General features: G+C 34.6%; 1 protein-coding gene across 1 annotated transcript; it reads left to right on the forward strand.

Moving 5' to 3' along the window:
• The first annotated feature begins 28,162 nt into the window (after window positions 1-28,162).
• Window positions 28,163-41,134, forward strand: LOC149578546 (putative pre-mRNA-splicing factor ATP-dependent RNA helicase DEAH2). Its single transcript, XM_089829754.1, has 7 exons — window positions 28,163-28,565; window positions 30,336-30,523; window positions 38,350-39,434; window positions 39,804-39,929; window positions 40,148-40,386; window positions 40,477-40,595; window positions 40,723-41,134. Exons 1-7 carry the CDS (start codon window positions 28,281-28,283, stop codon window positions 40,844-40,846), a joined length of 2,166 nt encoding a protein of 721 aa, XP_089685880.1. The 5' UTR covers window positions 28,163-28,280; the 3' UTR covers window positions 40,847-41,134.
• Window positions 41,135-72,089: the final 30,955 nt, after the last annotated feature.

Below are 72,089 nucleotides of genomic sequence, written 5' to 3' on the forward strand. Positions count from 1 at the left end.
TGGGAAGGGTTCGATGGGGTTTAAAGACATAACTTTGTTAGATGGATCATACATTGTATCTATCAGATCTATGACATGGGCTTCTTCTAGAGTGTTGGCGAAAGTAGAGCTTGTGAGATGCTCATAGTAATCATCTTCGACTTCTACTAGAAAGAAGTTAGGGAATAAAGTTTGAAAGTGAAACCCTTCAATGTGTTCATCATCTTCTAAGCTGCCCTGATATGTTTTGTTTCTTGGGGAAGTGGTTCTTAGATTTTGAATTGTTCTCTGTGTAGCCAAACTATTAGGGGTGGGTATGTGGACAACATCACATTCCTTATTGTGGAGAGATTCCTCAAATAGTGACTCAAATTCCCACTTAGCGGAATCATCATCATCTTCATTATTGGAGGTATTTATGGGTGGTTCTTCTATAGAATGTGAACTGGAGAGGACCAAATTTTTATTTATGTCATCAGTTGTTACCGGGGTATAACTGTTCTTTGGTTTGGGTACCCATACCAAGGTAGAAGAGGTTTGTGCCTTGTCTTGTCTGTCATACCCTACCCCTATTTTAGATTTATTGGACTTGAACTGTGCCATCAAAGGTTCTATGATTCCTTTCCCTTTCCCTAAGGGACCATCTCCCATATATCCCATCTTTTTCATTAGATCGAAGCCTCTCCCATGGAGGTGGGAGGAGATGTCAATGTTTTGTTGATTGATGTCTTCCACTAAGTTTGGAGGTGTGTTGCTTGCTTTGACAAAATGTGCATGATATGGTTTGGTGTAAGTCGGTTTTCCATGAGACCTTGGAGAAAGTGGGGGATAAAATAGGGAGACTGAGTACTCACCTACCCCTTTGTGATGTAACTTACACTTTTTATCAAATTCCTTCATCAATTTATCCATTTCTTCATAGTGTAGTTGTTTGGTATCTTTTGGTGATGATGGTGGTGAAGGAGCAGAAGGACCCAAACAAGCCACTTTCTCTTTACCCTTAGCTGATGTTGATAAGTGGTTGCTTGTTTGGTTAGTTGAGTGTGAAGTGCCTGTAACTATGGATTGATTGTTGGCATTTGTTGGTGTATCAACTTCTTCTCTGTTATGAGGGACACGGGAGTTACAATACTATGCAAAGTGTTGATCTCTGGGTATAGTTATCTCTTAACCCATGTATGGGAATTTGAGGCATTGGTGGTAGGTGGAGGGAACGACTTGCATGTCATGGATCCATGGTCTTCCCAGTAGAATGTTGTAAGTTAATTGCAGATCTAAGACTTGACAAACAATTTCTTTTACAGCCGGCCATACTCTAATTGGTAATATGACCATGCCTTTGGAGGACCTTTCTTCATCATCATAGGCCTTTGATGGTAATCTTTTTTCTTGGGTCAACAACATCCTCTACGTACTCGAGGGCTTTCACTAAATTGAGTGTGCAAATATTTAGACCAGCCCCACCATCGACCAATGCCCTTTTAACTCGATTCCTATGGATGAATACTTCTATGTGCAAAGGAGAGTTTTGTGGTTGTATGACAGACATGTCATCTTGCATTGAAAATGACACATAATGGGGAGCAGCTAAATTGCTGACCATGTTTTGGAATCTACTCATGTCTAGGTCGTTTGGCACTAAGGCTTTAGTGAGTATCTCTTTATGCTCCGTAGAGATTTGTAGTAGTTGAAAAATGGAGATGTGGGCCAGAGTCTTAAGCAATTGGTTAACCAAGTTATATTTGGGCATGGAGGAATTTGGAGTTGCTTGGTCAGGATTTGTCATTGGTCCTGGTAGGATAATTTTGGAGGCTTGACCTCGGGTGATGGCATTTGAGGACTATTTTTTATTTGTATCTTTGTTAATGATGACATTTACAGTGTCATCAAATCCGAAAATCATGTTGATGGTATTGTCGTAGTAGTGTGCATAATTAACTTCAATTTGTGGAGGCACGTTTTGATTAGCCTTGGAGGACTCCCCCTTTTCATGACTCATGAAGGGGTTCTTAACGGCTGTACGATCTTCATTATTACTGAGATTATTTACTTCAATAGTTCCATCATTTATTAGTTTTTGGATGATTCCCTTAAGGGCAAGGCAACTATTTGTTAGGTGCCCTTGGTTGCGATGAGAGGCACAAGTGTGTTTCTCATTCCACCATTTTGGCTTGACTTGGGGTTCATATGGTTTAGCCTTGGGTAATACGATGAGGTCATCGACCAAAAGTGTTTGTAAAGCACTCTCATAGGACACCCCTATGGGTGTATACTCCTTAGGTATATCAGAAGACTGATATCTTTGTGGTGGAGGAGTTTGATTATAAGTAACTTGTTGGTTGGATGTTGAGGGAGTCTTTGTGTTATGTTGGTAAAACAGGTCGACATTGTATTGTTGAGGTGCGATAATGGGACCTGGTTGATTTAAAGGGGGTTGAGTGTGAGTTTTGACATGATTAGCTTCGACTGCCCCCTCATTTGTGAAGTTTTTATTATTGTTTCTCCACCACGATTTCTATTTGTCTGTCGACTGATCAAAGGAGTTATGTGTTTGTATGGAGTTGTTGGAAAAGCCTTTACCATCTTTAGATAATTTGATTATGTTGATGTTTACTAAGGTTTCATCCACCTTAGTTGTGTTCTCTAAAGTGGTTTAAAAATATTTAGGCCCTTGGAGTTGGAGCCAATAATTCATCGGTTCAGAGAGACTATTGATAAAGATATTTGTCTTTTCCTTATCTTGTATATCTCTATGGTACTTAGCGAACATGTGCCTCCACCATTGTAAGAAGGTCTTGAATGATTCTCCTGGGAGTTGTTTTGTGTTGCATAGATCGATCATCGTAACCTCTCTTTCAATGTTGTAAGAATATTGGGTGATGAAAATGGAGGCCAATTGGTTGAAAGTTTTAATATTAGAGGGTAATTTGGAAAATCACTCCATGGCTTGTCCTCCAAGGCTCCTAGGAAATAGACGCATCAAGTACGTTGTGTCATGGACAAACTCCATGTTTAGTGTGTAAAATTGCCTCAAGTGATCTTGTGGATCCGACGTGTCAAAATATTTGTCATATTTTGGTATTTGCACATTTGGAGGAAAAGATGTGAAGGTAATGTTTTTGTCAAATGGTAGGGGACACACTTTTTCAAGGCTAAACTTTGCGGGTTGTATTTTTCCTCTTTTCATTTTTTCCATTTCTAATTGTAGGTCTTGCAATTTCTATGTGACTACATCTAAAGGTGATTCTTCTTGATCTTGTTTCAAATTGAGATGGCAATTTTGCACCTTGTTGTGCTAATGTGAGTATATATCGTTCTTTGTGTTTTTCCAGAATCTTGTCCATGATGTCGACAAGTTCGAGATTTGTTGAAAATCTTTGATCTTAGATTCAATGCTTCTGTCATCCCACATGTGAAATGAGCCCATCGTGGCTAGGGATTCTGAATTTTGATCAAATAAGGGTGACTCGAGAGTAACTTTGTTTTGCGCGCAATCCATTGCTCTAGTAGATTTTGAGAGGTTTAAAGGTTCTGTGTGTTTGGCAGTTTTACTTGCTATTCTGGCACTTACTCGTATGGGCGACCATTTTGGCTTTGTTGGTGCACTTGTTTTGCGTAGTGGCATGAAAAGGGAGTGGGATCCTTTTAGTTTTTCAGCATTTTTCAAGAAGTGAAAGTTTTCATTGACTATGACTTGTTTGTAGCAACAAGCTAATGTACATAAGGTGTTTGCCAATGTTGATAGGATGAGGTCCACTTTTGTGAAGTCAGGTACAGATGTGTGTTTCTAAATGTTCCCAACTTGATGTGCAAAGTGAGGTAATGGTGATTTTTGGGTTGATGATGATGTTGCTTTGCTTGTTTTCAAAAGATGTTTTTGGTTAGATACAAAAAATTTCAATCTTCGTAAAATGCTAGCATGGAAAAGGGTATTCAAATTTATAGATTGTTTGCAAGTGTCATGTTTGCAGATAGCCTCTGTTTTGTATTTTTGCTTAGACGCGTTACAGGAATGTTCAGATGCATTGTTTTAGTAATCAAATGTGTTGTTTTGTTGCTCATATGTGTTATTTCAATGCTCAGATGTGTTGTTGTCTGAATCAGATGCGTGGTTCTATGTCTCAGATGCATTGTTTCATAGGTATATGTGTCATAACAAAAGTTAGAAGTGTTACAAGAATGTTCAGAAGCACTGTTTTAGTAATCAAATGCGTTGTTTCAAGGATTGTTCAACAATGTCTTTGTTTTACACTTGATTTCTCAATACCAGTTTGAGGTTTGTCTTTCTAGAAAGTTTGTGATTTGCACTAGTGTTCATTATTAAGTTTGAAAGCACTCAAGCACAATAGCAGTGAGATCAAAACAAAATGAAAAATCACACGCACCTAGAAAACAAAAAAGATGGCTTCCTAGCAAGGTTATCTAAGGCCGATGACTAGTAGGTCTTAGTGTTCCAACTGTGTTCGAATTTACCTCTCCTGTAATAGAGAGCTTCCCACCAATGCTAGGGAGGTTTGGTACAATCCCTTGTGGGACTACTAGAGGAAGGCTATGCGCCAAACACGGGTGGCTTGAATTCAATTAAGAATGCAAGATTGGGGGTAAAATCTCTCACTAGCCTTGCTAAGGACACTCAGGAAGTAGCCCTTCTATGGCAAGATTATTCTACCTAGTGAAAAGCGAGAAATGGAAGTCAATAGATAGGTCTGGGAATCTGATCACTGGAGAGAGTGAGAGCATATCCCTACTACTTTGGCTCCCCAAACACGTCAGACACAAAGGATTTATTTCTATCCCTTATACTATGGAAAACAGGGGGCTCCTAATTAGACTATGTGTGGGTTCTTTTTCTTGTTCAACTGTAACCGATCTTTACAGAAGGTCAGGCATTCTGATCAACTTAAAAGAGTTGAGAGAGCATAGACCTACTTCTTTATCAGATCAACAAGCTTGAATGATCTAATTAAACTTTGTTTGAAAGCTCGTAAATGCCACACTTTTAATTGACAAGAGCAGTGGTCCACCTACTTGATTTGAAGCTAGCAAGGGCTAGGCGCATTTGTGAGGGTCTTCATTTCCTATTGCACACTGTCTATAGTTTGAAGGCTTTTTTGTTAATGTAGAAGGGACCTGTAAGCAAAAAAATGTTTGAATTTGGGAGTTAGATTCAGAAAACTACAACTTTTATCAAATGCACTACAAAAATGCTCATATGCGTTATAGGAAACCTCAAATGCGCTATTCTATCATGCAAATGCGTTAAAAGAAAGTCAAAAGTGCTATGGGATACTTCAGATGCTCTGTAGAAATGGTTAAATGTGTCACAAAAAACCTCAAATGCGTTATTTTATTATGCAGATGCGCTATGAGATGCTTTAGATGCTCTACAAAATGGATTAAATGCATCTTAGTACTCTTAAGAGCGCTATAATATTATGCATATGCATTATAGTATAGGGAAAATGCATTACATAATGATGTATAAGCGCTACAATAAGATTAAATGTGCAGAAACAGAGTTCATAAGCATTAGAATATTGCTCGAAAGTGTTGAAACAAAGTGCAAAAGCATTAGAAGACCCAGATCTGGCTCTTCTATGTTTAGGAAAGACTTTGGAATGTTGTTCTTGTTGATATGGGGCCTTCCAGCCATAGTAGAACCTGTATTTGATCAGATCTACACAAAAGACAACAAGAAAAATATAGATATATACTAAAAAAGAAGGATTAGATTGAAAAACTCGAAAGTAGTGGGCACCATTTTGTACACAGTAAAAGAATGCATATTCATGAAACTTTAACGTAGAAAGCAAATGGACTAATGACAAACTATACTAGACCCAAGATATCATCAACAACAACTAATCTCTACAAACGTCTCATGTCTCCCTAACTACAACTGCTAAAATAGCTCTCAGACCAGCCTTTTAGTGACAATTCTAGAATGGGATATTGCTAAAAATGCAAATCTATGATGGAAAAGGTGAGATCTATGACTATAATGCAGATTATGCGTGAAATGTAACTCCTAGAAATGCTCTTGAAATGATCATGCCATGAGCTAAATATGTAATAAATGAAGCTAAATGATACAAAATTATGCTAAATGACATAAAATGATACTAATAAGGCTATGAAATCACTATAATGACAATGCTAAAACAATGAGTCTAAATATGCCTATAGTGTAGATGCATAAAAACTTGGGTCCCTTGTCTCTTACATTTCCCTTCTATTTATAGGATTTCAGAAGGGGTTGGGGTAATAACTAGGATTTTCACTTTAGACTAGGGGTGAAAATGAAACTCAAAATATATCATAAAAGTCCAGGAGGAAGAGTCCAACAGACTTGGTTTTGGAGATAATATGAGGATTTTTCAAATTCGTTTAAATGGTAAAAGGGAGATTTTCATCTTGTGAGGATAAAGTGATTTTATTGATTTACTAAATGATTTATTTTCAACACTTTGTCTTTTTTCTTCCTCCCTTTTTTTTGCATTTTATTTTATGAATTTGAATTGTTTTCTTCCTCTTTTAAAGTTGATTTAGGTCTTGTTGATTTAAAAGGTGATTAATGACCTGATGCACTTTTTGATTTAAAAGTCTGTTGTGCTTCTTCTAATTTTCTCTTTAATTCGGTCCTGATTGATCGAGATTGCATGATTTAAATCTTTTTCCAATTTTTGGGTGTCTACAATAGTCTAAAGCATGAGATTGATAAGTGGCTACATGATGAAGTCATATAGACATAAGGGGATATCGACAAGAAAAAGACTTTGATTTCCCCTTTAGATGGAGAACAACAAAAATCTCAAGATAATCATAAAATTGAAGATGGAGAAATAATTGATGATTTAAACAAGGATGATGATATAAAAAAAATTGAGGTTAGGGAACAAGACAACATAAAACATTTTAAATAGGGTGACTATTGAGCCAATATCAAAGTGGATCCTCATAATACTATTAATGTGTGGAAGGAGAGCAAGGCTACACATCTCCTGGACCGTAATGATCATGAGTCACGTAAATGGAATTATGAACGTACATGAAGAGGTATTAGCAACAGTCATTTTCAAGAATAATTGTTACCAATATTTGATTATAAATTCAATCCTTTGGTGGCAATCATGAATGATTACATTGATGAATTTCAAGATTGGTGTCTTTGGGATCCTAGTGACTAAAAACACGACAATGTTTACATCGAAGTGGTGTAATGAAAGTTCATCGACAATGTGACATAATGAAGGTTCGATGCTAATTCATCCATTCTACTTGCATGGTTGGTTTGGGACCCTATAGTTGATGACCTTTCATTCAATTACAAATTTCTTGAGGGAAATAAATTTTTGGGTGACAAGGAGTTGTAATGTCCCCAATTTCAATGTAATATTTTAATTAATTAATTGGTCCTTGAATAAAATAAAATAATAAAAAGACCTTTAATTAATTAATAAACATGGGACCCAAATTAATAAAATAATGAAATATTTGATATTGCTAGTATGTAATTATATTTCTCTAGATCCTTCTTAGAGTCCTTTATAAGGTATTGGTTGGACATTGTGATTCATCATGGATTGGATTTGAATCTTCTTTATATTTTGGAAGCTAAAGGTTGAGGGATCATTGTGTGCAATTTTGGATGGGGAAGATCCTCCCTACTCTCCCTGTTATAGTTTCAGTGGTTTAACACCACCCTGTTCTAGATTGTTGGAGATATCAGCTGGATATTTCACTTTTTGTGCAAGATTTCTCAATTGTAATCATTTGGCAATGATTTTGTATCTGCTCAAATCTTATCTAATGCACACATGTAACCAAGTACTCTCATTTGGAGATTGATATATTTTGTGTCACTAATGATTTGGTGACTATCTTGAGTTCTTTGTATGAACTATGGAAAATATATGCAATATAGACCTTTGGTTGTGTTATGTGTTTGGGCATGACAATTTTATTTACTCTATTGGTGTATTCATTCAATATTGAAGACCTCACTTGCAAGGCCTTATTGTACTAACTTCCCCCTCTTCCTCATACGTTGTTATCACCTCATTCCATCTCCTCACCCCATCATACACCTCTCCTCCATATGACACACTCGTCCATCCTCTCCCATCTGGATGGATGCTTCCTCCTCACCCATAACCTGTATAATCAGTTACTCAAGGTCCATTAGTACCAATTTAATAAACAAACATTTAAATTATTTTCTATCTAACTTATCCTACTACTCGGTTTCCACTAAAATCTCAATAATAATATTAACTACTAGTTCACCATCCTTATATAATAGTCTTGTAGAATATAAACATTTGAAATGTAAAACACCATAAAACATTCAACACAAGTTTGACAGTAGGATTTAACATGGATGCCCAATTTGGGAAAAACCACCAGCAACATGTTACCACTTTTTCACTCTTCTTAAGTGAGACATGTTGGGAGCCAACCTTGTTAAAAGTTGCAATACACACATTGTTAAATGTGACCTGGTTAAAGGATTTAATCACCCTGTTAGGAGTGACCTTGTCAGAGGACTTTAGAACATTCCTTTAAAATGTCACTTGATTAAAGGATTTATACAGACTATTAAGTCCTTAATGACTATTATGCCAACCTTTGATTAAAAGAATTTCAATACAAACTATTTACAATGATTAGAAAGAAAATAGTAGGCTTTGACCTATATAATTACAACTCACTTTGTACAACACATCCCCAATTCATCATTGAACAATATCACCTACCATCTACCTCTTCATGTTTTTTAAAATTTCACCCATCCATATGACTCTCCCACATCATCGTGCAATAGTTTCTCTCCATGCCTTTTATACATGTACCAAATAATTCTTGCATACACCGTACTTCCTGTCCTAATATCCCACCGCATAGAAAACACCATACAAGTAAAAGACATTACACTTCTATATCCATAACTTCATGTGAATAATCTCTCCAGTTCTACTCTTACGAGAGTGGATGTAATATTCTAGATCATTGTTTTTCCTTAGGCAATGCTCAAACACGTTCAACTCGATCCTATTTTAATTTCTTCTCTATCACCTCATAAGCTTTGGTTGAAACTATGGTGAAATCACCAAAACTAAGAGTTCCCGGAAGAAAGTTGTTTGTGTAAACTTCCTCCAAAGTGTTTAGCACTTGAAATGATCACGTTGGCTCATAATCTCTGAATAAGCTATTCTTTGTGGAACAACTTTTTCTAACATATATGGGTTTCCTTTAGACCCATAAATTCCAAATCATGTGAAATCTTGGTACACATATTGATCTCCCCAATTATGGTTCATAATCTTCCTTTTGTTAAAATTGTTTGGCCTTAAGAATACCTTAACCTCATCGAAGATAGGTTCATCACAGAGAAATGAGTACATCTGATAAATTTTCTTCACAATCCATTCTTCAAACTTGATGTAGTTTGAATCTGTGTATATAGAGTTCATAAATATATTGGTTTCTCTTCCCCCTCTATGTTGGTAAGATTCATTTTTATTTCACTTAGACGCATACCCCTCTTGTGTCTATAAAATAGTACCAAATGCATCAACAAAGAATAATATTTGAACTATGATATTCATTATCCCTAAGATTCAAAAAAAAATTCATGAAGTTTCTATTAGACCAAATGAATAATCAAAAGGTCTAGTTTCATATATTTGAATATTTGAGGCTAGAGCCATAGGCCCATTACTCATAAGATCAGGTATTTATCAACATCCCAATTGTGCATAAGACATATATGTATACAACAAGTAATGCATAAATGAATTTAGGTTAAAGGGTGACCCATCCCATAGTGTAAGTTTTCCCAGTTTGCTCTAGTGAAGAACTAACTTCTAACCAACATATGTAGTGTCCATTCTATGACATTCATCCTCCAATTCTACAAAATATAAGGGTTTTTTGCATCTAGGGTCTAAGTCAAGTACTTCATCTAGGTATCTCTAGAAAACTTGATTAACACATTTCCAATGGGATCTCAAATGCATCTTTTTATTGAATTATAGTTTCTCACCATAATTTCCAAGGCTTCCAAATTTAAAAAGACATTTTGGACAATCAACTTAACCAAATTAGTCATCCATAGGTTGCAATTTGACACCTCCCTATTTCTCCTCAAACAATGAAATGAGAAGAGCTCATATCCTCTAACCCTAGTCAAGATGTCTCCAATATCCTTAAATTTATTTTCCTATTTGGTCCCAAAATGTTGCTTCAACCATCTTTTTAGGACCAAGAGCCTACATTTGGTCACTCATATCTCAGCTCATCTTTCTAACTAGAACATTTTCCTCCTCTTTATACTTCTTTGCCTTAAAAGTGTGTCCTCTTCATTTTTATTTTCTTCCCTGAGCAACTAGGTGTCTCTAGTTCTATAACTGTAGTCTCTTGCATACTTTTTTCAAATAACTTCTCTACCTACAACACCTCTTTAATTTTGCAAATTTTTGTGTCAAACAATCTCATTTATACAGTGAATGCATCAAAGTGACAATTGGTATAATAAATGCTTGATAAATTTTCCTCATGTGATACCTTAGATCTACTCATTGTGATCATTCAATAGAAATAGTTCATTTTAGTTTTGAATTCCATAATGATATGACAATGGCTCCTCATTAGCATACTTTCTAATTAGCATTTGCAATATCATAAGACATTAGATACATCAACATATGCTCATTCAATGAATATATGACCATTTTTATTCACTTAACCAATTAGGATAATATTAGTTGATGACTTCTTTCTCCTTTCATGAGTGTGCATTTACTAGCTAATCTCATCAGGTATCAAAATAGCCATAGCTATACCATTAACATTATTTATCTTGGCGCAGGAGGAACCAACCCTCCAGGCACTGGAAGGGGTTTTGAGAAGAATGTTGGGACAAAATCCTTGGCTGATGTGGATAATGGAAAGATCTTGTGCGAATCTGATCCCTCTTGTGCTCAATCAAAATTTCAAATATCTGGTTCGTAGGCAGGCAGGAAACTGGTCAGGGAGAATCTGGCAGGATGTTCTGTCTTTGGTGGATCTGTTGGGGGTTCTGAAAAGAATTTCGGGTCAGATTCTCTGGCCCACGTGGATATTGGAAAGAAGCTGCGCGAATCTGGTCCTTTTTGTGGGGTTCAGGTCCTCCCATTGGATTCTTTTCATGGGTCGGGCAGGATCTCGGGAAGGAGAAAGATGTTGTTGATTCCAACAAGGAAATGTTTTCAGAAGGGTTGAAACCTTGGTCTTCTCTTTTTGGAAAGAAACCTATAGGAAAACCTCTTTTCCCATTGGTGACTGTTAAGTCTTGCTGGGTGTTAGGAACCTGTGTGTTCCTTCTGTTTATTTTGTTAGAGTAGTGTTGTTGGACGCATATGCTTTGTAAGTCGTCCCGTGAGTATATTTTATTATCCCACATGCATAGGTAGTATTACTTTTCTAGATCGTACTCAGTATATAAGAATAGGTTGAGGCCCTTGATGGGCACGAACGAATTTATTGTATTGAGCTTGCTCAAAGGAGGTTACCCCCTCGAAGTGGCCTGCGATCAGTAGATTCATTCTGAGTTCTGCTATCACTTTGTATTCTGTTATTTCGAGCATTCTCACGATATTGCTATAAGGAGGTTCTTCACATCTGGTATCAGAGCACTCTCTTGGGCTCGCTGGGTGGAAATTACATCAATTTTTTTTTTCTGTCGTGGCCTTCAGGTTCCTCTCACTTCTAATATCTCTTGTTATTGCAATAACTCTTTTCAGTTGTTCTGTCTGTGAGTGAATTTTTCTAAGTCGACTGTTCAAAAAAAAAAAAAAAAAAAAAAAAAAACCTTGCTTTATGGTTGTTACGCGTACAGGAGCAAAAATCATGGAAGAGGAAATTGCATCCCTCAAAACCAAACTTCAAGATCTGGATGACAAAATTCTGGGTCTTAACTTTCAGCAGTCAGCCATGAGCCGAAACCATTCAGGAGATACTGGGTCCTCTTCTGGCAATTTCCGTGGACCAAAGCTTGATTTTCCACGCTTCGATGGTTCTGATCCGACTGGATGGATCTATAGGGCAGAGCAGTATTTCAGCTTGCATAATACTTTGGATAACCACAAAGTCCCCCTTGCATCTTTTCATTTGGAACATGAAGCTCTTCAATGGTTCCGTTGGTACATCAAGGCTAATGTAGGCCCAACGTGGAGAGAATTGTGCACCCTCATTTTGGAGCGCTTTGGCCCTAGTTCCTTTGATGATTTCACAGGAGCACTCACTAAACTGCGTCAAACAGGCACTGTAAGAGAATACCAGACAGAGTTTGAAAAATTAGCTAATTACACAGAGGGCTTGTCTGATAAATTCTTTCGTAGTTGTTTTGTCAGTGGTCTGAAGGATGCACTTCGCTCAGAAGTCAAAATGTTTCGACCTACTACAATGATGGAAGCCCTTGGGTTGGCTAAGTTAGCGGAAGACAAGATTAGTGCTCTACAACGCTCCAGATCTAATTTTGTTCCATTCAGAAATACAGGTTCTCACAACCCTCCAGTCATACCAGCTCCCAGAACTACTCCGATCAAGCACTTGTCTGAAACAGAGATGCGAGTCAGGCGAGACAAAGGGCTTTGTTATAATTGTGATGAGAAATGGTCTCGGGGCCATAGATGTGTTTAGCAAAAGCTCTATCTCTTGGATGTGGATTCTCCACCGGAACTGGAAGAATATGTAGATGCTCAGGAAACAGTGGATGATGAGGTTGAGCCTCACCAGCCTGAACCTCCTTCACCAGAAGCTCCACCAGAGATATCTGTCCATGCTTTGGCAGGAGTCACTACTCCACAAACCATGCGGGTCCAGGGTTTCTTCAAGAAGATCCCTCTTACTATACTCATTGATTCTGGTAGCACTCATAACTTCATTGATCCACGAATAGCCAAACAGGCTGATTGCTTTATCCATCCCTGCTCTAGCTTTGAAGTCATGATTGCCAATGGGGGCACTTTACCTTGTAAAGGGAAATGTCGCAATGTGCGTCTCTCTATTGGAGATTATAACATGCGCTCTGACATGTTTGCCTTACCCTTAGGTGGCTGTGATGTGGTTTTGGGTGCCCAATGGTTACGCACTCTTGGCCCCATTCTCTGGGATTTTGCTGAACTTTGGATGCAGTTTTCAGCCGAGGGGCACCAACACACTTTGAAAGGCTTACAACCAGGGTCTCTCAGCATCATCAGTTCACACCGTATGGAAAAACTTCTTAAGAAGAATTCACATGGTGTCATCGCTCAGCTCCATTCCATTCAGATGCAGCCATCAGCAGTCTTTAGCACTCCTGCCGATCTCCAACACATTTTGGACAAGTATTCTGGTGTATTTGCTGAACCTGCGGGATTACCTCCTTCTCGTCCAGAGGACCACCGTATTCAGCTCCTTCCTGGCAGTGTTCCGCCCAACATCAGGCCCTACCGCTACCCATTTCATCAGAAGACCGAAATCGAGATACTTGTCCGTGACTTACTGAAGCAAGGTATTATTCACCCTAGTACCAGTTCCTTTTCTTCTCCAGTTCTGCTTGTTCGCAAAAAAGATGGGTCATGGCGACTCTGCATTGATTTCCGAGCACTTAATCATCTCACTATAAAGGACAAGTTTCCCATTCCAGTTGTTGATGAACTTCTTGATGAACTTCATGGGGCTCATTTTTTCTCCAAGTTAGATCTTCGTTCTGGGTATCATCAAATTCGGGTTAATGAGGAGGATATACCTAAAACTGCCTTCCGCACACATGATGGTCACTATGAATTTTTAGTCATGCCCTTTGGCCTCACGAATGCTCCTTCAACATTTCAGGCAGTGATGAATAACATATTTCGACCATACCTCCGAAAATTCATTCTGGTCTTCTTTGATGATATCCTCATATATAGCAAAACTTGGGCTGAGCATCTCCATCATCTGGAGCTTGTCTTGCAACTTCTCTCTGATCATCAACTCTGTGCAAAACTATCTAAATGTGTGTTTGGCCAGGAGGAAGTGGAGTATCTCGGGCATATTGTTGCACACCATGGAGTGCGGGTGGATCCTACAAAAATAGATGCCATGAAAACTTGGCCGCATCCTAAAACTCTCAAGAGCCTTTGAGGTTTTTTGGGGTTGACTGGCTACTACCGCAAGTTTGTCAAAGATTACGGGAAAATTGCAGCACCATTGACAACTCTGTTAAAAAAGGATGCCTTCTCCTGGACCCCTGTTGCTGAGACTGCATTTGAACAACTGAAACAGGCTATGTGCAGTACACCTGTTCTCGCGATGCCAGATTTTTCCAAACCCTTCACTATTGAGAGTGATGCTTGCGGCAATGGATTGGGTGCTGTTCTCCTGCAAGATGACCATCCTATTGCGTTCACTAGCAAAGCCCTCTCTGGTAAGAATCTAGCCCTCTCTACTTATGAAAAAGAAATGATGGCTATTTTGCATGCTGTACAGAAGTGGCGGCCATACCTCTTAGGGAGTCATTTTTGCATCAGAACCGATCACCAAAGTCTGAAATACTTCCTGGAACAACGGGTATCCTCTCCTACACAACAGAAATGGGTCAGCAAACTCATGGGGTATGATTATGAGATCACCTACAAGAAGGGTAAGGAGAATATTGTGGCAGATGCTCTTTCTCGCACATTTGATAATCAAGCTTCCCTTTCCGCTATTTCTATGCCCATTCCCAATTGGTTAGCGTCTGTTCAGCAGGGCTATGACAGTGACTCTTCTTTATCTCCAATCATTCACCAGCTAGCCAATAATCCTTCTGCTATACCACATTACTCTTGGGATGGTGCTTCTCTTCGATACAAGGGTCGGCTAGTGCTTCCTCAGAACCCAGCTCTACATCAGGCTATTTTTTATGAACTCCATGCTTCTCCTTCAGCAGGGCACTCAGGCTTCCTCAAAACTTATGAGCGAGCAAGGAGAAACTTCTTTTGGAAAGGGATGAAACAGACGATTCAACAGATGGTGGCTGAATGTGATACTTGCCAACGCCACAAGGGTGAAACGACCCTCCTTCCTGGCTTGCTCGAACCATTGCCCATCCCTACACGGATTTGGACTGATATTTCTATGGATTTCATTGAAGGGCTTCCTAAATCCGATGGCAAGACAGTGATCTTGGTTGTGGTTGATCGTCTCTCGAAATATAGTCATTTTTGTGCCCTCAGCCACCCCTATACTGCCTCCTCTGTTGCACAAATCTTCATGGACCAGATATTTCGTCTTCATGGACTCCCTTCTTCCATTGTCTCTGATCGTGATGCAACTTTTACCGGTCATTTTTGGACTGAACTGTTTCAGAAAACTGGCACCAAACTGAAGATGAGTTCGGGCTATCACCCACAAACTGATGGTCAAACTGAAATTGTCAATAAATGCTTGGAAACTTATCTTTGTTGCTTCACTTCCGAACAGCAACATCAGTGGGCCAAGTGGCTCCCTTTAGCTGAATGGTGGTACAATACCTCTTACCACACTGCCTCTAAAATGACTCCATATGAAGCAGTCTATGGTCAGGCACCTCCAGTGCTCCTTCCCTACACTCCCAACAGCTCACCAGTCCAGGCAGTTGACATAGTTCTTCGCAGCAGGGATCAGATTCTTCGTACCTTACAGGATAATCTTCACATGGCCCGTAATCGGATGAAACAGCAAGCAGATCAACACCGTTCTGAGCGCTCATTTCAAGTTGGGGATATGGTTTTTCTTCGTCTACAGCCATACAAACAATCCTCCCTAAAGCTGAAAGGGCGTCATAAGTTGGCCCCAAAATTTTATGGGTCTTATAAGGTTCTGCAGAAGATTGGTTCAGTTGCTTATAAACTGGAACTTCCTCCTTCTTCCCGCATTCATCCAGTCTTTCATGTTTCTTGTCTAAAGAAAGTTCTGGGTACCACTGTCAGAGCACAAACTACTCTCCCTGAAATGGATACGGAAGGATCCATTATCCTGGAGCCGGTGGCAATCATTGACCAGCGCACTCGCCAGCTTCGCTCTCGCTCCATCTCTGAGGTCTTGATTCAGTGGCATGGCATGCACCCAGAGGATGCTACCTGGGAACCCCTTCTTCAGATTCAACAACAATTTCCACACCTTAAGCTTTAAGGACAAAGCTTTTTTCTAAGGGAGAGGGGATGTTAGGAACCTGTGTGTTCCTTCTGTTTATTTTATTAGAGTAGTGTTGTTGGACGCATATGCTTTGTAAGTCGTCCCGTGAGTATATTTTATTATCCCACATGCATAGGTAGTATTACTTTTCTAGATCGTACTCAGTATATAAGAATAGGTTGAGGCCCTTGATGGGCACAGACGAATTTATTGTATTGAGCTTGCTCAAAGGAGGTTACCCCCTCGAAGTGGCCTGCGATCAGTAGATTCATTCTGAGTTCTGCTATCACTTTGTATTCTGTTATTTCGAGCATTCTCACGATATTGCTATAAGGAGGTTCTTCACACTGGGAGAAAGGTGAGTTCCAAGTTTTTATTCCAGATCCTTTAGTTGATTTTTTTGTGTCCTCCATGGATTTCACCCTAGTGGGTAAATTTTTAGGAGCAAGGCTAGTTCTTGAATCTCTTAGAAAAATGGTTAAAAGGAAATGGATTATTTAAGGAGAAGTTGATATTGCTCCAATGTTGAATGGATTCTTCTCTTTTGTTTTCAATTGCATTGAAGATATGAATATGGTTCTTTGTGGGGGACCATGGTCTTTTGGTAAATGTTCTCTCACAATTAAAAAATGGGAGCCTAACATGGAAATTTCAGATTCTTTTTTCTTAACCACCCCCATTTGTGCTAGACTTCTTGGTCTCCCTTTAGAATTCTGGCATGAGGACATTTTCAAAGGTATTGCCAATTCTTTTTGTGAATTAGTGGCACTGGATAATGCTATGGTTTCCAAAACCAAACTTCAAAGTGCCAGACTTTATGTTAAAGTGGCTGACCTGAATCATCTCCTAGACAAGGTGGAACTAATATCCAAACTTGGTAAAAAGACTTAAGAAATTATTTTTGAAGATCTGCCTAACTCTTGCTATGCTTGTAAGAAACAGGGGCATCTGGTTAAATACTGTCCCTCCAAAAGTAAAAAGCATCTGAACAGTGTTCCGGCTGGGAAAAAGACCAAGATCCAACAAAAGAAAGTATGGAAACCCAAAGATGATTCTAAATCATCACATGCTAAGGTGGATAAAGAGTCTTCATTTGAGAAACCAATCTTTGAGGAAGAAGGACATGGTTTTCAATCTAATACCATAATGCCTGAGCAAAGAATAGATAATCTGGCTTATTTAAATTGTTATTTATCAAAGGATTGAAGATCAAAGGAGAGATTTAGAAGATAAATCCATGCGAGAGGAAGGTGAATTCTTGGTTGAAGCTTGAAATCAATTAGAGATGGGTGATCTTCCTATTTCTTAGTCCAGGGAGTTCCAGATTTTATCTCAAGCTGATTATGACCTTCCTTTGGATGAACACCCCCCCCTAGATGCTGTGATTGAAAAAGGAGATAACTCAAAGCATAAACCAAACCAAAGAAAAAGAGCTAATATTAAGAACATTACTAAAGGGGTAGAGACTAGAAGCAACAAAACAGTCTAGCGAACCAAGATAAATTCTCTTGCTTCTACTCTGGATAAATCTAGAAAAAGAGCAGAACAACAGTCCAAGGTGAAACCATATGTTGGTCGTCTAGAAAAATCTGGAAGAAGAACCACTAAGAAAACCAGAGAGTTAGAAAGTATGCAGAATATTTCTGATGGCAGGCAGGCAACTATTCTGGATTTTACCCCTAAAAAAGAGATATGAAAATCATTACTTGGTTTATTAGGGGGCTAAACAGTATTCATAATTTGGATATTGTTAGGATTTTGTTAGATAACAAAAACCTGAGTTTCTCCTCCTTTAAGAATAAGCACTGGAGAAAGAACGTTTCTAAGGAAGTTGTGACTAGAAGAACAAATTTGATCAGCAATCCTAGGTGATTTTCCTGATCTAGGAGGCTTCTCTGGTTGCCTCAATTTCCACTCTATTTTTCCAGGTTCTAGTGTCCTTGCTGGTTTCTCTTCTGAACACTTCTGTTGGTTTCAGGTCCTTGCTTGACCTGGTTTAATTGTACTGCTGGTTTCAAGTCCATTTAAAACCTGGTAGAGCTTCATGGTATATCTTTCTTTTTGATGTAAAGGGTTTCAAGGCCCCTTCAAAACCTGCTTTTACCTTAATCTAAAACATTATTTATCTTGGCTATCTTTATTATAATGACCAGGTGGTCACCTCTTAGTGTACATCCAAATATTTGTGATCTATTCAGTGGTTTTAGATAAATTTGAGCAAAACCTCTTTTGTGAGTAGGATTTCTAATGTTCCTTTCTATTCAATCTCTCACATTTTTGAAGCATACAATTAGACAAAAATTGTCAAACTCTATCCATATCATCTAATTGAGAACATTGCATGAACTGATTATATTTGCATTTTAATCACTCTTATAAATGTATGATAAACATCTTCTCCTTCAACTTCCATCTTGAGAAAACATTTATCCACCCTATGTCATCTCAATGCTACCCTTGAGGCACCCACTTGATGATTTGTTTTAAATAGACAAATCACATACGAATGAGAATAGGTGGTGTAAGATCATTCGTCCTACGCACAAAAAACCAACAAAAAACTATTCTCGCTATAAAATATGTACACCATAAAGATACTTTCATGAATTAAAATAAATGATAAAAGTGCAAAATTTTAATGAATTAGGTCCTTAAATGAGGTTTCTCAGGGTATAATTAAATTGAAAATGTATATGCTAACACACTCCATTTTCTTAATTTTCTTTGATATCTTCAATTTGAACTTGCTATCAAAATATTATTTTTCCTTAGAGGATAACGTATCATCAACACGTGATGGTGCTAATTTATTGTCCTATATTAAATTTTGTAAAAACTAGTGGAAATTAGAGTCACACCAAAAGAAACTGGGGCCTTGGGAATAATGGTCATTAAGAGTGTAGATGATGCTCATATAGAAAGAGGAATTAGTGTACGAATGTTGAGCTCTACCTTAGCATTAACAAAGAGGAAACCCAATTTGAATGCTATAGACCATAGTTAATTGGCTTGCATATTGAGCAAGAACAAAAAGTATTTAACTAACATGTTATTGTGAGAAAATCATCATTTTATCATTACCACTATAACTATTGAGCTCCAACTCACTAGAAGGAGAGTGTACAACTTCCTCAAGATAATGTGTACACACACACACACACACACACACACACACACACACACACATACGAGGATACAAATCCTTGGTGCACAATATGCAATTTCTACCATAAATACCATTTGTGTAGAATCCACATTCAATAATGCGAGTCTTTATGAGGGTATATTAATATGGCTCCTACACTAATGTATAAGAAGAAATAGACGTAAAAATAAGCCAATCATTTAGTTTCAAAGAAATAAGCACAAAATCAATATATTGTAACACAATTATTTATGTAGAGAAAGCCCTTTAAGGAGAACAACTCCATAATCCAAAGTAATTCAATGTGTAATTCCTAGGGGACTGTAACGCCCCGCCAAGGGATCCAAAAGAATTACCCTAAAGTTTCACTAAGTTTGCTAAACATTTTTTTTTTTTTTAAAGTAAGAATGTATAACATACACATCAAACACATAGTAGCGGAAGCAATAACATGTAATCATCGACCAACATACATTGCAAGTTACATTTCTTAAGGATCCCAAGACGTTGAGTCACTTTTAAATTTAATTAATTCTAAGTCTAACAACTATCACATACATATGAAAGAATAATCAGAAAGTCCCATGTCCATAATATACATTTGTTCCAAATGCCTCTTGGCAAATTAATTCGGAATGCTCAATCATCCACTGTACAAGTCACAGGGTATGAAAGGCTTAAAAGAATATACATACGTAAAAATAGAAATGCATCAACCTCCACGAATCCATGTTACAAAGTACAGTAAAATAAATGAAATAATCCAACATACATGATACATCAATACATCCATAATGATAAAACATCCAAGTACAGAATGAAGGTAAATGCCAATCAAGAAAACTCCAGCCACGGTGACCACGGAACGGATCTCAATGGTAAGAGTAAAAGCACTACGACCCGACCGCGTGGAACCTAAATGGTCCACTCCCACCGCGTTGAGGAGATAGTCTCAAGTCCCAAACAAGGTATCAAAACACAAAATACGAGTACTCTCTAAGTCTGGGAAATCCTAAAAGTATACTAACTCAAGGGTTCCAACATAGATAGACATCTAGACCCAGAGGTACCACAAGACACGTAGGAATCTACTATGCAAGCTGGAAAGTGTCATCGCAAAAGTCACGTAGAAGTTACCCGAGCAATCCCTTAGGAATCCTGGGTCCCTACTGATCCTTGCGGCCACTAGTATCCTCTCGTACTGATGAGGCATACTATGGAGTGCAAGGTCATAACCAAGCGTTCTCTCTACCCCATCCTAGTCTGTACTAGCACTCAAGGCATGGGAGAGAACATACAATTATCTTATTAGGTTCATTTTAATCCCCATTTAGTGTAGATATTTTCACTTATTAAAACAACTTACAATGGGTTACTCCAGGCAGCCTCTTAGGGCCCCGATCCCCATTGCAAGCCACTTCCTGACACTACACATAGATAACCTACCCTAGGCCCATGAAATCACAAATCAAAGAATCAAAATAAAATCGCCTCAGTCTTATACAAGCGATTGAAAACTTCATAAAAGATAAGCCACAATAATCACATCAGTTCTCATGAGCAACTGACAAGCATCAAATAATAATCATATGATCACAACAGTTCTCTATCAGCAACTGAAGGCATCAATGATAAATCACAATATCCAATGGTCCTCTAATGAGCAACCAGAAAGTATCCCAAAATAAATCACAATACTGATCGAAGACTCCGAAATGGTAAAGTCAAAACATGTCACACAAAGACATCATCAAGAACAAATCATACACTTCAGTCCTCTCAAAGCGACTGGAAGTAACCTAAGTATAACTGATCGAGACTCAAAAATGGTTAAGTTAGGTATCTTATATACATACACTTCAGCTTCACATCAGGAAATTGGAAAGCAATAACAAACAATAATCACAGACATGTCATAGAGCATATCAACACATCACCAGGGTTGGGTTTAAAAGATCGAGATAAAAACAACATAACATCACATTCACATAATCCCCGAGCCTCTGGTAACAACCTAAACTGGTCAATACTAGAACAACCCCAAAAAAAAAACATAGATAGTATAACAAAACAATATAGTTCATATTCTCACTGCTAGATTGATTTGAACATATGTAATCAGGTTAAGTGTAATATTTTTGTTTCTAGTTTAATGTATGTTTTCACGAGAATAAGTTCACAGTTTAACCTATACGTTAACCCATTCGTCTCATAATTATCATATAAATATAATCCATATAGATATTCGAACAAAATTGTACAATTACTTTACTTTTGATTCTAAGTCAATTAATCAATATGATTAGAAGGTATTATTTATTTAATTATTGAAATAATGACCTATTATTTTAAATAAGAAATTTCAATTTAACTAAAAATCAATCCTATATAAATCTACAGTTCTATTACAATTTTCGTTATTAATTAAATTTAATTAAACTAATTTTAATTAAATTAATCAATAATTACTATTCTAATTACTTATTTTAATATCTTCATTAATTACTAATTTATTAATATTTACCCAAAAATTATTAATAAATTAATACTTACAAAAAAAAACTATATTAAATGCATTAATATTTAATTATTAAATATTAATAAAGATTATTATTAAAACATTATTAAATAAAAAACATATTAAAATTTATTAATAAAAATTTTAAATATTCATAAAACCTTTTTATGAATAACCTTAAAAAAAAAAATCGAATTATAAAAAAAAATGCGTATTTTTTTATAAGCCCGCCGACTTAATCCAAAAGGCCGCCTGCGGCCTGCCACAGAGGACTGCGGCCGCCGGCAGTACTCTGTACTGCCGCTGCCGTAGTACTCTGCGGCAGGGACGACAGAGCTGCCGGAACGGTACGGGGGGGGGTGTGGGTATTCCCGCCCCCTCCCATAAATTTATTATTATTATTTTTTTAAGTTTATTTATTTATGTAATTAATAAGAATTTATAATTTATTAAACTATATATCTATATATATATATATTTAAAAAATATTCGAACCCTTCCCAATCCAATCGTGTCTTCTTTAAGCTAGAAGACGAGGGTTCCTAATTAAATTTATTTTTCTTCTAAGCATAATTTAACAATACCCTATCGTAGATACAGAACCAAAGAACAAGAGATTCATGCAATGGAACCCAGAGACTTGATTTTTTTTAAAACACTCACGAAGAAAACAGGAATCTCAAATTGCATAATTTAACCAGTGATCAAAGCACAAGACCCTACCTGATTCTGATGCTAATATGAAAACCCCGAGAATTCGCTCCTCTGAAATTCGCTTCTAAAAGTTGTCTCTCCAAAATTCTCAGTCTCCCCAAAATTCCCAGTCCAAATTCCTGTCCAAATTTTCTATCCCCTAAAAAAATGAACCCCCAAGTTGTGATAAACAGTTTTCTCCTCAAATCAGGGCACTTAATTGTGCGTTCACCCGAGAAGACTCTTTACTCAACTGAGTTAACTCTCCAATTAACTTTTATTAATCTTTGCTTTTATTTTGCATTCATCTTTCATGCACCTTAAGTTGATTTATTAAATAACTTTATTTAATATTCCACTTGACTTCAATTTTTAAATTAATTTATTACTTTAATCTCATGTGCACTTTTAAGAAATTAAAATAACATTATTAATTTCTATAATTTAATCTTTTAATTTAATTCTCATATTTAAACTCATGCTTATATCATGCGATCTAGAATTCTTAATAATTTAATATCTTTCAACTTTTAAATTTATTTTAGAACTTAATTGATAACATATTTAATTAATTTAAATAACAATAATATTTAGTATTTATTTAAAAATGAACTCCAAATATATTATTATTAAATTAAATAAATATTATCCTGTTCTAAATTTATCTTTGAACTTTAATCTCCAAATTTAGTTCTTTTATTTAATTAATTTCTCAATTAATTAAATATTAAAGACATCATATTAATTCTCCATTAAATTAAATCATTTATTAATCTTTTTAATTAGACTTAATTAATAGAAAACACATCAAGGACTCATATAACAACATACGAAAACCCTACATAGAAAAATACATACTAAATCAAACAAAAAGGGTTATAATCACGAAATTACATCCTTTGATGCATTCGGAGGGTACTTAACTCAGATACTTGTCCTAATTATCAATTAGGACAATTGGCTAAAGGGTTTAGGATTTGGACTTAAGAGTTTATCTCCCCTCTCTTACCATTGAGATAATGCGATAGGGTACGCTCATCCTGGCAATTCAGGGAAGTCGATACCCGGTACCTGCAACCTGCATAAAATCCACGCATGTATAAACACAATATTCTAAGCTAAACAGACAATGGCAGGAAGTGGTGCATCGTGTAGATCCCGACTAGCAGGTGACTACGACTCCCTTCCTTAACCACATCAGAAACACCATACATAAATTAAAAAAACACGCACACCATACACATGCAGTATGGGGTAAGTATCCATAAGAAAGCACGTGTGATAATAAACCATCTAACTAATCATCATCGATAACTGAAAATATTGAATAATCATCATACATGCATGAAATATAGAGTACCAAGTAATCTCATCATATAATAAACTGAATGTAAACCAACATCTGATAATCTCTAAAATAATAATACTAATCATCCAACATAAATTGGCCTAAAAGAGTTTGGCAAGATAACTGAAAATACGACTTAGGGGCAGGCACTACAGGGACTAGCCCAATTGGAAAGAGTTTGTTGTGGTAAAGCATGAGGTCATTAGATCTAGTTTCCCTTGATCCATGTGGTACTAGAGAATGTGTTGCATCAACAATAGTGGTCACATTAAAAAGTTTACTCAACACACTTCAATTTATAAGAGGTCCTATAGCTAACTCTCGCAATCTAAAAAGAGGTGAAAAAATGTGTAATCCATTTATTATTATTATTATACACTTCTAGAGTTTTATGCTTTAAATAAGTATTACCAACTAGAGACTTAAAGTAATTCTAATAACCTAACCTTACCTACAAAATGCATTACTAAAGCCTCCGTCTCAAGCATCTAATAAACCAACACTATATAATAAACCAACACTATACATAAAACTATCAAGTGATAATTAGTAAACCATATGTTATGGCTATTCAAAATGTGATATCAATATGCCAAGTTAGAAATCAATGTTTAAATCCAAAGATGTTTCTAGAAACTAAATTAACGCATTCCTTCCACCTACCAAAAGATAACCATAATCCACTCACAAACTTGATTGCTCCATTTCTAAATTCAAGATCCCCTACAATAAATTGTGTCAACATCATAAGTTGTTATAACTCTTTTATGTGTCATATAACTATTTTAACATTTCTAATGTAGAAAGGCCAAGTTTTGTTCTTGAAAATTATTTAGCTCTCCTATTTTCTTAAATTGAAGATCTTTAGGAGATTAATGTACTAGCCATGTATGGGAACCAAATCTAGACAATGTAGATTGTTTCTCTTGATTAAAAATGACATAGACAACCAATAAAGTTAGATTCTTCTATTTTATAGCCCAAAAAAAATCATATTATTGTAGTCTTAATATTATGAGCAATGGTACAAAACATTGCACCAAAACCCCGAGGTACTAGTGAAGACCGCCCACCAGGATCATAACATCCCACCATGCTTCATAGTCCAGACTCTGGGTTGGATGTGAGCCCATATGATGTGCCCTCCCTTGGCCGTATAAGCCCCAAATGAACACTACAATGCCAACGTTGCCACTTGCTCTGAGACTCGAACCTGGGTGGAGGCTCTAATACCACTTGTAATGAAATAACTTGCATAATAGAAGAAATAATATGAAATATTATATAAATACTTGATAATAATTGAGAGTAATAGGCCACTTCGAGGAGGCAACCTCCAAATATCTCCAATGAGAACACACTTGACAATATGATGTTGAAATAAGACTCACAACCTTACTATATATACTTAATTATGCTTAGGTTGAATAGACACAACCCTACATAACACCTAGGTTGACCTACCTACCTAAATAATAATATAACAATGACAACATGAATTAATTAAGGATTAAGATAGCCACAAGTTGACTATTCATAACCCTATATACACCAATATTAAGGGCGTAACATGCCCCCTCTATTGAAAGAAGCATTGTTCTCAATGCTAACCAAGTGTGGATTCTTTTGATGAACTCCTCATCCTCCCATGTAGCCTCTTCAACCAGTAAGTTCTTCCATTGGATGAGATATTGAGTCAAGGTTTTGTTCCTCAGCTTCTTCGTGCGTGTTTGAAGAATGCACTCTGGTTCCAAACTTATTCTTTCTTCTTCATCAAGTTTTGGTAGTATTGTTTGTGTGGTACACCAGAACCCCCAGGCACTCGTGAAGGCCACCCACCAAGATCATAACATCCCACCATGCTTCACAGTCCAGACTTTGGGCTCGATGTGCATCCATATGGTGGGCTCTCCCTTGGCTGTATGAGCCCTGGACGAACACTGCAATGCCGGTGTTGCCACCTTTTTTGAGACTCGAACCTCGGTGGAGGCTTTGATACCACATGGTACAAACTATTGCACCAAAACCTCGAGGTACTAGCGAAGGCCGCCCACCAGGATCATAACAAGCAAACTCAAGACTCCCTTCCTAGTAGTAGAGGGTTGCAAATAAATGTTTTTAAATTTATTTTAAAGCTTTTCAAATGTAAATTTTAATATAAACAAGAGGTGCAATTATAACTGCTAATATGCATAAGGTGATATATAACGACATTCCACACAAATATGAAAATAAATTTAAATATTATTTTTATTGGTAAAACTGATACATAATATTGGGCCTCTTGTCAACACATTTTGAGTTGATAGTTTCAAAAATCACTAAATAATCATTGGGCCAATGATAAAAATAATATAATTCAAAAATAAACTAATCATAAACAACTTCAGACAATTAATTCAACAATATTAAAACATTCAATGTCTTGTAAAATTAAAAGTTAAGTCAACAAGTCTTTAGTTTATGGTGAAGTTGAATGCTATACAAGGAGTCCACTAAAAATAGGTCTTGTTTAATGTAAGTTACAAATATCATAATACATGAGATCATATAGTGTCTTGAATAATTTTGATGAGACAAATACATTTTAATCCTTAAGTTGAATGGTTGCAACAAGCCAACTAAAGATTTGTCTTGTTCAATGCATGGTGTAAACAATATAAGGGATAAGATTGGATCATGCCTTGAACAACTTTGACAAAATACATACCCTTAATCCTTTAATTGAATGATTTGCAAGGAGCTGACTAAAGATTAATCTTGTTGAATGTGGGAACATTGCAGGGGATGATATCATATGGTATCATCAACATATTTGATATAATTAGTACCCTTAATCCTAAACTCTTTTCTAAAATTATTTCAACCTATTTATTGATTGAATTAAGAAGTGCAAAATTAGCCCTCTCACACCCATATTAAAGGAAGTACTAGAAAGAAAATTAAAAAAGGTAGAGGTCAATCAATACTTCTGATTTGGCCTAATCATAGAGAATTCATACTCTTGAAAAAGAGGTCACAAATTAAACTTTGACAAGGGGTAGGATATATACACCTTGTATTTGAAGCATAAGAAGTGTGAGAAGTCCCATAAATTGCTATCTGTAGATTCTAAAAGAAACACAAATCATTTGCATACTATAACTTAATGTACACTTGAATAAAAAGTCACAAGTTCAAATTATATAAAAGAAACATGTCCTCTGTGTATCAGAATATGAACAATAAAGTACATTTTTCTTACTGCAAGAGAGGTATCCCCGCAACCTAGCTCAACACCAATAACCCATATCTTAGGTGCCTATTTAAATTGATATGAATTAAGAGGTACAAAATTAGTCCTCTCACACATATATTAAAGGAACTACTAGAAAAAATTTAAATAAAGGTAGAGGTCAATTGATACTTCTTAGTTGGCCTAAGGGTAGAAAATTAATATTCTTGAAAGAGAGGTTACAAATTTGAATTTTGCAAGGGGTAGGACGTATATACCCTGTATTTAAAGCACAAGAAATATGAGAACCCATATATTGCAAGTCATCCACAGACCAAAACCCAAATAATTTCAACCTATTTAAATTGATATGAATTAAGAGGAATTACTAGAAATAAATCAAATAGAAGTAGAGGTCAATTGATAATTCCAAATTGGACTAATTATAAATAATTAATACTCTTGAATGAGAGGTCACAAATTCAAATTTTTGCAGGGGCATGATATATACACGTTGTATTTGAAGTACAAGAAGTATAAGAAATCCCATATATTGTCAGTCATTCGTAAACTCCAAAAGAAAAATAAACCATTTGCATATCATAACCTACTATACAGTTGAAAAATAAGTTCAAATTCTATAAAAGAAACATGTGTTCCACATATGGGAATATGATCTATAAAATAAATTTTCTTTTAGTGCATGAGAGGTATCGCCACAATCTAGTCCAACACCCAACGAACCATATTTTAGATACCTATGCGAGCTAAGGTGAGAGTAATTCTCTGAGGAGAGCCCAACACCTAATAACTCATATTTTGGATACATGTTGCAAGCTAGGATGATTGTTCGCCTCCCCAAAAAAGATCATCACCCCATAAATCCTTTCACCTTTTAAAATAAGAGACAGAGTGGAACATATGAAAAACTACCCAAAAGCTCAAGCCAACACTACTTGCCCATAAAAAACAAAAAAAAACACTAATCGACTTAGTAGGAGGGCGAAGGGAAATTGTGCAAGATAATGAGGGTCTGGTCAACAGGTAGTGGGAGGCATCACGTATTGACCCTAAATAAAACGGTACGCGTGAAATTCACAAATCATTAGGGCGGTGCGTGGCGCAGAAAATCGCATCCCGCAGTTAGGGTTTCCATCGGCAAATATCAACTACGATTAAACACAGTGACAGTGTCATTTCTGCATCTGTAGTTTTTGGAAAAATGGGGTCGGAGAGGAAAAGAAAGCTTAGCCTTTTTGATGTAGTGGACGAAAGCGCCATTCTTGGTGCTAAGAAATCCGCTTATAATCTCGCTTCTGGAAATAGCAATGGATTGCCTCTGATAAACCGCTGGACGGGGCGACCGTTTTCTCAGAAGTATCACGATATTCTTGAGAAAAGGAAAACCCTTCCCGTGTGGCAGCAAAAGGCTGAGTTTCTCGAAACATTGGAGAAAAACCAGACCATGATCTTGGTGGGAGAGACAGGCAGTGGCAAGACTACGCAGGTATGACACGCTGCTGACTATTCGCGAGCGTTTATATTCAATTTGATTTTTCACTATTTGATCTTATGGATTTGTTTAGGCAGTCTAGTGGATCATCTTGCATTCATTTTCGAATCTCATTTATTAATTTTTTAATTAAAAAGAAGATTTCTGACAATGTTTTCCCATTCCTTTGTGGAACTGTTGTTTTGATGGAATTTGTAACGTTTGAAAATCCATATCTTTTTCTAAAACGTGGGAAGTGTTCCAAAGGACCTCATTTTGGAAACCCATTCTCTAATCAGATCATATTCTGTGACAATACAATTTTGGACTAGACTGTAAGATCAGATTCGTTGTGCTTCAATTTATTGGCATATAACTAATTAGTTTTGAGTCAATCTTCCTTAGTTGATAATTTATTGGGTTTCAACTGAATAGTTCAGAAGCAATGTTTATATGCCCATAGGAATATGTAGCTGTATCGAAATGAATCATCACGCAACTGGATAAAGTGTTAAAGCACTGCTGCCGTAGAAGTATATGCTTATCTTCGATTATCTGTACATAATAATTGTACTTCTTCGAGAAATATAGTTCTGAGTTTGTTCCTCACAGTGTTAGCGAGATTCTAAGCCTTAGCTGCATGATCTGGTCAATGGGCATCGGGTATCCCCATCTCAACTTTCGCTCCCATGCTTTATTTTGGCACGTCGCAACTAGCTGCGTTTATCGTGGGTTGTGATCCACTGAAATATGGATAATGCCATAAGTTTGCATCCAAGGTTTACCTTGTATCAGCATCGGATGTTTATGGGAGGGCTATTTTATCTTTCTTCACCAAATTTGGGTAAGTTTGTGTTTGCTCCCTATAAAGTGGTGTGGTGGGCAACTGGGGTGCATTCCAGGGCAAGCACGGGTTCCAATTTAAAGATATTTACATGAACATGAGTTATGCTTGGATACCTTTAATGTACCCATTTTAATTTACTGCAGGGCTACAATCTTCTGGCAACTTATATACCTATTTTAATGTACATTGCAAAATTTTATAACTTACATCCGCTTAGATTATGTATTGCCCTGTTGTGGGGTGTGTTAGGTCTAGTTGCTTAGGTTATCACTGTAAGATTTAAATCGTGTCCATGAGGTTGGCATTATAATTCAGACGGTAAAGAGGTTTTTGAGGAATCATAGCTTTTTATGTTATGGAAATGTAGATTTATCATTTATAAATTGATGTTTTTTTAAAAACAATAAATGTTCTGAAAGTCTTCATGAATAGTTAAACCCTTACAACTTGCAAAATGCCATTTATTTATTTATTTGTAAGTGGGCTGCTTAATTTGATTCTATGCAAATTAAGAATAGTTGCTTTTGAGATTGATTAAATGATCTTGTTAAAAATGGCATTTGTTATATGGCACTTACTTTCCTGAGTACGGCGGTTTGGTACCTGGCTTCTGTACTTCTGTTGTCTTTTAATTTGACAGTCTGAGGTTAATTTATTTTATATAAATTAAAAGTGGATCTCTCTAATACTCTGTGCTTGGAAGTATTATTGAGAAGCATGTAACAGGATGACGGGGCTTCAGAACATGATTTTTTAAGATAGAAATGTAAATATGCTGTTGCCAATCTTTGCCTATTCTCAATTTTTTAAATTTTTAATTTTTTTAATTATTGTGAATGCTGTTTGTTGTTATGTATTAAATATTAACCTTGTTAATAATTTTATATAGAATTTTTTATGTGGTCAAGTCTCATATGCTAAATGCTTTTCTTTTACAGATTCCACAGTTTGTGGTAGAGGCAGGTTACACTTCCAACCGTAGGCAGATTGCCTGCACTCAGCCCCGTAGAGTGGCAGCAATGTCTGTGTCTCGTAGAGTTGCTGAAGAGATGGATGTGACTATAGGAGAGGAAGTTGGTTACAGCATTCGGTTTGAAGATTGCAGTGGTGCAAAGACTGTTTTAAAGTATGTTTTTATGGATTTGTTAAATATTAAATGTGCTTACAGTTGGTGTAGTTTGTTTATTTTGTGATCATTTAGATTTTCCTTTCGGTTTAATATACACATGGCATACTGAGCAGGTTTCTCAGTGTCTGCTGGATAAAAATGAAATTCAAAACACTCGAGATGCAAAGTATGATTACACAGTAATTTTGAAAATGAGAGCAAAATGACATTGAAATTCTTTACCTAAGTTGCTGGTATGGGTAAAGATATGGGTACGGGTAGTGGGTATGTCAGATGGTTACGGTAAATTTTTTTGGGGTTTGGTACGTCCTTACAAAAAACAAATGCAAATGATCAATATACACATATATGCATACATGCAGCTTAAAAAGTACATAGAAAAAATAAATTTAGAACACAATATATCATGCATATGTTAAACAATCTTAGAACTATTGTGAATGAAATGAAAGATTTTAAATGACGTCCACGAGGCCAAAAGCCGAAGGGACCCACATAAAACTCCTAGTCAGTCTGATGTGATTTCTCCAGCTTGTCTCTTTTGTTGTGAATTTGCATAAGTAAAATGGCCCCCTTGAGGAAAGAGTCTTGGTCCTTCGAAAGGTCTTTTATGTTCACTTTTAACGTTTCTTTGTGTTCGCTGCAAATGTTTTTCTATGCTGTACAATCCTTCAGATAGTGACACTCTGTTTCCACCACACCCTTGTTGCAAAATTTACAAATTATGTCCTCCCACTCTTCCTTAGGGACCTACCTTCCATCTACCAGTTTCATATCTCAAACGTTAGGAACCAGATCTCAATTGAGTGATTAGGATTTTTGCCTTTCCTTTGATCTTGGCTCCTAAATATTCTTTGTCTTTGTGTTCGCATGTGGGATTAAATTCTTTGACATAATAGGCTTTTTTTCTACCTAACTGGTTTGCCCACATGACAGATTTGACTTTTCCTGACACCCTTTTTTAATTTCAGAATTGTTTTCGGAGCATTCTTGGTAGTCAATGTTCCACTTATTGAACCATTTATCATTTTGTTTCTTCTATGTCTTCCTCTGACGAGCCAGTTCTTTGTTAACCACCCTATTAGGCCAGCGATGTGCATCCATTTTACTCATCTTTTTTAGATAGCTCAGCAATCTAACAATTGCCTAGGCCTCCACTGGGACCATGCCTGCCTCTGCTAAAATAATCTTGTATGGGACTTTGGATTTGATTTTGAGATTAGTTGTGATGAAGCGTTTCTGAATTCTTTCAATTTGTTGCCATTTATGGTTTGATACGTTGCTCTCCCATACCTCGCTGCCATATAAAATAACTGGTATCACCAGCAACCCAAAGAGGGTTTTCTTAGTCTTCCAATCCCATAACTCTGCTGTCTTGTACCTATTTTGAAGAAGATAAGATGTCTTCCATCTCCCCTGTGTCCTTTTCGATCTACATGTTTCCCAACTGAGCCGGTAATGGAAATCTATCCCCAAATACTTGTATTCTTCTACAATTTCTAGCGCTTTGTCATTAAATATGAAAGTGCATTGTTATTTTCTCTTCCTCAAGGAAAAGACTATGATCTTGGTCTTAGAAGTGTTGACCTCCATCCCTACTTCCGTTCCAAAGGTTTCTAAGTTCTTCAAATGTTCCTTCAACCCTTGTGCTGTTTTAGCAATGAGAATGAGGTCATTGGTATACAAAAGCAATCTGATCACATATTCAGCCAGCTGAATTCCCTCTCCATTATCTTTGTTTAGCCATTCCTCTAACTTGTCAATATATAGGCCAAACAAGGTAGGCAATAACGAGCATCCTTGTTTGACCCCTATGTCGCTGCCAAAGCATTCTGACATGCCCTCTTTGGTTCTAATTTTCGCTTTAACCTATTCGTAAAGTTTATAAACAGCAGCTCTATACTCTGTTGGGACCTCTAATTCTTCCATCCTGTTCCATAACTTATCCTTAAGGACGGTGTCGAAAGCTTTCATAAAGTCAACAAAGCAGCAAAAAGCCTCTTCCCCCTATTTATCCCATGCTTTTTTGATAAGGAACCTTAGGGTAATGCAGTGATCAATGGTGGAATGTTTTGGTCTGAAACCCGCCTGTCCCATAGCTCCTTTCCCTTCTTTTTCTGCCCATCCGGTGATTTTTCGCTCTACCATACTCCCGTAGAGTTTGCTTAATAATATTACCCATGTACTATAAGTCTAGTTCGATATCAATATGTTGAAACTCGAATGTATATTTGTCATGATAGGTATATTGAATTCAGTGTTCATAGGTTCAATGGTAAAATACAATTAGTAATCATATTTCTATAACGGTGAATTTGGATTCATGTTGAACAATAGAACCATTGCCATTATGCTATCTATAGCATGTTTAATTGTTTTTTTTAGATAAATGGCCCAAGTCTCAATACATCATAACGTACATAGATGCACTGAGATAATCAGCTATTAGTCCCAAATTACATTTTTTCTGCCTCCCTTCTAGGTCGTTCCTCGTCCTTCCCTTCTTTTGCCTGTGATTAGGATCTGTATAAAGCTCTGTATAATCTAAGCAATACATCTTAGACTTACGTATAAATTTCTGTAAAGTCACGAAACATAATACAAAAAGGCCATAGAAATGAAATGTAAAGTGATAAAAGCATTTTCTTAAACAAAAATAAAGCAGGTTAAAAATAACTATTTACACTGTCATATAAAAACAATGATGAAATAAAATAAATTGTATTTATTATATATTAATATAATTAATAAATTTTATGAACAATATAATTAAATGGCAGGATTAAAAAATTTAAACTATTAAACTTAGTTGCCGGTTAGGATTTCGGTATGGATGTGGGATTGAGATTTAGGTTCAAAATTTGTCCAATTTTTTTTTGGGTTGGGGTTGGATTTGTTTTGGGTTCATCCGTACAAAAACATATATTTTTTAAAAATATGTATGTGTGTATATATGTGCAACAATAAATATTTCCATACATCACTATGCTAATAGCAAAGCAACGTAGCAAAATACACCACCATATCTATGTTTCAGTTCAATAGGATATTAATTGCATCATTTAGCCATCCATACAACTTGATACACTTGCTTGGTCACATGCATGGGACATACTTCCATATCAAGGGAATAGTTTGAAAATGAAAGGAATTGAATTTTTATTCTGTATTGGTTAGAGGATTTCTAACTAGGTTAGATCACAAGTTGAGATTTAAATTTTAAGCTCTGGATCCAAAGATATCACATCTTTTTAAAAGAAATTCCTTTATAATTGTCAATTTGGATATCACCTATTTTCAATTTGTATTTCCTCTATAAGGAAACACTTTGAAAAGGTCTAGAAAAAAGGTTCTGAGACCAAATTCAGCCTAGGTTTGGCCACTGGGCAGCAAATTCGTAGCTCTGCAGGCGAATTTGGAGAGAATTTGACAAGGACCAGACTTATATACAGAATCAAACCAGACTTTGAGGGTTACTGGAGATAATCTGGTGCACACAGTTTCTTTCAAGAAATTCTCTCATTGTAATGGAGTACAAAATTCTCATGTGTATTATTTACCATGAGTGCACTCACCTTCATTGGAATAGCTTCTGAGCTGCTTGTAGAAAACAGGATAATGCCCATATATTTTCTTCTCTGTGCTTTTCTTGATGTACTTTTCTTTCAATGAGCTGCCCAGACAGTCACAAAGTAGCAATGTAGAGGAAGGGGGACAATGTTCCCCTTGGCATTGAGGAATAAAAAACTGCACATAGAAGCATTAATGAGTACATGGATTTTTGTGAAGCAAAGCATGACAAGGCCGATTGCAAACTTATTTGGAAAACCAAATTCTGAAATTTGTCCATTATGCTGTCAAGAAAACCCTATTTGATCCTATAATATGCCCTGGATTTGGCTAATCTATTCCAAAGTCCTGTTTTCTGTGGATGAGGGATTTCACAAGTGAACATTATGTCATCTATTATTTGCCTTAAATACACACATCGTGGATGCAAAATAAATATTTGATAAACTAAAATTAAAATTTTTTGTAACATTTTTATATATGGTCTGTGTAAGGGATGGGCGTAAGGTTTTTCAGGAAACACATCCTGACACAGGGATAATTGAAATCAAAATTAAGTTTAAAACCTACTTTCAAACAATAGAATTTAATAAGTTGATAAAATTATCGCTAATAAAATAATATTAATAATAAAAAATTATAAATTATATAATAATAAAATACAAAATAATAATAAATAATGAACATAATAATATTATTACAGAAGTCATTATTAATATAATGTGTTATATTATTATAATAATGTAATATATTACACTTATTATAATAATTTAATATATTAGAACAACAAATATATGATTATCTCTGAATTGTTGTTACAAATTATAATAAAATAATATGTTATTAAAATATTACAAATAAATAAACATAATATGTATATATACATACATACATATATATATATATATATATATATGTATATATCTATACATACAATATATATATATATATATATATATATATATATATATATATATATATATATATATATATACTTACAAAATAAAAGTAGCAAACTTTGCATAAATCATATTAACAGAGAAGTATCATTCAATGATGGTTATATAAATAGTGCAACAATAGGACAATGCCAATTTTTTTTACAGAGTATCATTTGAATCTAAAATGTGGCCACTGCAAGTATAAACAAGAAGAGATAAAACCATCACAATAGATCCACACCACTATTGTATTGCATAGATTGAACACATTTTTAGATTGGAGATGTATCTATATCAGAATCGTTCATGTCTGATGAATTGAGCATATCAGCGAGATAACTAATATTTAACAAAGATATCATTGTTATCTCCATTCTTAATTCATAATGAATATAGACGTCATAAGTAAAGGAGTGAATAGAGACAAGTTTCTTAAAATTGATAAAACTGGGAAAAAAATATTAAGTCATTCTGCCAAGCGACATCACAGGACGGGCCTAGAGTTTTTCAGGAAACACATCCTGACTCGGGGATAATTGAAATCAAAATTAAGTTTAAAACCTGTACATATTATCTATGCTGGGTCTAGAAGAAAAATATCTTGATAATTAGCACGTGATATCAGTCAAGGGATGCTATTGTGAGAGAGTTGGGGAACAATGCTACCCACATTAATGGGGATGGCTTCAAACATGCTTGTGTTCATACAGGCTCTGTTTCAAGTCTCAACCACTTCTTTTTAAATAAAAATGCACAAACCACCAGACCCAATCAACAAATGATCTGATGATACCATTTTAATCTTATGTTTGAAATTAAAAATTGTTTAAGCCAAGTGGTATTTTCCACAAACTTGATGTTGAGTATTTTAACATTATGTTCTTTCATTTTTCTGTTGTTTTTTGGTGAAGTGGCTCACGGAAGGTACCATATTGTGCAAATCCAGATCTTTTACAAAATTATCCACATTCTAATAGTTGTAAATTGTCAATAACATTCCTATTCTCTTTTCTATGGTCTCCGATACCTTGTTAATTCACTTTCAGTAATCCATTTATCATCTGTTTTGACCATCTTGTGATTGTCTATATGACTGAGTGCTCTTTGCCTAATGCCCTCTTGACAAAGTACAATAGAAGTTTGTAAGAATTTGAGAGGCCAGCTGGGTTGCACCGAGCACATTACTTTGTCTCTTTGAGTATTCAATCAGAATACATAAAGGCAAGCTGGTCCTTTAATCCATAAATTTGTGTGATTGTTTAGTGTCTTGTAATAAAAGATATTTGTTTTTTCAGTCTAATGGATTTTACTAAATTCTTCTTTGATTGTAATTGCAGAGTCTAGATCCCTTATTTTTTTCCCTTGTTTATTGGTGGTTGTTCTATTGTTACTGTAGAATCCTTCTGTATCATGTATTCCACAGAAAATCACCTTTCAATTATTTAAGAGATACTGACCATAAGTTCCAAACAGCTATTAAATTTAGCAGGCATGAAACTTACAAGCCAGTACCATAACTCACAGGGAAGGACAAATTTCTAGGCTCAGGTAGGTTTTCTTTGACAGCATCTCTTTAGGAGGCTCAAACTTGCATGCCAGTGTTTCATGAAAATTCCTGCATTGTGGTACAATGAGGGTATCTGCTTGAAGATTTGTTTATGATCAGCCTCGTCAACAAATGCTACAGTCAATCAATGGGGTTGAGTTCAGATATTTTATTGTTAAGGTTTTCAAGTGTCTTATTACCAATACTTCAAGTTTTCCACTGTGAGATGCATGCCCATAAATGAACAGATGAACCCTTTGTAGTCCATCTGGGGATATAGGGCTACACTCCATGCATCTGGGTCGACCTTTTGAAGCTTCTGAGTTTGGCACATCTTGATTTTCTGCAATAAGATCAAGGAGATGATTTTGCTTCATGGTCCATTCTCCTAGGACCCTCCATGGTGGAGGTTTGGACCTGCATGTGGATAATAATGCAAGCCTTTGGAATGCTGAAAGAAATACCTATGAATGCCTTAAGTCACTGAATTGGCATTAGATACCTATTTTTCATGCACACAAAACTTAGTTGTCTTATTGACTTGTTGATGATGTCTTAGTATCTTGGATCTTTCCTTAATGTCATAGATGTAGAACTAAGTATAGGAGACAACAGTTGGGGTCCAGTTGTTTGTAGAGTGACTGTGGTAATAAATTTAGTTTTGCAACATCTTTATAATATATATTGTCAATACTCAATCCGTGTAAATCAAACTACAATCCAATGTTGGTCAAGATAGATGCATTATCATCAAAAACATGACAGCCCATGAAAGATATATACGAGAGCATTACAATTTAAATACCTTTACATTCACTATCAAGTGAAATAAACACCTTTTTTTGATATAAACTATGCATGTTATATATAAAAGCATAATAAATTTTAGTCTTTCAACATCTTTATAATATTGGAAAAGAATCTCAAGATAGATGTGTAATCATCAAAGACATGACAGCACATGAAAGCTATAGAGGAATGCAATAAAAAATTAAATCCCTTTACATTCATTAGCGAGTAAATAAATACCCTTTATTTGATATGAGCTATGCATGTTATCCATAAAAGCATAATATCATTCATTAACTACTGAAATAAATATCTTTTAGTTTCATATGAAATATGATAACCATAATCAATTATCCACATGTAAATCAAATTATAATCCAATGTTGGTCAATATGGTTGCATAATTGTCGAACCAAGTGAAATAAATACATTTTGTTTTGATATGAATTATGAATGTTATATATAAAAGCATAATTTCATTCATTAACAAGCGAAATTAATATTTTAGTTTCACATGAAATATGATAATCATCCACTACTAGTCTGTCATTTATATAATAAGGTGCCCAACTTTAACAAGTATTGTTGTAATAGTGATAAAATACTATCCTCATGTCTATAACTGCTGCGGTGGTAATGCATATGCTTTTTAATATGCCATTTTTATAATTTGCCCCATCACAAACATGATTTGGTTGTTGAAAATCATTTAAAACTGAATATAAGTTGTATTTGAAAATTTAAATAATAATGCTTGATTTGATAATGACTTTTTTGGCAATTGACTATCGGTACATATGTGTTGGGTATGAAGGTTACAGCTAACAAGATTTATGGGTATCAAAAGGTATTGAGATCATTTTGGTTTAATGTGGGTTATCCTTAAAAAAGAGTATGATATACAAATGAAATAATTTTGTTTGAATACTAGGGATATTGTAAGTTTTGGTCTGATTAAAATTTTTATTTTGTTGCAGGTACTTGACAGATGGTATGCTTCTTAGGGAAGCAATGACCGATCCACTGTTAGAGCGGTATAGAGTGATAATTCTGGATGAGGCACATGAGAGAACTTTGGCTACAGACGTCCTTTTTGGACTTCTAAAGGAAGTTTTAAGAAATCGCCCTGATTTGAAGCTTGTTGTTATGAGTGCTACGTTGGAAGCAGAAAAGTTTCAAGCATATTTCAGTGGAGCCCCACTTATGAAAGTACCAGGAAGGTTGCATCCAGTGGAAATATTCTACACCCAGGAACCAGAGAGGGATTATTTGGAAGCAGCTATTAGGACAGTTGTGCAAATTCATACTTGTGAACCACCTGGGGATATACTTGTTTTCCTTACTGGAGAAGAGGAAATTGAAGATGCATGCAAAAAAATCACTAAGGAGATTCAGAATCTGGGGGATCAGGTGGGGCCTGTTAAAGCAGTCCCACTGTATTCTACTCTACCTCCAGCAATGCAACAAAGAATTTTTGATACAGCTCCACCACCTGTAAAAGAAGGTGGCCCAGCTGGAAGGAAAATTGTAATATCCACAAATATTGCAGAAACATCTTTGACAATTGATGGAATAGTTTATGTGATTGACCCTGGTTTTGCCAAGCAGAAAGTTTATAATCCTCGAATACGTGTAGAATCTTTGTTGGTTTCACCAATATCAAAGGCAAGTGCTCATCAAAGATCAGGGCGTGCGGGACGTACACAACCTGGGAAGTGCTTCAGATTATATACTGAAAAAAGTTTCAGTAATGATCTTCAAGCACAGACTTATCCCGAGATTCTACGTTCCAATCTAGCAAATGTAGTTCTCACTTTGAAAAAACTTGGAATTGATGATTTAGTACATTTTGATTTTATGGATCCACCTGCACCAGAGACTTTGATGCGAGCATTGGAGGTTTTGAATTATCTGGGAGCTTTAGATGATGATGGAAACTTAACAAAGTTGGGAGAAATGATGAGCGACTTTCCACTAGATCCGCAGATGGCCAAAATGCTGGTTGTCAGCCCTGAATTTAACTGCTCCAATGAAATTCTCTCCATTTCTGCAATGCTTTCAGGTACATTCATAAACCTATGTTCTAAAAGTCTTAAAGGTATTGATCACACCTTGTATATGTGTAAAAATGCTGCTGCATGATTGTAGTTCACACCATGGTTTATAGGAAACATGCATTTTTTAGTTTATTTAGGAACTGTTGTTGAAATGTCCATGTTGGAGGTGAGACATACACTGTCTCTGATCACCAATTGTTTCTCATGTGCGTCGAAGATCCACACCACTGCCTAGATTGTGTATGACATAGTTTCCTTAAGTTTAGTGATGATGCAGATAACTGCAGTATTGATGCACATGGTATCATCTCGCCTCTATGCGTCTGCTGACCTCCGTGGGCCTCATCTGTGATAACAAATTTTTCTTTCTTTAGTCCCCAATTGCTTTCTCCGGCCTAGGGAAGCTCAGAAAGCTGCTGATGAAGCCAAGGCTCGGTTCTCGCACATTGATGGAGATCACTTGACGTTGCTGAATGTTTACCATGCTTACAAACAAAATAGTAAGTTATCATTAATTTTGTGGTATTTTTATATTGTAGTCATTATTTTTTGGTTATCCTCATACAAGTTCCTTTAAGTTAATCAGTTTTCAATTTAATGGCACATTCTTGCCAATTATATATTTGTTGTCTTGTATATCCTATTTGATCATTGATAGGAAATAGAGTATAGTAATAGCTGTATTCATAACTAGATGTGATATTGTATGAGTTTGCAGATGAAGATCCCACATGGTGTTATGAAAACTTTGTCAATTCAAGGGCTCTTAAATCTGCGGATAATGTGAGACAACAACTTGTACGCATAATGAGCAGATACAACCTCAAGCTGTGTAGCACTGACTTTAATAGTCGTGACTATTATATAAATATACGGAAGGCAATGCTAGCAGGATATTTTATGCAGGTAGCTCACTTGGAACGCACAGGCCATTACCTAACAGTGAAAGACAATCAGGTATGTAATGGGTTGATCATGTTGAATATATTGTTGCTTTTATTTTTCCACTTTACTCTTGCTTTTTTAACTGCCTTTGCTGTTCTTCAGATGGTCCATTTACATCCTTCCAATTGTCTGGATCACAAGCCGGAGTGGGTTATATACAATGAATATGTGTTGACAAGTAGAAACTTCATTCGCACTGTTACAGATATCCGTGGTGAATGGTAAGTATATCCTTCGATGTTAAGTTCTCTCATCTCTTCAGAATGTTTTATTATATATATGTTTGTGTTCATCTTGTTCCTTTATACTGGCTTCTAATCAAAATATAATCCCAATATTCTTAAACAGGCTGATTGACATTGCACCACATTATTATGATTTGAGTAATTTTCCCCAATGTGAGGCACGGCGCGTTTTGGAGAGGCTCTTTCTTAAACGTGAGAGAGAGAAAGCAGAATCAAACAGAAAGTGATGTGCTTGAATTGTTGCCGTCATCTGTCCATTTAATGAAGATCATCAAAGTAATGGTTGAAATAGAGGACAATGGCAAACTCTTTTTCATTGTCCGTATCAATGTAATATTAGCATAAAGATACTAATGCTTATTAGAGAGCCCAACTGTAAGCAAATTTGCATTTACCAAGTTGACGCCAAAAATATTTTCATTTATCTGACTAGAAGGTGAAGTCCGGAGTATTGCATGTATTTTTTATTGGAAACATTCTACAGTATATTGCAGGGGCTTGTTATTGATGTTGCATCATTGTCTTTTTATAATCCTATTTTATTTTGTATTTACTATTTATGCATCAAACAATTGTTTTGAGTTTTCATGGTTGCACTGTTGTAGGATTCCAATTTATATTATTTGTATTGTTTCCTATTTTATGTGTGTCCTCCCAGCCATTTATTTTGGTACACTGACATCACTTAATATTGCTGGGCGTAACTAGATCACTAGGGCACTGAATGGTGCAACCTCACTCTACTAACATAGTCAACATAGCTGTCCCATGCATCTGTACTAATGGAAAGAATATGGTGATAGTCTGCACAGATGTGTTCAGTTCTGTTGCCTATAATTGGCAGGACAGCTCACCTTGTCTAATTGCTTATAGATGCATAGCCTTGTTAGCTATGCAAAATATGTGGTACTTTGATATGGAGCTCAGCGGGTGTAGGATTGTGGTGATTGCAATCACCAGTTTTAAATGTATGATAACTTTTACAGGATCTGTCTGAAACTTGTGGGATCTGTCTGAAACTTGTGTGCAATATTTCATATAGGTATCTTATATTTCTATCTGATTCATACAGACAACCTCCGGTATTGTACAACCGTCCTTTGAGTGCCATAGATATGGGCAACGTCTATACAGCCACGAAAATGCACTTCCTTACGAAGGAGAGGACTTAGAATTTTTTTTTAAAAGTTTGAAAAAGTAATGTAAAGGAAGTGCATTTTCGTGGCTGTATAGCCACGGGCATAGATATGTACTAGCATTTTGTTACCATGGGTTCACAATCAAAGATTTGTCAGTGTCTGCCAGAGAAGTTGTGATCAGTATGCTTGTCTGTGGATTACCATTTGTAAGTAGCTCTTTTTGTCATTTTTTTAATCAGTGTACTAGATGTAATAGTGGGTCTCCTGTTATAGGTATTTAAAACTACATCAAAATTTTCTGTCATTATGTTTCCCACAATCACTGGAGGGCACTACACTTTTGGCAAACTCCAATATTATTCCTATTGACATCCATGTAAACTTCATTATACTAAGGTTTTTACCTTGTTTATAATTTTTTCCTCGGTTCCATGAAAGCATTTACTAACGTTGGTTTTCTTATTTCAATCTACATTAGTAATGTGTGATATTTAATTGGTGAAATGGTTTCCTGGGTTTGATATATATATATATATATATATATTTGTATTATTTATTGAACAATGCTTTATACAGGTTCGAGTTCCATAGAAGTGGACAGAATTAGGATCTTGTAGGTGAGGTTACCTCCCTGATTCGTTGGTTCATATTTCCGAGTTGTCTCAACTACTTGCTGGTAAAGTTTCTCAACTACTTGCTGGTAAAGTTTCGGGAATTGTATACTATCGGCGAAGCCTTGTCAAATGGATTGTTGGGTTTTATAAAATGTGGCCCCGTGGTTTTTGGGATGACGGTGTGTTTTTTTGGCAGGGTTTGACTCGGAAAAAATCCCATACCTTCTATAATTACTGTTTTATAAAGCTTCAAAAAATTTCACGTATTACTAATAAGCTCAAAAAAAAATTACTAATTGTTGATGATACAGATAGCTGAATCTTGCTGATTGGGTCATTTGGGCCAAAAGTATTTTTCTTGTTGTGAGCATTTATTGGGAGTGAATAGAGGGGTTATTGGGTCATTTGGGCCAAAAGTATTTTTCTTTTTGTGAGCAGTTATTGGGGTGAACAGAGGGAGTATTGGACGAATGTTTTAAAATGGCACTTTTCCTTCCCGACCACTTTGCACTCCACGGCCTATATAGAGATATTCACTAATGTCCAAACATTGAAACCTTAGCTTTAAGCTTGAGTTGCCTAATTCCAAATATTTTTTTCACAAATGTCAATTATTTTTCATGGGAATGTATTTTAATGCTTGCATAGCTAATACACCAACAATGAGAAGACAAAACAAATTAAACAATTAAAAATATTTTTATTTTCCATGCACCTTGGATGTTTTGGAGACGGAGACAGCAAGGGCAGGGTCTTTTGGTGGCATCTTATGGGATGGTAAGGAAATGGTTACTATCTATTGAAATAGTGGAAATTTCATTCAACCAAAAGTTGCTTTCATTGTTTTTTTTGGTGAAGTTCAAAGATTTATTATGGCTCTTGTTGTGAGGCCATATGAGGGGCTTCATTTGTGACATCAACACTTGATTTTCTTTTCGACATGAGATGCAAATTGGCAACCCAGTTCCAACATGAGCGTTAGAACTTTAGTTGTTGTATCATTGACAACACAACCGCTTAAACTATCATACTGTGTGTAATGAACCCAATACTTAAATACTTCATTAATGGACATACACATTGTATATCAAATACAACAAAATGCTAAATATTAAAGGACATAAATTTAAATATCAATTATTTTTATTTTCAAACTCAAACATTTGATAAAACATTTTTATCTATTCAAATGTGAGAGATGTCAGCTGACTTGCATTGTACAAGCAAGAGTAGAATTTCCTTTTTCTTCAATTCTACTCATGGAAACTCTTCCATTTTGCTATTTTCTAGATTTTTCAAAGGTATGCTCCCATGTGTTTGATACATGAAATTTGAAGTTTGATTGGATTCATGGATTTAGTCATAAATAAATTTTTTAAAATTAGAAAAATAAACAAAATTATAATTAAATGTAAATATTAAATTTTTATTTATTTATTTGTATGTACGTTAAATTTATTTCATTGGTATTATGTAACATGCTAATCAATGAGGAATGATAATAAACTAGCTTAAATATATTATATATATATATAAGTCGAGATATCCTTCTCGAAGCACTTATTTTCATAATTCCATAATTTTCATCATCACGTGTAGAAAATGATTCGAGACTCTTGATCTGTAATTTTCACGATTTTAATTATATTTAGTCTGTTTCTATTTTATTTTTCTGACATGTAAATGAACGTCAATTTTTTTTCAAAATGGAAAATGTTTACATTGAAGATTGCTGCCACTGTAATTTGGAAGATAGTAAGAATTAGCTGAATAATTTAACTATCAAATTATTTTTTTAAACTTAACAGAAAATAAGAAAAATGTATTTTAAATGAAAAAAGAAGTTATAATTAACAATTAAATGAATTTTATATGTTTCAACTATCTATTTTATATTTTCAAATTCTTTAATTTGTAGTCTTTTTATCATTTCATTATCACTTGCAATTATAAATATATTATACCAAACAATTAAATGAATTTCATATGTTTCAACTATCTATTTTATATTTTCAAATTCTTTAATTTGTAGTCTTTTTATCATTTCATTATCACTTGCAATTATAAATATATTATACCAAAAATTTCATAGAATCTTTATTTTTATGTTGCTTTAACATTTCACATTGTAACAATCACAAGTAAGTCTAAGTAGAAGTGGGTGCATCCACTTTGGCTCATTCCTTGTTTTAGAGTAGCAAGTAAAATATTGAAACCATTTTTAATTAGTTGGATGAATGTTTAGTTTATATCATTAATATGTTGTAACATAGTAACCAATGAAAAATGAATGATAATATGTCATTAGTGGCATCCTATTTGTTTGGGTTCAAATTTTTTTTTTATTCGAGTTTTTACATATTCAACAACAAAGGCCTTAAAACCTTGATTTACCCTTTCCAGCCATACATTGCAACATACAAAAACAAACTTACTTACCTTCAATCATGGACACAAGCACCGAATCAAATTACACATCAAAACAAATATGGCGTCTTACCACACAAAGGCTTACACATGGTGACCCCAGTGACACCATTTCCTACTTGGTTTCATTGACCATCACATCACCCAAATTGTTGACCTTGCTCCCCTTTCTGCCTAAAACTGGTGGTGGCACCACTTTTGGGATCTTCCTTGCATCTCATTCTCCGACTTTGCTTGGCGTTGCTTTCCCCTTCCTCCTCCGCTCTTCCGCCATTCTCCTCTACTCTTCTGCTATCCTCCTCTGGTCCTTCCATTGGGCCATGAAATGCAGTGACTCCATACATGTCCTCCTCACCTCCCCAACCCTCTTCTAGATTGACATCACTGAGTTGAAGACAATGAATGGCTGCACCCCATACACCGACCCTTCAAGGCGCCTCCAAAGATAATTTGTTTTGCTAAGTCCCGCCACCTTTGGTAGCCCAAGCGCCACTCCGATTCCACACATAATTCAATCATCATTGTCGCCTCTAATTTGTTTTGTGCTAAATGAAAGGCCCAGGCACAAAACAGGGACAAAATGTAAACATTTGTACTTGGACGAAAGTCCTCTCCAAGGAACTCCTTCCCAAACAATTGGCAAGGAATTCTGAAAAAGTCCTCATCAATGCGAAACACCTCTCCCAAATACCTCACTGTGATATCAATGCAGAATCTTGGTGTCAACAGATAAAAGTTAGCTTCCATTTTTGCCCTTTATGTTTTCACCACTCTTTGTTTTTTGACAGCGACCAAGGCTCGGTGGCCCTGCTAAATACCCTTCCGAGTCTAGAAAGTTCTAACATTTTTGCGTCATAAAGAATGATGCCAATTCATCATTGTAATCACAATCCACAATCCAAAATCGCCAGCACATGCTTGTGTACACCTTAGCCTGCGTCCAAACTGCCAATCTCTCCGCCGCATAATTGCAGTGTCACTTTCGATGAAGAGATTGATATTCATTTACAAGACTATACTTTAAAGGGATTAAAGATTAATAAATCTGAAGTCTACCATCATCTCTAATTTTCTAACATATCAACTCCAACATTAGCCTTCTTGTCCGCTAATGCATTCATAGAGCAAATATAGTTGCCAAACATTCTACTACATTATTCGATTCTTCTGGCAACGCCTTCGCACCTATAACCAAAATATTGTTGTCTGCATCTAAGTTTGCACACCTTGCTCCACTGTATCCCGGATTGCCTTTTGATGCGCCATCAAAGTGAACTCTTAGCCAACCTTCCCCGATCTTTCTCACATTTTCCTCTCTATCTTGAATCTCTTCTAAAGGTTTAACCATTGGCAACCCATGAACGGGTGTTTGGGTTCAAAATCTTATACAATACATTTTAGAGGCTTATATTTGAATAATCTATCATATGAAACTTATTGTCATTCTAGTTACAATTGTCTCATACACTAGGTGTTCAAAGGTGAATAATAACTCATCTATGATAATTGTAGATAATGATTTGGTACATGTGAAGTATTATTGAATGATCTTAGTCATGGTTTTAAGAATTTAGTTCAATATTAAATATCATTTTATTATATAATCAATAGTAATGCCTGGATAATTGTTACTGTTGAAGATGAATTCAATAGACTATATTTGATGGATGACTCTCAACAGTCAATTTTAAAAATCATATGTTGGCATTCCAAGGTCGTCCAATCACGTTGCTTGGCTTTAGCAGGCTTCCCTATTTTTGTAAATCAGTTTCTGGATTAGATGGTAAAAATCGTCACACAATCTAATCCAGAAACTGATTTACAAAACTATGATGGATTGTGGAAATTTGATCGCATTAATAAACTTCCCTATTGTCAAATTGTGCCAAATGTTTGTTTTTAGGTCATCTTTTAGGGAAGTTCAACATCCTTCCCTATTAATATTCCTCTCAAATGTTTTTCAGAGATTCCTTCAATCCAAAATTCCCTTTTTTGCCACAAAATATAATGATGAAAACAATGTTTCATCCAGTCTATAAGCCCTAATAGGAGTCATCATAGGCAATTCTGAAGAGGTAGATCCATAAAAGTTTTAAGACAGCCACCTATCTATATGAGGCGGCAACTGATCATGCTAAAGCTCCTTCTATGCGACAAGGAGATCTAATTCACATGATTTTTTGTGAATTATTTTTCAAACTTTAAAGTTACGACAATGAGCTCTAATTGCTATGTTTTGAAATCATGTTGCTGATAAGACCTCTTCATTCTCTCTACAGTGGATCTCTTTGCATTGGACTCGGGTCTCTGAGGATTTCTAATAGATCAGGGGAATGGTTTCTTTCTACTAATTTTCTCTTCTTATCAAGATATAGGGTTCACAAAACCAAATCATGGTTTATGAAATGCTTTGGTCTTTTCCACCGTATTGTGAACCCTTAACTTCAATCTGATATTAAATTTGTTTCGTTTTGGGTTTCTTTGCTTTGCTTGCCCTTGGAATATACTGATTCGGAATTAGGAATCAGATGTGGATTTTTCTCAAACACCATCATTTTAATTTTGATAATGTCGAATCCCTAGTTAGATTGTGTGTTTTGCTTCACAATTCGAAACATTTCTCATCAGATTGTTTAAGATACAATCTAAACATGGGCTGTGGGAGCAACACATTGTTTTTTGGAGAAGCCAGAAGTTCTGGTCTCAGATCCTAATCTTTGCTCATTTAAGCGAATTCCACGTCTCTCCCAAAATGGTTAGGGGTCCAATGGTCTTCCTTTAGAAATATATAGATAGAAATTGAGTTTAAGAATAAGGGGAGAGGAGAGAAGGAGAGGTAACTATAAAGATAGAGATAGCAATTGTGGTAAGAGAAGTAAAAATAAAATTAATTTGATTTTAGATTTGAATGTATAACATTTGTTAGCTGAAGAATTCCAAAAAATGTTATCAAAATATTATCAAATATAATGACAAAATATTAATTTTAGTGTAGTTTCAATCAAATAAAACTAACTCTATATAGGTCCGTTCATGGGCTTGTTAGCGCTAATCCAACTATTAAAAGGGGAATGGTGTTTTGGACACCTCCAGAGGATGGATGGGTCAAGATTAATTTTGACGGGGTGACTAGGGGAAACCCAGGTGTATCAAGGTGCGGTTGTGTACCAAGAGATCGTAAGGGCAATATTCTCGCTTTTGCAGCCAAATGCTTGAAGGATGGCACAACGTTGCAGAATGTTATGTAGTTAGAGCGGCTCTAGTCTTAGGAGCAAAAATAGGCCTTAAAAGAGTCCATTTAGAAGTTGATTTATAGATAATCATAAATGGCATAAAGAGAGGGAAGATGGAGGCATGTCACCTTGATAAATATATCCAACAGATCAAAGACTTGCTTCTGGAATATGATAATTTTAAGGTTTCTCATTCATTCTTGGAAGCAAATAGGGTGGTAGACATATTAGCCAACATGGGTGCTAATGCAATAATGGGTTCCCAAAATGAAATCTTTGAGGACCTGCAACACCTTGTCTTAGATTAAAGAGAGTATTATTATTTGGCCATTAGACACATTAAATCACATTTTAAACTTTTCATCCTGAGTGAATTTTAGGGGAAGGCACCATGATTCCTACTTCCGATGACATTAAATCATATCACGGCATGCAGAGATACCTAATATTCCATGTGTGCCAGCTTGAGTGTCTTCTTTCCTTGGTACTTTGGTTCTAAAGAGTTCCAAGGAAGTAAAATTTAGACAACAGGAAGGCCAAACTCATTTTTCCCTACCGTGATAGATATAGAGGCAAATTTCGCTCTAGGCTCTAATTCTCAGATGCAGACTTATGAAGGCCAAATTATCACATGGTGTCTCAAACACATTTTTGCGTTCAACGACTTGACTTTCTTGGAGGGAGTGTAATTGATGCTTGGGCCATAATACTTGAACGCGTTCTGGAAGAGATCAAACTTGGATGTGGCATCTCTGTTTGTTGCGCTTGCATTGATGGTGGGGGAATCAAAGGAGGAGGCCTGCCGTGTTGCTGCAGCATGTGTGGATAGGCAGTGGCTCTTGGGGCTGGAAGACATAACTGAGAGAGTTGTTCTGGGCGTAGGTATTGAGATGGGTCTAGAGCCTTGGAGGCTAATTGGTGGAGGGGATTCTTTGGTTCAACCAATGGTTGTGTGACCCTCCTAAAATCCACAAGGTGCCCATATCTCCAAAGCAGAGCAAGGATGGAAGAAGGTAGTGGAGTTCGTGACTGAGAAAATTTTAGCATCGACGAAGAATAAACGAGGCTTCATGAAGGCCATACTAAGGAAGAGCACACTCTCTCCAGGGCAAGAATTACACCACCAAATAATGAAGAAGAACCAACTAGAGGGGGATGTGTCCACATCAAAGGGAGCCTAGGTGGATGCCTCACTACTCGAAGAAGTAGGGGAAGGAACTGGTAATATCTATCAGAGGAGGTAGGGGATCTCGGTGATGGAAGATCGATCAATACCAACTTTTACTTGTGAGGAAGCTATAGATTGGTTCAAGGAGTAATAATACTAAATGGTGGTGACTTTGGCGAATGCAAGCGAATACCCTGTTTTGTTTTGTTTTTCTTGTTTGTATATGGGATGGGTGGTCTAGTATTTTGTAGTGTTCATACTCTGAATTTTGTGTAATGGCATAGGTATGACTAGGAAATGGGTAGTTATTGTAGTAAGGTATTTGGTCATACCACTTATAATGTAACTCTTTTTAATTATCAATACAATACCAATAATGTTACCTAAAAAAAAAAAAAACCAACTCTATGTGTGTGTGTTATATAACATATCATTATATTAGATACTAATGAATAGACATGTCTATCCATATTTCATCTAATATAAGAGAGATGACTACCATTTGGAAAGAACATACTGTACTAGGCAATGCTATTACAATTGCATCAATCCTTTGCTCTTTAACATGGTGTTAGAGTCAACTACAAATATAAGAGAGGACAAGAAGATATTCAAAACATAAAATATATTACTGTATTGAAATTGTTGCTGGTTGGAAATTATCGTGAGAAAAGACAAATGACTATTAGTGCTCAGACTTTGACAACATAATGAACAATCACTCGAAGACAATTGCCAAAACAATGACAATCAAATAAACAAGATCCTAATGGGTGGAATGCCTAGCCCAAATTTGGGCTAATATGGGGGACGATGTCACTACCTTAGGCAAGATTTTGGCTGCTAGGTGGTGCTTTATTATTCCTTGGGTGGCTACTTCCTCCATTTATTCTCCCAAAGAGATGGGGAGGGCTTCTATGTACACGCTCAGGGGTTGTACCCATACCATTTTTTGCAGAGATGTAACAGGTAGGGTTTTATTTTCACACCACACACAAGGTCTATTTTCTTACCCTCTATGACACTCTAGAAGGCAACGTCGTTCCTCTAAAAATGGCGACGATAGGGTTGATACACATAAGTCACAAGGGAATCTCTCAATGAGATTGCTAATCAATGTGATGTCACAGAGTCTTAAATAGACTCCATAACATGTAAGGCGATAAAACATGCTTAATGCATACAAATGAGGCAAATAGGAGTGGTAAAATTGACTCCGTAAGGGTCCATTTGGTTGCAGCAATATAAATATGGGAATAGGAATACTTATTCTGGAATATTTATTCTTGAATAGAAAATGGGGTACGTATTCCTATTCTTATTTGGTTCAGCCAGAATTTGATGGGGAATTCATGGACCCAAAAATTTATGTTTTCTAAAATAAATAAAACTAGAATAGGAATATGTATTCCAATTCCACCTATTTAGGTAGAATAGAAATTGCTCATTTTTGGGCCAAAATTGGAATACGTATTCCTATTTTATTCTTATTCTAATTTTGATTTGGTGCATCCAAATAGAGAATTCAAAATTTGAAGAATTTACATATGCCTATTCCACTTGTATTGCCGCTGCCAAAAGGGCCCTAAATGGAGGACATGTTTGAAAGTGGTGGTGATTGTACTTCACCATACATTGCTTTACCACCAACACTCTCATGCATTAATGTCCCATGTTGACTTGTAGGGAAGATCATATCCTATTGTCTATGAAACTCGGTGGGGCCACCCGTAATAACATCTATTATAGTAGTGATGTCAACTGACAATAAATCAAAAGGAAAAAAAAAGGTGAATGGAATTATAATATATATGACATTTAACCACCTTGTACAAATATGACTATCATATAAGGATAAAGGATGTATGCAAATTATTTCAATTTTTTATTTATGAAAAGGTTATATATATATATATATATATATATATATATATATATATATATAATGTATTAAAAGCATTAATAAATTAGCTTCTTTAGATTTTTATATGTGGTAATATCATGTAAAAAATATAGATTAACGATATATACATAAAAGATGGAATGCATATATGCATATACGTTTAATGTATATACTTAAAAGATCTTATATTGAGTATTATTGTAGTACTCTCTCATTTTCAATATGTACTATAAGAGTTATTTGGCTTGATCTTTTTTGATAATTTTCTTGTAGGAAAAAGATGATAAATATCAAATTCACAGGGAGTTTGACACTTCTTCAAAGATAAAGGAGCTCATAAAATTGATGTTCAGAGGGGGATTGAGATTTAGAGGAAGCCCAACATTTCATTAGAGAAAACCTTGAAAGAGAGGGAGCTTATAGAGGATATGGTTCAGTCAACCTTTCGGTGATCTCAGTCGTATTGATTCAAAAGGAGTAAACCATGTTGAGATGGATTCTCCAATGAACAATAAATTGTAGCAGTTAAGAGGATTCCGAGTCATGAATATACTTCATGACTATTTGACCCTAACCCCTATGTATATAATGAAGAAATGACAACTTCCAAATGATTATCACTTGTAAAAGTTATTGAAAGGTGACGATCTTTCAATAACTTAACATTCCATTATGATAGATATCTTATGATGACTAAAACAAATTATGATAGATCATACTTTGCATGGTGGTTGTTCATATGGCAAGCATTATGAGCATGAACGTGCACATACCTTGTGAACACTTTTGAGTACATAGTGACTGTTATGCAAATTGATGTTCAAGAAGCCATTACATAGAGTACTTGGTGAATATCAAATGAGTTGACATTCAAAAGGCCATTAATCATAGTACTTGGTGAATATCTTGCAACTCGACATTCAGGAGGCCATTGCTCAAAGAGTATGTGATGAATGTCAAATGAGTTTACATTCAGAAAACTGTTATCTCAATATCTTTATATTACATTGAGGTAATATATAGTCCTATGTTTATCCTCCCTAACTAAGAGGGAGTGTTAATGTTAGTGTAGTTTTAGTTGGATAAAACTCACTACACACACACACACACACACACACACACACACACACACACACACACACACACACACACACACACACACACACACACACACACACACACACACACACACACACACACACACACACACACACACACGCTTGAGGCTTGCGAAGCCTAGAAGCGTGTACGTGCTATGTGAAATAACATAAAACATCTGCAACCCACAACCCATTACATTTTCTCTCATTTCCTTTGCTGGTTGCCTTCTCTATCCCCAACAAAGCACACACGTTTTGTAGAAGGTGAAAACTTTTCTCTATCCCCTCTTTGTCACTAGTGATCAAGATGGGTTCATTAAGTATGTCTTCTAACCTTGTTTTTGTATTGTTTTGTATGCTATTTTTAGTTTTGCTTCAAGTTTGTTTAATTTTTTAAAATGCAATTGGTTTCTTATCAAAAAATGTGCATAATCAACCACCAAACCATACACCATCAAATGATCCAAATCTCCGGCCTAATCAACAAAACCCTCCACAAAATCAAAATGAAAACCCTTGTGAGTAAGAGCAAGAACCTCTGCAACCTCCATCGATTGCAAGACCTCCTCCTGGCACCCAGGACAATATAATGAATCAAATAGAAAGAGGGAAAACTCAATTAGAAGCAATCATTGGTAGGTTAAAATATTGTGGAAAAAATAATCCTACGAGAGCACAATTGGCATCCTCCCCCGAGTCCATTTAAGCCACGTAGCTTCTGTTAGTGGTTAGTTGGATATTTGGCATGTTAAGAGAGAAGAACAAAGAAAATATCATGGAAACAAATTATCTTACGAGGATGTAAAAAACAAGGACATAAGGAAAGATGACATATGTGCATTGTTTAAAAAGCTTGGAGAAGAAGATGCCATTGAAACTACATTAAAAGGTTCCCCATCCACTAGTACATCCATGATGATATTAGAAATAACTTTTGGGATAGATAGTGGATGGTCTTTGATGCCCCTCCCTGCAATAATCACAAGGTTCCAATATATTTCTTAAGGAAATTATATTGTGAATTTGTCCTCCAAGATATCCCCAATTATTTTGACATGTTAGATTCTTAGGGTAGAGGTGGAGGGTGGCACATTGTGACCCTAATGCAGTTAGGGCTCCTGTTTTCAAGCCAAAGGGTGAGCATGTCATTATTCCTTTAGTTGTGAAGGAACATGTAGAGACTAGTACTCTATGGACTATCAATGCTTTGATACAAACCCTCATTCATCGTGCCAATCCATTAGTTGAGGAGAAGTCTTCTTTGCACCGTGGTCACATGTGCACGTCATGTAGATTCTTATGCACATTTTGCAGTCATGTTTGAGACACTATGGATGATGGGCTAGCCACTAATGATTTCCTCAATGAGACATTTGGCATTGACACGTGCAGGTAAATTTTTACAATTATAATAAACTATTTTGATCACATTTTGTATGTACAATGAATGAATAGTAAATTAACATGTCTTGACATTGTTTAAAATTCAAGGTAAGAGTGTTGATGGCCTTAGTACAGATTCCCCAACCCCATTTTACGTCCTGTCGACGAGTTGATAAGTATGTATCAATTTTATCATTTGAATTTATACATATATCTATTAAGTAATCATATAAAGGATTGACAATTTTTTTAAATTCATGTGCATTAGTTCTCTATTGGACCATTGACTAGGCATGATACGAGCTTCGTAGAGGTACATTTATTTCATGTTAATTTAATTCATTTGATTATATTATATTCTATAAAAAATATGTAAATTGTATCATATGATTTGCAGTTGTTGATGTCAGAGATTCCTCATCTTCACCATTCCATTAATCGTGGAGTTGTTGTTGTGATGGCTCGTTTAGAGCCACTGATTGAGGTATGAAAGAGTTTTCATAGTTTTAGTGGTTATTTATAATAGTTAGTATTGAAATTTTAAATGATATTCATAGTATAATCAAGTGATTATATTGATTGAATTGTTGTAGGGCCTTGTTACTCGTGATAGTCTTCGAGTCTTTGAGGTGGATGTACAAAGTGATTATTTGACGACGGTAAGAAAATAATTAATTTTGTGTCTAAATATATTTGATTTCAATGTATAATAATTATTAATTCATATATAATTTGTTTGTATCCACTCCAGTTAGAGAGGAGCCTAAACGAGAGAATGAGCGAGTTTATGAGGAAGACCCCAACATCGCCATCATCTCCCTCCATGCGACAAAAAAAGACCTCTAGGGATCTGTTTCCTTCCCCTCATAGGAAGGAGAAGTTATAGGGATAGACACACATATAGGCATTAGTGGACATATATCTTGGATTTTATGTTAGTGGACATATTCGACATACATTTGATGTATACATGAGGTTATATATTTGATGTATGGCATATATTTGATGCATGACATTATTAGACTTACAAATTTGATGCATGACATTATTAGACTTACAAATTTGATGCATCAGTTTGTTCATGTATGACATTGTTGGTTATCATAATATATATCTCATTTTTCTTGTTTATGTTTTAAGTATTTCATTTTAATGTAATTTGCATCCAAAATAAGGGTAGGAATCATTATAATAAGCTTTGATAGCATATTTTGACATTTGAATAAGGCTGTGATATTAATTTGTGTTTATATTGTACAAGCTATGAGTACTTTTGATTATGAGTAACTTATTTGGAGTTTTTTTTGGGATGAAAATAGTGAAACTTGAATTCTTATTACTGCTATACAATTAACATTGAAATTTGAATCTTGAGTTGGCTGCATTATGTAAATATCTAAGCTTGAATCTTAATGTCATCATAAACATGTCAATAGTTTATATATGCTTTATTTTCTCAACACGAGAAGACTTGAAATAAAGTTTTTAATTTATTCATGAAATTTGATATCAAGATTGCTTGCTTATCCATCTCTTCAAGAGCTTCATTCATGTAAACACATTATATATGCTCTTCTTATGATTCCTGGAGCTACATTTGTATCTTTTCTTAGCACCTAACATTGCATCCATACCTCACACAAGCTCCAAGATATGCCCCATCAAAGATCATTGCCTTATGGAATTTAGTGACCCTCAGGGTCAATTCTGTTTGGTGTGCCCGAGAACATTTGAGCAATCAATGAGATGGGATGATCTTGAGACTAGGGTAGATAGTTTGATCCCATGATGAATGGTTAGAGAGATTCATCAATTGGCGACTTTGTACTAGCCAACACTATAAGTTTCAGCATCACTTGAGAAGGGGCCGTAGTATCAAAATGGAATATTAGATCTCCAAAAAGTGAGAGAGGTTATTGTAGGTGTTGACAACACGATCCTATAGAACTTGACATTGCATGCATACCTCACACAAGCTACGAGATATGTCCTATTAAAGATCACTACCCTATGACATTTAGTGACTCTCAGGGTCAATTTCATCTGGCCTGCTCGAGAATGTTCGAGCGGTCAATGGGACAGGATGAGGAAGTAACAAAATAGACATGTGTAGTTTAAAATGAAATATAAATTGAAGACTGAATAATCTAATTTTTTTTTATTGCAAGATTGGATCTAATTTAAGAAAAGTCAACAAAATTTTCAACTAGACAATAATATATATAATTTAAGAGAAGTCAACAAATATTTCAAGTAGACAATAATATTCATATCTTTATATTAATAATATTAATTTTAATGAACAATTTAGCTCTAAAAGGCACCGGTAGGAAAGAGCTAAGAGAGAAAGTCTCCACTCTTGCCCAAAAAACATATGAAATGTACCTGTTACATAAAATGTTTTTGTAATTATATTCAATCTAATGAACCAACTAGATCTTCTCTACATTTTATTGTCTCAACTATTGCCTCATGGTCTAACTTGAGAACCTTCCAAAGAGTCTTATTATGTGATTTTCCTACATATTTGACCAAGTGGACATTTGATGCGACAACAAGTTTTAAATAATGAAGAACCTTCCTCTTTGTTTGTCAATCCTTGAATAACCACAAGTTAGGGTTCTTCATAGAATATCATCTAAGCCATTTATTGGTTATAACCGCTGCACCTATATGGCACTCTAAACCTTCACCATCTATAATCAAGTGATCTCATTTATTTTGGCCTAGACACAATGATACAAATAATAATCTATCCCTTCTTTATTGTCTTCATGTTCCATAATAACAAAAACATGGTCTGCAATGATAAATGTACAAAATGCGCTATTAATTCAACAAATACTTAGGTAAAAGGTAGAAAGTTACACATTGAATTTATATAGATATATATTACTAGGTTGCACTAGATCAGACAAGTGGTCAAAGTTAATGGATGAATCCATCTCTACCATTTTGAGTGCTTATGGGGGATGAGAGGTGTCAATTGGATCCAAAACTCGTATATCCCATTTGTCCACCCATTCAGTCGACTCACGCTCATCCCAGTTTTCCTCTACACATGATGGACAAAAGCATGTCATTTTTCATGAGTGGATATGCCATGAACTTGCATTAGAACTTTGAAAAGAGTGCAACTCACTTGATCATGTTAGCGTGCAACAATCCTCATATGGTGTAATGTTAGTATTATCTATCAACCAAAAAAATCTACAAACCCTCGGCTCACCTTCCTTACTTGGACTCATTGTAGTGTTACACCATTGGATGATAGATTTTGCATCTATCAATGTTGCTCCATCTTTGTACTTTAATTCTTCATGAGCTAAGGCTCTTTTGATGCATGTACCTGCACTATTGTACTCTCCCTTTCCATGACCAACCTCTTTAAAATTCCACATATATTGAATTCTAGACAACTTGTGCATCCTGCTCAACCAATAGAACATCCATGTATTCTTGAATTGAGATGCGCAATTGTCTAACCAAATAATGTGTTGGCGATATGGTATGCCCCCATTAGCCAAATCATCGTAAAAAGTTAAAAACAACCATGTACAAACTCTATAGAATGTGATCAATCATCACTAATGTAAAAAAGGTACTCCCTCAATATCTTCCTGTAATCCTCTGTACTTGTAGGTGAATGTATGAATGTTATGTGAACAAATATGGAAACCTGTTGAGAAGTATAATACTTTTCTTGCACCTTATTGTGGTTGTAGTGTGTAGTTTTGTGCTAATTCTACAACCAAAAGAATGGTATCCAGTGGAAATATATCCTTGCACAACTTGAATTGCAGATCCAACCATCGAGCTCTATGTGTATGCCTTGCATACTCATAAATAATATTTTCATGAAAAATCTTCACAAACTCATATACTAGAATCTTTTCAATGACTAAATCACATCTTTTACCCTATTTCCCATCTTTTAGAGCATATGTCACTATCCTATATTTTCCATAATCTACTAATTGATTTTCAGTTGCATGTTTACTAGCCATATGATCACAAGTTGATAAAAGCTGCAAAGATCCACATATAAGCATGTACCATCCAAACATGACAACTTGTAAAATTGTTGACTGCCCCCTATTTCACATAAAATGTTCGATATGAATTCCCTTGAAAATCTAGGTGGCTCATTTATATCACAATCTTGCAAAACCAACTTAAAATGCAAAAACACACATATATGCCTAAAAACATCAAAATGTTTAGAAAATTTAATATGTATCCTACAACAAGAAGTTGTGCATGTGTGATTTATCTTCACATAAAAAGGTTTACCCATTCCAAAAATCTTTGACTTATTCAAATTTGAGGATACATACCATTAAATTTTGCAAAAACTTGTGTCTGAGTTGAGTTTAGAAAATGTTTCGAATGTGGATCACAATTTCAGGTATCAATCCTCCTTACAACATCTCTTTGATTAGGGGAAATATGCATGTGATTTGTCCAAAAATCTTCAATCAATGATTTCAAAGCTTCACTAATTTGTTTATCCTTTCATGGTAGTCTACCACTAAATGTCCATAACTCATTTGTTGTTGGATTGTCCACTCTCTCATGCCTTACCATGGCTCTCCTTAGAGTACCTCTACCAATTTTAAATATTTTTCTTGTCTTTCTCATGAGTCAAGATTTTTTCATTTGGGTACTTACTATTGTTTATGCATCTTGTGATATTACTATCTTTGGTGCATAATTTAGAACCCACTTTGTCATATGCACTCATTAGATTCTTTACAATGCTTTTTTCATTTGACTCATCCATTGCTCTTAGCCCAAGAATCTTCACAATGGGCCTAAATTTTAAATTTCTCATTATTTCAACAAATAATTAGCATTGACCTATCTTATTTAATTCTTCAAAGAATAATCCCCACATACAATTAACTTTTCTTTGACAAGTACACTTGCTAATCTTTTCAAGCATTGATTTCAAAATGTTAGTATTAATATCAATCAAATATTTTGATCTTCTAAAATGAATTCTAGAAGGTGTTATAATCTCTTCCATTCCCTCAACATTTTGAACATCAACATAAGGTTGAGTGAATTGTGTACCTTGAACCAAAGATGATGTGTCTTGGCAATAAGATGCAAAAGATGGAATATCACCTACTTGCTATGTTGATGTTGTACCTTCAACATCACATGATGAAGTGTGTACATCATCATACATAGACATTGACATCTCTTCAACATGAGATGATGATATGACTCTGACATTAGAAGATGACATAGCTTCATAATTCAATTATCTTTTTAAGCGTAAGAGTCTCATTCATTCTCTCTGTCTTTCTAATTCTTCCTCTTTGTTTCTTTGTATTGGTGGTTCATGTTCTTCTTTGAAAGATAGTTCTTCATTATTGTATTACAATTTTAATTTTTCATGTAGTAGTTTCATTTTATCTCTTTTAATTGCCAAATATCTCTCCCTCTCTTCTGTTGTTTGAGTTTTTGGTTTCTTCTTTGGCATGATGATTATTTCTACATGTCAAATTATTCAAACATATTAATTACTTACAATTTGTAAATAACAAATCATTCAAATACATATACAAATTACAATTATTTCAATGAACACACAATATATATTAAACAATTTGTAAAAAATAAATTATTTATACATCAAAATTTCTAACCATTTCCAAATAAAAATTCATTCAAACATACAAATTTCAATGAATTCCCTATATATTAAATAAGTTGTCAAATAATAATGAAATTTGTCTCCATAGTAACAAATAATATTTAAAAAGGAGTGCATTAACCTTTTTAATACAAAAGAATTCAAAAACCCTTCAAATAGTATATCCAATGATTGAATTTGGTGTTTGCCAGCATCTAATACCATGAAACCAATGCTTTTTGTCCAAACAATAGAACAAAATGCAGAGAAAAACAAAGAATATGGGTCAGCATGGACCCAAACTTTCCTTGTAATTATTTTTTGGTGTTTTCATAAAGTGCATACGCATTATGTGAAAAATCTCTCTCTCTCTCTCTCTCTCTCTCTCTCTCTCTCTCTCTCTCTCTCCATTTCTCTCTCCCTCTCTCGCTATCCCATCCTCTCCCATCCCCTACTCTCTCTCTCTCTCTCTCCATTTATCTCTCTCTCTCTCTCTCTCTCTCTCTCTCTCTCTCTCTCTCTCTCTCTCTCCCACCCTCTCCCATCCCTTACCTTCTCTCTCCTACCCTCTCCCATCCCTTACTCTCTCTCTCTCTCTCTCTCTCTCTCTCTCTCTCTCTCTCTCTCCCTCCTCCTCCTCCTTCCCCCCTCTCCTTGCCTCCCTCTCTCTCTCTCAATTTATCCCTCCTATCCTTAACCCATCCTCTCTCTCTCTCTCTCTCTCTCTCTCTCTCTCTCTCTCTCTCTCTCCATCCATCCCTCCCCCTCTTTTACCTCCCCTACTCTATTGAGTTGTATCTCTATTTCTCTAACTCTCCTCCCTTTCTCCCTCCCACCCCCTACTCTCTCTTATTCTCTTACTCTACCTTAATCCCTCTCTCTCTGTGCATCCTATCCCATGCTCTTTCCTAATCCTTTTTTCTTTTCTTTTCTGCCACTCTTTCCCCATCCCCCCCCCCTCTCTCTACATCCTATCCTCTGCTCTCTCCCCATCCTCTACTCTTTCTCACTCTCTACCCTATCTCCCTCTCTACCTCTCTCCTTCCTTCTCTCCCTATACATCCTCTCTATTGAAATACAAGGCTTACAAAGTGCATGCACACTATAGTGTGTGCACTCTATGTAAGCCTTGAATTAAAAAATATTTTACATTGTGCGCACACACTAAAGTGTGTGCACACTATATAAACCATTGGATTAAACCAAGCCTAAGGGTTGGATTTTCCTTGGGGATCCAACCCAAAGGTTTGGAGGGTCTAAACTAGTGTGAGAAGTATTTTGCAACAAGCATACAAAAAAATGCTTGAGTTTTCTTTTGTGCTCTCCTTCAAGTTTCCTTGTGATGAGTATTGATAAAATCAGTTTACATGATATTGTAGATCTCTGTATTAGCTATATAACCATATAATTTATTTCTAATTCATACTATTTAAAGCCTTTCAACTGTAATTTCTTTTGAAAGTATGCCCATTTTCTCTCAAAAACCAACATGTACTAATTGAGGTATAGATTTTAGCTCGTTCATCAAATTTTGCAACAAATTAATTTTTTTGAAACTAGACTTCGTTCTACACACTTTAATTTTTTTTTGTAAATTTTAGATTAGTTTTCAATAATTTCTAGGCGAGCACACAAATATTTCACAATTTTGGGATGTGCCCACTTACAAAATTCATTAAAAAAATTACACATTATAAATTTACTTGAAAAATCTAGGATAAACTGCATAGTGTTAGGTAACTTTTGACTACGGTGATTAAAGGATTTAATTTTTTTAATAAAATTTTTGGTGGGGCACACTTTGCACTATGTTATATTTTTTTATGAAAAAGTAGTACCACTTTCTGTGGCCCCCTTTTTTGAGGGCCTAAATCTAAATCATTTTGACAAAAAGTTAGTAGTTTAGAAACTAGATTCAAAGGACTACTACTTTTGTTTTTGTCACATCTTACAATTTTGAACATAACTATCTTCAAATTCTTGTCAAAGTTCATAAGTTGCTGATTTTAGAAAAAAGTGGCCACTTGTACCCCCTTTTGGCACGACAACTTTGTGCGCACGCATGCACACATGCACACACACACACACAAATATATGTGTGTGTGTGTGTGTGTTATATAACAAACTATTATACTAAACACTAATTAATAGAAATGACCCATGAGTGAAGGGACATGTCTATCCATATTTCATATAATATAAGAGAGATGTCTGCCATTGGAAAACACATACTATACTAGGGAGTGCTATTACATTTGCAACGATCCTTCACTCTTTAACACAAATGATCAAATAATTTAATTATATTTATTTATTTGCACATTTCTTATCAAAATTTTGTTATACATAACGTTAAATTATAATTATGTCTATCATAGATTTTATCATATTATAATTTATTCAATATAAATATATAATTTAATTATAATTATACACACACACATTATATATATATATATATATATATATATATATGTATATATATATATGTATGTATATATATATGTATGTATATATATATGTATATATATATCTATGTATGTATATATCTATGTATGTATATATATATATATATATATGTATATATATATCTATGTATGTATATATATATGTATATATATATATGTATATGTATATACATATACATATACATATGTATATGTATATGTATACATATACATATGTATATGTATATGTATATACATATACATATACATATATATGTATATATATACATATGTATATATATATATACATGTATATATATATACATGTGTATATATATATATACATGTGTATATATATATACATATATATATATATATATGTATATACATATACATATATACATATGTATATATGTATATGTATATACATATATACATATATATATACATATATATATACATATGTATATGTATATACATATATACATAGATATATACATATGTATATGTATATATACATATGTATGTATATATGTATATATACATATACATATAAATGTATATATGTATATAGATACATATATATACATATATACATATACATGTATATGCATATACATATATACATATATATGTATATATGTATATGCATATATATGTATATGCATATATATGTATATGTATATATGTATATGCATATATATGTATATGTATATATGTATATGCATATATATATATATATATGCATATATATGTATATGTATATATGTATTTGCATATATATGTATATGTATATATGTATATGCATATATATGTATATACATATGTATATGGATATACATATACATATATATATATATATATATATATATATATATATACATATATATATATATACATATACATATATATATATATACATATATATATATATATACATATATATATATATATACATATATATATATATATACATATATATATATATATACATATATATATATATATGTATATGTATATATATATATATGTATATGTATATATATATATATGTATATATATATATATATATACATACTTAAAGAAATGGAACTATTAAAGGAATGTATCATTATTGATATACAACCTTTTTGTTTCTAATCAACCAGAGTTGCAGATTCATGCTAACGGAAAGTGATTGATAAAGGGACATAATAGTCAAGATATGAAACCTTTTGGTTAGAGAACACCAAATCATAATTTGTCAAAACGTTGAATTACTGACGATCAAAGTTACTAAAATTTTTAATTGCTTTAGTGTCACAGATTCATTCTTTGAGATAAATAAGAAACTAAGTGAGTAACATCTTCATGAGTATAAGAAAATCAAAATTAACATGAATTAGTACTGCAAGAATGTCCTTTAAAGCATAAAGTTATTCATTTTGGACATAAATAAAGTGTCATACAAAAAAATTGATAGTAGAGGAGAACACAAATGCAATAGGACAAAGGATTCAACAATTGCAATACTTTAGTTGTAAAGTTACAAGTTACAAGTGACAAGTTCTAGAGAGAAATCATTCACAGATAGCATTCATAGGAAGTAAGATAAATATTTCAATATCATGAACCATACGTATTTCAAAGTAAAGGGACATTAGTATTCATGTAACATAATAACTAAGCAAAATCACATGGATACAATTATTAAATGCAACATAACTTCAAAAAAGTGAATGATTACAACTTCGATAACTTTAAGTCATGACATATACTTCTTAACACAAGTGAAACATGGAACTGATGACATTACATGAATCAAGGAATAGTTCATCACAAAAGACTAATGAAGATGATTGGTAGATGTGTTATTTCTTATACATACAATACAAAAATATAATGCAAAAAGTTGTTATCATGATGGAATATCAATGAGTACCATTTAGGTATATAAACATGAACACTAGTGACAGGAGACATGGTACTAAGAAAATATAACTAAAATAGAACTAGAAGTCATAATGTAAAAGAAAAAAGTAATTAAGTAATATGAGAAAGTGTAAGTTATATGAAAGATCAAATGCATTCATATTGGAAGATGCCAATAGTTATAGAAAGTTCAAAGTAGAGGACAATGTTAAGGTTGAATTTAGAAATATGAAAAAACTCACTAACTTCGGTAGTAAGGTTACAAGCTAAAAAAAACTTTCCAAATCAGATATAAAAGACGTTGGAAACCAAACTTAATACAATCTTGATCATGAAAGAGATTACATAATTACTAGATGTTGGGGAATCCACTAGGTGGTTAAAAAATTATAGCTTGAGGATTATTGACAAACAATGAGGGTAATCCCTTAATTAATAATGTTACTAAATAAGTATTTCAGAAAGGAAAAAGAAGGTTTCTTCTTTCTATTGTACACAGTTCAATGATCCAAAAAATACCATTAATCAATGGTTGTTAGCCCCACATCCTACTGCCTATTCCACAACTACTTATAGTCTTTCCAATATACATTTTCTTAGATGAAGAATAGACCACCAAAGATGTTTTTTTGTTAAGTCTTAATTTTCCACTATGGGTTTTTTGGCTTTGAAGTATTGCCAGTCTAAGTGGTAGAAAGGACATCCCATGTCAAATCTGTTCTTAATGGTGAAACACTTGTTAACTAGTTCTCATCCATTACCCCCACATAAAATCAAGGGAGGGAGGACAAGTATGGACTAGAAGATCTTGAATCTCACTTTTTCAAAACCTCCTTAAATCTAGATTCCACATAACCAACTAACATTGGATCAACTTCATACGTAGAAATTTTTGCACTAACTTTCACCTCTAAATCCATAAACTTTCTTTGTACAGTGTCTAAAAAACCTATGGATGCAATGGGATTTGACTAAGAGGGAGTATTTGTAGTGAAAGCATTAGTAGTGAGGCTATGAACTATTCTCCACCAAATTTTTGTTGCAAAATTCCCTCTTTGGTGGTAATGGTGGCCTTGGGGGTCAATGAAGGTTTGTCAAGAAATAGATGTCAGAAATTGACATGAACATTCTTATTCCCTTTGATTCATTTACCCTAAATAGCATAGAAGTGGATTTTGATAGAGAAATACTACTCTTCAAATTATCAAGAACCAAATGGTATTTTTGAATAATTTCTACAAACTGTTGAGGTCTCAATGAAGATATTTGTTTGCAATATGTAGTATGAGTTTTGAATATACAAAAATCTCAATGCATTTATGAAAGGCCTCTAAAGAATCAATACACAAGGACCCTTTATAATGCCCAAAACAAAGCACATGAAGTTGACCATATTATAGAGATAAAAATAAACTGTTACAGAAATAAATCCACAAGTAAAGGCATGAATACCTACAAAAGAAAGCCACGACACAACAAAAACATGAGAAACTTCAATACAAATGGAACATAAGATCTAGAACTAGCAATATACAAAGAATATTGCAATAGTGATAGAGATGGAAACCATATTGCATTGAGAATATTTTTGTACTAATGGTGACTACTAGATCTATCCAATAATATTCTAATATGGTTCCTTTAGTGGAGGTTACCATTATTCATCTATTAGACAATGTTCTTTATGTTCTAGATGGCCATCTTTATCTTCTCTGAAGTCTTTCAATTCTTAGGCTTGGCTAGATATGACAACTATGATGGATGAGGTCTGGATTCTCATTTTTTGAAAACATCACAAGAAATATACTCCTTTTTTTGTTATGACTTTATACTCTCATAAGAAGCATGGTAAAGGAAAATATTAGTTGATCACAACTTGTGGGCACCTAGGGCTTAAACCCTTTGGGGCAATTTGGACTTAATGTATATTTCTAGGCTATTTTTGTATTGGGCTTCTGTTGGCTTGTGACAACATTTTGTTTTGGGGATCTCTTTGAATTTCTTTTGGTTATGATGTTGTATAGGGTTTTAGGTCCCTTCAAACCCATTTTTAACTTTAATTGAACATAGATGGAAACCATTATTCTTATAAACAAGAACCCTTGAAACATTTACACAAAAAAACCCCATTTTGATTAATAGAATGCCATGAAAGATAAATTGCAACCAAGATATAGAGGAACAAAAAATGCAAAAGAATTAGAAACCTCAAAGCATAGCATATTAGAGCCACATTAATCCAAACCCTTCTAATATCTTATGCACATAATTCTAGAACTCAACGTTTGTGTCGCCAAAGAAAGAACACAAAAATAAAGTGAAACTTAATTAAATAAAAATTTCTTTCAATAGTAGGATTCAAGTAGAAAAATGCCTAGTTTGCATAAGTACATGTACAAATATTTTCTAGTCCATAGAAAAAGCTTTACACAGATTATTACAAACAAAACCATTAAAGGATCTCGTCGTTAAGTTCCAAAATCTTCATGAGTACCAAAACCAAAGCCTCAATGTTTGCAGTACCAAACCCCATTTTTTCCTCCAAGAGGCAAAGATGTTTCCAATAAAATCAAGAAAATGAAATGAAAAAATAGAACTTTCTAGAGTCTTCCATAACGTTCATACTAAAAGTCCAGATGATTTTTGTAATTTTTATTTGGAAAAATAAGTTTCTTCCTTACTATTTTTCACTAGAGCCAACAAGATTTCAGATTAATAACCTTCTTTTTATAAATTTTTAAAATATGCTAAAAATTCATACTTCATAAAAAGTACTCAAAAGCTCTTAGATTTTATTGGTTAAGAAATTGTTTACGTTAGTTTTTTTATTGCACTAAATGAATACAATAGTATTCGTGCCTTCGACAAGAACTATTAATAACTATCCTTTTCAATTCCCCTCCATTATTTTTGGTTTCCTACCTTAATTTTGGTATTCCTTTACCTAGGTCCATTGTTCAAAGCTTAAGAGCATTCAATTGGTAGGTTAGGGAACTCTACTTCTAAATCTAATGAAAATGCTAACCCTCTCTCTTTATTCCTATCTCCCTAATGCAAAAAAAATTTCCTCAAAATTTAGAGATATTTTTATTCAAGGTAAATTTGATGCTTTGGTTAGGGAAGTTTTATAAGTTTGTGAGACAATGGATGCAGAGACGTAGATCAATTTTTAGAGAAAAAAAAAATTCTACTCCAGAAATTGCCTCATCTTCTATTTTAAATTCCTTTGCTAGTTTAAAGTGTTTAAGGAGCCTAATTTTGGTTAAGAAAGGCATAAACATTAAAAACTAAGAAAAAAGAAGAAGTGATTAAGGTTGACATTCAAACTACTTGAGAAGATAAAGTATGGCAGAGGAGAATTTTTCACTCTCATCGACATCAATTAAGGTTTTTACTTGGAAGATTAGGGATTTTAATGCTCTTTATAAGAGACATCTCATTAAATCTCAAATAGATTCTAGTGGGGGTGAACATTGTTCTTCTTCAATACTATTGGCTTTATATAAATACGACTCCTTTATTTTAGGGTGATTTCAATGCTACTCTTTTGCTCTAGGATATAAAATGTGGTATAGCACACTGATCTCAATTATGTAATTTTTAAAAAAGTTCGTATCTAAAACTAAACTTAAAGATTATGCTCTATCAAATGGAGTATAGTGTCACATAGATAAATAGGAGGAATTTTTTTTTCTCCATATAGCAAAGCAATTGGATATGCTTTTTGTCAACTTGCACTATATTATTCTCTCCCTCTTTGACTTCATCCTTTGGGGATACCCCTTTTAGGCTATATTTGGCATACAAATAAACTTTTATAATATTGCATCATTTATGCAATTTATTAATTTTAAGGGTTCAAATGAACCATATTACATCATTTTAGGACCTTTTTGGCCACTTCAAACCTTGCCTTCATAATATCCTCATGTTGTTCCATCCATTGCTCCTAGGTCATGTTAATGATCCTATGCAAATGTTGCCTCAGATAGGGTTACCCAAATGTGAATTGATGACTCCAATGTTAGGAACATATAGTATGCAAACATCCTTTGCTACACAACATGTTGGTATGTAGATCCCTATTTTTCTTTCTCTTTTTTTATGTGTTTATTTCCCTTGATGTGTTATTTCTTGGGGGAATTTCATAATGCATTCATTTTCTGTAGTAGGAGATGCAACATATTAGGATGCAAAGCCATTTCCTAGATGTTCTTGTAATGCTAGCACAAAAATGGCAAAGGACTACACATTTCTCTTGAGCGATAAAGAAATGATTCCCTTAAAGATAACAAAGGTTATAGGTACTTTAAAGTTATTATTATATATAGTATAATTATAATTTACTTATTGATCACTCTTTTTTGACTAATGATCACATGATTTTTTTTGGCAAGGAATGATCCTTTTTATATATCTTAATGAGAATTCATTGCAAATATTTGGGTCCACCATATGTCAAAAGGTGGAATATCATATGTGAACTAACCCTAAACCACTATTTTGATTTCATATCATTACTAGAATAGTTTTCCTTTGATCTATATTAAAGGTAGCTTCACTTTATTTATGAATGTATCATATTTTTTTTTGCTAAAATGGTGGAATGAGCAAGATAAAAAGTTAAAAGATGACCTCATTGAGCATATGACCAAGTTTTTTGGAGCTCATGCATTTGACAAAGCCAAGATCATTGTGAAAGTTGGGTTATGTCTAAAGTATCTAAAGGACTAGTACACATCAAATTTAGAGAAGAACTTAAAGTATGAGCATCCCTCCTAGATTCCAAATAATGAGTTGAAGAACTTGGTTTTGAATGTGAAGGAGAAAATTGATAGGAAAAAAGGAAATACACCACCAAATGGAAAAATAAGGTATGTGATACTATTAAGAATATAATTATATACCAATTACTCTTTGTATTTATATAATCTAACACTTTTTATAGACCGAGTGACACATCAAAGGAAACTAAGAAAAGACAAAAAAAACGTAGGCAAGACAAGTTCAACTTTGGTGGTTATTTGAAACTTGTTGCACAAGTTGTAAGCATCAATCATTAAATGAAATATTGTATCAAAATATTCATAAATTGAAACACTTTTATTTTGATGAAATAATGCAAGAAAAAATCATGATATCAAGAAAAAATGTAGGGCTTTGATTTCAACAAACCACTCACAATGATGTCAAGAGAATTGTCTTCCAACAAGGTTATTTAGTCGTGGTTGAACAACTTTGAGAATCGACTGGGCAAGGTTCTATTGGATCCATCACGTAGGTAAATAAGCTAAATGAAAATTATTTCAAATTGAATACTTTATCAATGGTCTATTTGATATTAGGCAAGAGCCTACAACACAACGGTAATTTGTGAGCCTCTCATGTGGGAGATCTTGGGTTTGAATTCGCTTTATACATAAAAATAATTAATTACAACAAATAACTATAATTAATCTAAGCTTTGGCCATTTACCAATAAAAAAAAATTAAAAAATTAAAAAAGTCTATTTGATATTATGTTCCAAAATATAGTGACTATATTTTTTTTAAAATAAGCAAACAATGATAACAATGCACTGACGTTGGAATGAAAAATGTTGATTCTGGAGCACAACCAACAAATGATGAATGTATAGATGTGCAGTCCACGAGTGCAAGTAATCATTTGGTAAATTTTAATGTAATTATTAACATAACTAAACATCTCTAATTGGAATTTGTATAGTAATTAATGCAAAATTTTTTGTTAATATTTTAGAGCATGTAGTCAGTGTTGACCAAGTGGACCATGACTTAGGTACACAAAAACATTAATATGATGTTCCTCCATCAGGTAAAGAGGACCATTGTTGTTCTTGTAAACAAATTTAATTGCAATTGATTTTTTTACTAAAATAACCTTTTGCATTTCAACTCTAGAGGGTGTTCAACAAGCTAATGTTAAGGTGAGACAAAATGGTATGAAAGATGATGTTGCCTCATTAGGTAAAAGTCTCCAAAGTTATGTTCCTTAAATTAATCAAAAAATTATGAAATAATACAATTCTATTTTGAATTTAACACATTTCTTTATTATTGTAGAACGCGCCCCCCCCCCACCCCCCCCCCCCCACCCCCCCCCCCCCCCCCCCCCCCCCCCCCCCAAGAGTGGCCTCATCCTCAAACTAGGCATACACCGAGAACACAAGAAGAGGGATATGATGAAGAAATGGACATTCCACTTAGTATTTTCACTAATAGTTGAAGGAAAAAAACAAAAAATAATAATTATAATGTACTTTGTTTGATAATGAATGTTCATGATTGATATGTGTCAATAGATATTGATGAATATTGTGTGTTGATGGATATTAATGAATGTTATGTGTTAATGAATTCTATGTGATAGTGAATGAATATTATATTTTATTAATGGATGAAAGAATCTTAAACATTAAAAGGGAATTAATAGTTATGTTGGGGGGGGGGGAGCAGTTCAACTTCTACCTTCATGTGGTTAGCCTTGTAAAGTAGAGAATATTAAACTATTCTAAAAAAAAGTAAAGCTCAATACTATAATGCTAATTGGAGAACATTAAGGTGCACATTGATGTAGAGCTTGGTGGGCCACATTCCAAATCCTACCAATTAGGAAAATCAATCTTTGATGATAACTTTGAGATACAACTTCTCACATCAAATAAGCTTACTCAAAGAACTAAATAAATCCTCTAAATAGGGGACATCCTTATAGCTCCCTTAATCACTCCAACTTGATGCAATCACAAGACCCTCTATGGTGACTCAACCCTCAGATCCATCTTGCTTCACATATGCAATTACCCAACTCTCTATGCCACATTTGCATATCAAGACTACATAAAAAAATCCTACAAACCATTAGAGGCAATCGATTGGTCATAAGAGAAAAAATTTCTAAAAATTGAAAAACTACATAAAATGTTGTCAAGAAACTTTAAAGTTGCTTGATTTTTTTTTTTTTTTTTTGTCTTAGTCACCTTTTTGGGTAGTTATGGTTGATTGAGACAATGTTTTGTGGCTATATATATGTTGAAAAGGATCCCAACATGCATGTAATGTTCATTTTTCCAAATTTTCCAATAGAAAGTAAGGATTTCTATTGCATTTTATTCAATATTATGTCTATATGATCAAAGTTTCCAAGGTTGGGTAATATGGCCTAATCAGGGCTAATAGTGGATTGATTGGGTAAACTAAGGGTTGGTCAATCAAATGTATTCTTAGGATATTATATAATAATATATAAGATGTAATGGGGTAAAGTTCATATATGTTTCCCCCTTTTGAAGTTTTAATATACATGGTAGAGAGCCAAATCTTTATTGTTGTTTCCTTTTGTAACAACCAAATCCATTGGTATTATAGAGATCTATTAGCTCTCTAAAAATTTGAGACCCTTGGTTTGGCATCTTGAAAAAATAAAGATTTGATTGTTCTAATGTTAACATTGTTCAAGAACCTATGTTTGTTTTAGAGGTAGGGAAAGACATGTACTCTATTGTTCTAATGATTTTAGGAAAGTACACATGACTAGACACGTGATTTGGAGAAGACAAAAATGCTAAAAATTTCCTTAGAGATGGTAGATTTAGGATATTAAAGTATGAGAATGGCATTGTCCACATAGTCATGGTACAAAGGTGTCACATAGAAAGTTATATATAAGAAGTGTATTGAGGAGATAACAATCCAAGGTATAGATAGTGCACTAATGTTTGTTGTATCAAAACTATTAATGTGGGGCAACGAGATTGATAATGCTATGTTGGTAAGTATTGGCGAGTTGGACCAAGGAATGTGTTTGAATAGATTCCTAATTGGTGTGTGATGATTTAAACCTCAAGGGATAGGGTATGATCAACTATATGTGTGTGGTGTCCAAAGTAGGACATGGATTAGACTTAGAGTTTGTGACGAATGAATCTTGTTAACAAAGGGTGTGAAGACAATCATTGATCAATGCATGTGATCACTTTGGAGTATGATCAATGATAGGATTTTTTGTTTGTGAGTGGATATCAAGGGTCTAATAGGATTAAATAATGTAAGGGGAATCCTAATAAAAATCAATAGGAAGGAGAAAAAGGGCATTACTACCGAGTGTTAGGTGGAAGGAATGCGTCACTTAGAAGAACATTAGTTAAATATGATCAACTATTTGTTGGTCCCAACCAATATTGAGAGGTTTGGGGGGGGGGGGGAGGGCATGAATCAATACTATTGAAAAACCCAAATTTTCTTCTTATTATTTTTGCTATGCTTATTATAACCCACTTTACACTTAGAAACACAATAAATGCAGAAAAGTAGAAACAAGCTAACTCACACATGAAAGCATTCATCAAGGTGGGCACATCTTTTGTACATGGAAACCCTCAATGAGAGGGGGAAAAATATAATGGGGATAATCTACCCAGTAGCCCTTATAATGCATTTAAAGGGTTGCCCTGTCAAGAGATACAAATGCTTCTTTTAGA

Source organism: Cupressus sempervirens, chromosome 1 (assembly GCF_028749045.1).
Source record: "Cupressus sempervirens isolate cs-2001-9-10 chromosome 1, ASM2874904v1, whole genome shotgun sequence".
NCBI lineage: Eukaryota > Viridiplantae > Streptophyta > Pinopsida > Cupressales > Cupressaceae > Cupressus > Cupressus sempervirens.

Coding starts and splice junctions, on each gene's coding strand:
- LOC149578546 (XM_089829754.1), top strand. CDS start 28,281: ATGGGGTCGGAGAGGAAAAGAAAGCTTAGCCTTTTTGATGTAGTGGAC. Junction 30,524..38,349: donor GGTGCAAAGACTGTTTTAAA/GTATGTTTTTAT, acceptor ATTTTGTTGCAG/GTACTTGACAGATGGTATGC. Junction 39,435..39,803: donor CATTTCTGCAATGCTTTCAG/GTACATTCATAA, acceptor TTCTTTCTTTAG/TCCCCAATTGCTTTCTCCGG.